The following is a 72,089-nucleotide window of genomic DNA, read 5'->3' as shown; positions in this document are numbered from 1 at the left end:
ACACTGAAAACCATCCCCACACTCAGAAACACCTTCCCCACACACTAAAACACCTTCCCCACACACTGAAACTCCTTCCCCATGCACTGAAACCCCTTCCCACTCACTGAAACACATCCCCACACACTGAAACACCTTCCCCACACACTGAAACCCCTTCCGAAACACACTGAAACCCATCCCCACACAATGAAACCCGTCCCTACACACTGAAACACCTTCCCCACACACTGAAACATTTCCACACACACTGAAACACCTTCCCCACACACTAAAACACCTTCCACACACACTGAAACTCCTTCCCCATGCACTGAAAACCCTTCCCACTCACTGAAAAACATCCCCACACACTGAAACACCTTCCCCACACACGGAAACCCCTTCTGCACACGCTGAAACCCATCCCCACACAAAGAAACCCACCCCCACACACTGAAACACCTTCCCCACACAGTGAAACCGTTCCCCACACACTGAAACACATCCCCACAAACTGAAACCCATCTCCATACACTGAAACACCTTCCCCACACACTGAAACCCTTCCCCACACACTGAAATACATCCCCACACACTGAAACACATCGCCACACACTGAAACACCTTCCCCACGTACTGAAACCCTTCCCCACACACTGAAATACATCCCCACACACTGAAACACATCGCCACACACTGAAACACCTTCCCCACGCACTGAAACCCCTTCCCCACACACTGAAACTCCTTCCCCACATTCAGAAACACCTTCCCCACACATTGCAATACCTTCCCCACACACTGAAACCCCTTCCCCACGCACTGAAACCACGTCCGCACACACTGTAACCCTTCCCCACACACTGAAACACTACCCCACACACTGAAACCCCTTCCCCACAAACTGAAACGCCTTCCCCACACACTGAAACCCCTTCCGCACACACTGAAACCCTTCCCCACATACTGAAACCCCTTCCACACACACTGGAACCCTTCCCCACAAACTGAAAACCTTCCCCACACACTGAAACCCTTCCCCACACACTGAAACCCCATCCGCACACAGTTAAACAATTCCCCACACACTGAAACTTCTTCCCCACAAACTGAAACCCCTTCCCTACACATTGAATCCCCTTCCGCACACAATTAAACACCTGCCCCAGACAATGAAACACCTTCCCCACACACTGAATCCCCTTCCCCACACTCTGAAACCCCTTCCCCACACAGTGAAACACATCCCCACACACTGAAACGCCTTCCCCACACACTGAATCCCCTGCCCCAAACACTGAAACCCCTTCCCCCTCACTGAAACTCTTTCCCACACTCTGAAACCCCTTCCTCACACACTGAAACCCCATCCGCACACACTGCAAACCATCGCCGCACAATGAAACCCATCCCCACACAATGAAAACCGTCCCCACACACTGAAACCCCTTCCCCACACACTGAAACCCCTTCCACACACAGTGGAACACATCCCCACACACTGAAACACCTTCCCAACACACTGAAACTCCTTCCACACAAACTGAAACCCCTTCCGAAACACACTGAAGCCCATCCCCACACAATGAAACCCATCCCTACACACTGAAACACCTTCCCCACACACTGAAACATTTCCACACACACTGAAACACCTTCCCCACACACTAAAACACCTTCCCCACACACTGAAACTCCTTCCCCATGCACTGAAACCCCTTCTGCACACACTGAAACCCATCCCCACACAAAGAAACCCACCCCCACACACTGAAACACCTTCCCCACACAGTGAAACCGTTCCCCACACACTGAAACACATCCCCACAAACTGAAACCCATCTCCATACACTGAAACACCTTCCCCACACACTGAAACCCTTCCCCACACACTGAAATACATCCCCACACACTGAAACACATCGCCACACACTGAAACGCCTTCCCCACGTACTGAAACCCTTCCCCACACACTGAAATACATCCCCACACACTGAAACACATCGCCAAACACTGGAACACCTTCCCCATGCACTGAAACCCCTTCCCCACACACTGAAACACCTTCCCCACATTCAGAAACACCTTCCCCACACATTGCAATACCTTCCCCACACACTGAAACCCCTTCCCCACGCACTGAAACCACGTCCGCACACACTGTAACCCTTCCCCACACACTGAAACACTACCCCACACACTGAAACCCCTTCCCCACAAACTGAAACGCCTTCCCCACACACTGAAACCCCTTCCGCACACACTGAAACCCTTCCCCACATACTGAAACCCCTTCCACACACACTGGAACCCTTCCCCACAAACTGAAAACCTTCCCCACACACTGAAACCCTTCCCCACACACTGAAACCCCATCCGCACACAGTTAAACAATTCCCCACACACTGAAACCTCTTCCCCACAAACTGAAACCCCTTCCCTACACATTGAATCCCCTTCCGCACACAATTAAACACCTGCCCCAGACAATGAAACACCTTCCCCACACACTGAATCCCCTTCCCCACACTCTGAAACCCCTTCCCCACACAGTGAAACACATCCCCACACACTGAAACGCCTTCCCCACACACTGAATCCCCTGCCCCAAACACTGAAACCCCTTCCCCCACACTGAAACTCTTTCCCACACTCTGAAACCCCTTCCTCACACACTGAAACACCTTCAACACACACTGAAACCCCTTCCCCACCCTCTGAAACACCTTCCCCACACACTGAAACCCCATCCGCACACACTGCAAACCATCCCCGCACAATGAAACCCATCCCCACACAATGAAACCCGTCCCCACACACTGAAACCCCTTCCCCACACACTGAAACTCCTTCCACACACAGTGAAACACATCCCCACACACTGAAACACCTTCCCCTTACACTGAAACTCCTTCCACACAAACTGAAACCCCTTCCGAAACACACTGAAGCCCATCCCCACACAATGAAACCCATCCCTACACACTGAAACACCTTCCCCACACACTGAAACATTTCCACACACACTGAAACACCTTCCCCACACACTAAAACACCTTCCCCACACACTGAAACTCCTTCCCCATGCACTGAAACCCCTTCTGCACACACTGAAACCCATCCCCACACAATGAAACCCACCCCCACACACTGAAACACCTTCCCCACACAGTGAAACCGTTCCCCACACACTGAAACACATCCCCACAAACTGAAACCCATCTCCATACACTGAAACACCTTCCCTACACACTGAAACCCTTCCCCACACACTGAAATACATCCCCACACACTGAAACACATCGCCACACACTGAAACACCTTCCCCACGTACTGAAACCCTTCCCCACACACTGAAATACATCCACACACACTGAAACACATCGCCACACACTGGAACACCTTCCCCATGCACTGAAACCCCTTCCCCACACACTGAAACACCTTCCCCACATTCAGAAACACCTTCCCCACACATTGCAATACCTTCCCCACACACTGAAACCCCTTCCCCACGCACTGAAACCACGTCCGCACACACTGTAACCCTTACCCACACACTGAAACACTACCCCACACACTGAACCCCCTTCCCCACAAACTGAAACGCCTTCCCCACACACTGAAACCCCTTCCGCACACACTGAAACCCTTCCCCACATACTGAAAACCCCTTCCACACACACTGGAACCCTTCCCCACAAACTGAAAACCTTCCCCACACACTGAAACCCTTCCCCACACACTGAAACCCCATCCGCACACAGTTAAACAATTCCCCACACACTGAAACCTCTTCCCCACAAACTGAAACCCCTTCCCTACACATTGAATCCCCTTCCGCACACAATGAAACACCTGCCCCAGACAATGAAGCACCTTCCCCACACACTGAATCCCCTTCCCCACACACTGAAACCCCTTCCTCACACAGTGAAACACATCCCCACACACTGAAACGCCTTCCCCACACACTGAAGCCCCTGCCCCAAACACTGAAACCCCTTCCCCCACACTGAAACTCTTTCCCACACTCTGAAACCCCTTCCTCACACACTGAAACACCTTCAACACACACTGAAACCCCTTCCCCACCCTCTGAAACACCTTCCCCACACACTGAAACCCCATCCGCACACACTGCAAACCATCCCCGCACAATGAAACCCATCCCCACACAATGAAACCCGTCCCCACACACTGAAACCCCTTCCCCACACACTGAAACCCCTTCCACACACAGTGAAACACATCCCCACACACTGAAACACCTTCCCCACACACTGAAACTCCTTCCACACACACTGAAACCCATCCCCACACATTGAAAACCATCCCCACACACTGAAACCTCTTCCCCACAAACTGAAACCCCTTCCCTACACATTGAATCCCCTTCCGCACACAATGAAGCACCTGCCCCAGACAATGAAACACCTTCCCCACACACTGAATCCCCTTCCCCACTCACTGAAATCCCTTCCCCACACAGTGAAACACCTTCCCCAAACACTGAAACCCCTTCCCCACACACTGAAACACCTTCCGCAAACACTGAAACCCCTTCCGCAAACACTGAAACACCTTCCCAACACACTGAAACCCCTTCTGCACACACTGAAGCACCTTCCCCTCATACTGAAACCACCTCCCCAAACTCTGAAACCCCTTCCGCACACACTTAAACCCCTTCTGCACCCACTGAAACACATCCCCACACACAGAAGCCCCTTCCCCACACACTGAAACCCATTCCGCACATACTGAAACACCTTCCCCACACACTGAAACCCCTTCCCCACACACTGAAAACCCTTCCGCAAACACTGAAAAACATTGCCGCACAATGAAAATTCTTACCCCCACACTGAAAGCCCTTCCCCCCACACTGAAACACATCCCCACACTCTGAAACCCCTTCCCCGCACACTGAAACCACTTCCCCACACACTGAAATCCATCCCCACACTCTGAAACCCTTTCCCCACTCACTGAAACACCTTCCCGACACACTGAAACACCTTCCGAACACACTGATACTCATTCCCCACACCCTGAAACCCCTTCCCATTCACTGAAACCCATCTCCACACACTGAAACCCATCCCCACACACCGAAACCCCTTCCCCACAAACAGAAACCCCTTCACCACACCCTGAAACACATCCCCACACACTGAAACACCTTCCCCACACACTGAAACCCCTTCCGCACACACTGAAACCCATCCCCACACACTGAAACCCATCCCAACACACTGAAACAACTTCCCCAAACACTGAAACCGTTCCCCACACACTGAAAACAGGTCCCCACACACTGTAACCCTTCCCCACACACTGAAACACTACCCCACACACTGAAACCCCTTCCCCACAAACTGAAACGCCTTCCCCACATACTGAAACCCCTTCCACACATACTGAAACCCTTCCCCACACACTGAAACCCTTCCCCACATACTGAAACCCTTCCCCACACACTGAAACCCCTTCCGCACACACTGAAACCCATCCCCACACAATGATACACCTTCACCACACACTGAAACCCCTTCCCCTGAAACTGAAACTGCTTCCTCACACACTGAAACCCCTTCCCCACACACTGAAACACATCCCCACGCACTGAAACCCCTTGCCCACACACTGAAACTCATCCCCACACACTGAAACCACTTCCCTTCACACTGAAACCCCTTCCGCACACACTGAAACCCCTTCCGCACACACTGAGACACCTTCCCCACACACTGAAACCCCTTCCCCACCCTCTGAAACACCTTCCCCACAAACTGAAACTGCTTCCTCACACACTGAAACACATCCCCACACGCTGAAAAACCTCCCCCACAAACTGAAACCCCTCCCGCAGACTGTGAAACACTTTCCCACACTCTGAAACCCCTTCCCCACACACTGAAACACCTTCCCCACACACTGAAAACCATCCCCACACTCTGAAACACCTTCCCCACACACTGAAACACATTCCCCACACACTGAAACTCCTTCCCCATGCACTGAAACCCCTTCCCACTCACTGAAACACATCCCCACACACTGAAAAACCTTCCCCACACACTGAAACCCCTTCCGCACACACTGAAACCCATCCCCACACAATGAAACCCATCCCTACACACTGAAACACCTTCCGCACACACTGAAACCTTTCCACACACACTGAAACACCTTCCCCACACACTAAAACACCTTCCCCACACACTGAAACTCCTTCCCCATGCACTGAAACCCCTTCCCACTCACTGAAAAACATCCCCACACACTGAAACACCTTCCCCACACACGGAAACCCCTTCTGCACACACTGAAACCCATCCCCACACAATGAAACCCATCCCCACACACTGAAACACCTTCCCCACACAGTGAAACCGTTCCCCACACAGTGAAACACATCCCCACAAACTGAAACCCATCCCCATACACTGAAACACCTTCCCCACACACTGAAACCCTTCCCCACACACTGAAATACATCCCCACACACTGAAACACATCGCCACACACTGAAACACGTTCCCCACGCACTGAAACCCTTCCCCACACACTGAAATACATCCCCACACACTGAAACACATCGCCACACACTGAAGCACCTTCCCCACGCACTGAAACCCCTTCCCCACACACGGAAACACCTTCCCCACATTCAGAAACACCTTCCCCACACATTGCAATACCTTCCCCACACACGGAAACCTCTTCCCCACGCACTGAAACCACGTCCGCACACACTGTAACCCTTCCCCACACACTGAAACACTACCCCACACACTGAAACCCCTTCCCCACAAACTGAAACGCCTTCCCCACACACAGAAACCCCTTCCGCACACACTGAAACCCTTCCCCACATACTGAAACCCCTTCCACACACACTGGAACCCTTCCCCACAAACTGAAAACCTTCCCCACACACTGAAACCCTTCCCCACACACTGAAACCCCATCCGCACACAGTTAAACAATTCAACACACACTGAAACCTCTTCCCCACAAACTGAAACCCCTTCCCTACACATTGAATCCGCTTCCACACACAATGAAACACCTGCCCCAGACAATGAAACACCTTCCCCACACACTGAATCCCCTTCCCCAAACACTGAAACCCCTTCCCCACACACTGAAACACCTTCCGCACACACTGAAACCCCTTCCGCAAACACTGAAACATCTTCCCAATACACTGAAACCCCTTCCGCACACAGTGAAGCACCTTCCCCACAGACTGAAACCACCTCCCCAAACACTGAAACCCCTTCCGCACACACTTAAACCCCTTCTGCACACACTGAAACACATCCCCACACACAGAAGCCCCTTCCCCACACACTGAAACCCATTCCTCACATACTGAAACACCTTCCCCACACACTGAAACCCCTTCCCCACACACTGAAAACCCTTCCGCAAACACTGAAAAACATTGCCACACAATGAAACCTCTTACCCCCACACTGAAAGCCCTTCCCCCCACACTGAAACACATCCCCACACTCTGAAACCCCTTCCCCGCACACTGAAACCACTTCCCCACACAATGAATTCCATCCCCACACTCTGAAACCCCTTCCCCACTCACTGAAACACCTTCCCGACACACTGAAACACCTTCCGAACACACTGATACTCCTTCCCCACACCCTGAAACCCCTTCCCATTCACTGAAACCCATCTCCACAAACTGAAACCCATCCCCACACACTGAAACCCCTTCCCCACAAACAGAAACCCCTTCCCCACACCCTGAAACACATCCCCACACACTGAAACACCTTCCCCACACACTGAAACCCCTTCCGCACACACTGAAACCCATCCCCACACACTGAAACCCATCCCAACACACTGAAACAACTTCCCTACACACTGAAACCGTTCCCCACACACTGAAACACATCCCCACACACTGAAACCCATCCCCAAACACTGAAACACATTCCCCACACAAAGAAACCCTTCCCCACACACTGAAACACATCCCCACACACTGAAACCCCTTCCCCACACACTGAAACACCTTCCCCACACTCTGAAACACCTTCCCCACACACCGAAATACCTTCCTCACACACTGAAACACCTTCCCCACACACTGAAACCCCTTCCCCACATACTGAAACACCTTCCCCACACACTGAAACAACTTCCCCACACACTGAAACACCTTCCGCACACACTGAATCCCTGTCCCCACACACTGCAACACTTCCCCAAACACTGAAACACTTCCCCACATACTGAAACCCCTTCCCCACAAACTGAAACCCCTTCCCCACACACTGAGACCCCTTCCGCGCACACTGAAACCCTTCCCCACATACTGAAACCCCTTCCACAGACACTGAAACCTCTTCCCCACTAACTGAAAACCTTCCCCACACACTGAAACCGTTCCCCACACACTGAAACCCCTTCACCACATATTGAAACCCCTTCCCCACACACTGAAACACCTTCCCCACACACTGAAACCCCATCCACACACAGTTAAACAATTCCCCACACACTGAAACCCCTTCCCCAGACACTAAAACACCTTCCCTACACACTGAATCCCCTTCCGCACACAATGAAACACCTTCCCCACACAATGAAACACCTTCTCTACACACTGAATCCCCTTCCCCACACACTGAAACTCCTTCTGCACACAATGAAACACCTTCCCCACTCACTGAAACCGCTTCCCCACACAATGAAACCACTTCCGCACACACTGAAACCCCTTCCGCACACACTGAAAGACCTTCCCAACACTCTGACACCCCTTCAACACACACTGAAACACGTTCCTCACACACTGAAACCCCTTCCGCACTCTGAAACACATCCCCACACACTGAATCACATCCCCACGCACTGAAACACCTTCCCCACACACTGAAACCCCTTCCCCAGACACGGAAACACCATCCACACACACTGAAATCCCTTCCGCACACACTGAAACACCTTCCATACACACTGAAACACTTCCCCACACAATGAAACAACTTCCCTACACACTGAAACCCATCCCCACCAGTTGAAAGCATCCCCACACACTGAAACCCCTTCCCCACACACTGAAACACCTCCCCACACACTGAAACAACTTCCCCACATACTGAAACACATTCTGCACACACTGAATCCCATCCCCACATACTGAAACCCCTTCGCACGCACTGAAGACCATCCCCACACACTGAAACACCTTCCCCACACACTGAAACCCCTTCCCCACACACTCAAACACCTTCCGCACAAACTGAAACACATCCCCACACACTGAAACTCCTTCCCCACACACTGAAACCCCTTCACCACCAACACCGAAACACCTTCCCCACACACTGAAACACCTTCCCCACACACTGAAATGCCATCCCCACACATTGAAACACCTTTCCCACACACTGAAACCCCTTCCCCAGACACTGGAACCCTTCCCCACACACTGAAACAACTTACTCAAACACTGAAACACCTTCCCCACACACTGAAACACGTTCCCCGCACAATGAAACACCTTCTCTACACACTGAATCCCCTTCCCCACACACTGAAACCCCTTCTGCACACAATGAAACACCTTCCCCACTCACTGAAAATCCTTCCCCACACAATGAAACCCCTTCCGCACACACTGAAACCCCTTCCGCACAAACTGAAACACCTTCCCAACACACTGAAACACCTTCAACACACACTGAAACCCGTTCCTCACACACTGAAACCCCTTCCGCACTCTGAAACACATCCCCACACAATGAGGCACATCCCCACGCACTGAAACACCTTCCCCACACACTGAAACCCCTTCCCCAGACACTGAATGACCTTCCACACAAACTGAAATCCCTTCCGCACACACTGAAACACTTCCCCACACTGTGAAACCCCTACCCCACCCTCTGACACACCTTCCCCACACACTGAAACAACTTCCATACACACTGAAACACTTCCCCACACAATGAAACAACCTCCCTACACACTGAAACCCATCCCCACCAGTTGAAGCCATCCCCACACACTGAAACCCCTTCCCCACGCACTGAAACACCTCTCCACACACTGAAACAACTTCCCCACACACTGAAACACATTCTGCACACACTGAAACCCATCCCCACACACTGAAACCCCTTCGCACGCACTGAAGACCATCCCCACACACTGAAACACCTTCCCCACCCACTGAAACCCCTTCCCCACACACTCAAACACCTTCCACACAAACTGAAACACATCCCCACACACTGAAACACCTTCCCCACACACTGAAACCCCTTCACCACAAACACTGAAACACCTTCCCCACACTCTGAAACCCTTCCCCACATACTGAAACCCCTTCCACACACACTGAAACCTCTTACCCACGCACTGAAAACCTTCCCCACACACTGAAACCGTTCCCCACACACTGAAACCCCTTCACCACTTATTGAAACCCCTTCCCCACACACTGAAACACCTTCCCCACACACTGAAACCCCATCCACACACAGTTAAACAATTCCCCACACACTGAAACCCCTTCCCCAGACACTAAAGCACCTTCCCTACACACTGAAACCCCTTCCGCACAGAATGAAACACCTTCCCCACACAATGAAACACCTTCTCTACACACTGAATCCCCTTCCCCACACACTGAAACTCCTTCTGCACACAATGAAACACCTTCCCCACACACTGAAACCCCTTCCCCACACAATGAAACCCCTTCCGCAAACACTGAAACCCCTTCCGCAAACACTGAAACACCTTCCCAACACACTGAAACCCCTTCTGCACACACTGAAGCACCTTCCCCACATACTGAAACCACCACCCCAAACACTGAAACCCCTTCCGCACACACTTAAACCCCTTCTGCACCCACTGAAACACATCCCCACACACAGAAGCCCCTTCCCCACACACTGAAACCCATTCCGCACATACTGAAACACCTTCCCCACACACTGAAACCCCTTCCCCACTCACTGAAAACCCTTCCGCAAACACTGAAAAACATTGCCGCACAATGAAAATTCTTACCCCCACACTGAAAGCCCTTCCCCCAACACTGAAACACATCCCCACACTCTGAAGCCCCTTCCCCGCACACTGAAACCACTTCCCCACACACTGAAATCCATCCCCACACTCTGAAACCCTTTCCCCACTTTCTGAAACACCTTCCCGATACACTGAAACACCTTCCGAACACACTGATACTCATTCCCCACACCCTGAAACCCCTTCCCATTCACTGAAACCCATCTCCACACACTGAAACCCATCCCCACACACCGAAACCCCTTCCCCACAATCAGAAACCCCTTCACCACACCCTGAAACACATCCCCACACACTGAAACACCTTCCCCACACACTGAAACCCCTTCCGCACACACTGAAACCCATCCCCACACACTGAAACCCATCCCAACACACTGAAACAACATCCCCAAACACTGAAACCGTTCCCCACACACTGAAACCAGGTCCCCACACACTGTAACCCTTCCCCACACACTGAAACACTACCCCACACACTGAAACCCCTTCCCCACAAACTGAAACGCCTTCCCCACATACTGAAACCCCTTCCACACATACTGAAACCCTTCCCCACACACTGAAACCCTTCCCCACATACTGAAACCCTTCCCCACACACTGAAACCCCTTCCGCACACACTGAAACCCATCCCCACACAATGATACACCTTCACCACACACTGAAACCCCTTCCCCACCCTCTGAAACCCCTTCCCCTGAAACTGAAACTGCTTCCTCACACACTGAAACCCCTTCCCCACACACTGAAACACATCCCCACGCACTGAAACCCCTTCCCCACACACTGAAACTCATCCCCACACACTGAAACCACTTCCCTTCACACTGAAACCCCTTCCGCACACACTGAAACCCCTTCCGCACACACTGAAACACCTTCCCCACACACTGAAACCCCTTCCCCACCCTCTGAAACACCTTCCCCACAAACTGAAACTGCTTCCTCACACACTGAAACACATCCCCACACGCTGAAAAACCTCCCCCACAAACTGAAACCCCTCCCGCAGACTGTGAAACACTTCCCCACACTCTGAAACCCCTCCCCCACACACTGAAACACCTTCCCCACACACTGAAAACCATCCCCACACTCTGAAACACCTTCCCCACACACTAAAACACATTCCCCACACACTGAAACTCCTTCCCCATGCACTGAAACCCCTTCCCACTCACTGAAACACATCCCCACACACTGAAACACCTTCCCCACACACTGAAACCCCTTCCGCACACACTGAAACCCATCCCCACACAATGAAACCCATCCCTACACACTGAAACACCTTCCGCACACACTGAAACCTTTCCACACACACTGAAACACCTTCCCCACACACTAAAACACCTTCCCCACACACTGAAACTCCTTCCCCATGCACTGAAACCCCTTCCCACTCACTGAAAAACATCCCCACACACTGAAACACATTCCCCACACACGGAAACCCCTTCTGCACACACTGAAACCCATCCCCACACAATGAAACCCATCCCCACACACTGAAACACCTTCCCCACACAGTGAAACCGTTCCCCACACAGTGAAACACATCCCCACAAACTGAAACACATCCCCATACACTGAAACACCTTCCCCACACACTGCAACCCTTCCCCACACACTGAAATACATCCCCACACACTGAAACACATCGCCACACACTGAAGCACGTTCCCCACGCACTGAAACCCTTCCCCACACACTGAAATACATCCCCACACACTGAAACACATCGCCACACACTGAAACACCTTCCCCACGCACTGAAACCTCTTCCCCACACACGGAAACCCCTTCCCCACGCACTGAAACCACGTCCGCACACACTGTAACCCTTCCCCACACACTGAAACACTACCCCACACACTGAAACCCCTTCCCCACAAACTGAAACGCCTTCCCCACACACTGAAACCCCTTCCGCACACACTGAAACCCTTCCCCACATACTGAAACCCCTTCCACACACACTGGAACCCTTCCCCACAAACTGAAAACCTTCCCCACACACTGAAACCCTTCCCCACACACTGAAACCCCATCCGCACACAGTTAAACAATTCAAAACACACTGAAACCTCTTCCCCACAAACTGAAACCCCTTCCCTACACATTGAATCCGCTTCCGCACACAATGAAACACCTGCCCCAGACAATGAAACACCTTCCCCACACACTGAATCCCCTTCCTCAAACACTGAAACCCCTTCCCCACACACTGAAACACCTTCCGCACACACTGAAACCCCTTCCGCAAACACTGAAACATCTTCCCAATAAACTGAAACCCCTTCCGCACACACTGAAGCACCTTCCCCACAGACTGAAACCACCTCCCCAAACACTGAAACCCCTTCCGCACACACTTAAACCCCTTCTGCACACACTGAAACACATCCCCACACACAGAAGCCCCTTCCCCACACTCTGAAACCCATTCCGCACATACTGAAACACCTTCCCCACACACTGAAACCCCTTCCCCACACACTGAAAACCCTTCCGCAAACACTGAAAAACATTGCCACACAATGAAACCTCTTACCCCCACACTGAAAGCCCTTCCCCCCACACTGAAACACATCCCCACACTCTGAAACCACTTCCCCGCACACTGAAACCACTTCCCCACACAATGAAATCCATCCCCACACTCTGAAACCCCTTCCCCTCTCACTGAAACACCTTCCCGACACACTGAAAAACCTTCCGAACACACTGATACTCCTTCCCCACACCCTGAAACCCCTTCCCATTCACTGAAACCCATCTCCACACACTGAAACCCATCCCCACACACTGAAACCCCTTCCCCACAAACAGAAACTCCTTCCCCACACCCTGAAACACATCCCCACACACTGAAACACCTTCCCCACACACTGAAACCCCTTCCGCACACACTGAAACCCATCCCCACACACTGAAACCCATCCCAACACACTGAAACAACTTCCCTACACACTGAAACCGTTCCCCACACACTGAAACACATCCCCACACACTGAAACCCATCCCCAAACACTGAAACACATTCCCCACACAAAGAAACCCTTCCCCACACACTGAAACACATCCCCACTCACTGAAACCCCTTCCCCACACACTGAAACACCTTCCCCACACTCTGAAACACCTTCCCCACACACCGAAATACCTTCCTCACACACTGAAACACCTTCCCCACACACTGAAACCCCTTCCCCACATACTGAAACACCTTCCCCACACACTGAAACAACTTCCCCACACACTGAAACACCTTCCGCACACACTGAATCCCTGTCCCCACACACTGCAACACTTCCCCAAACATTGAAACACTTCCCCACATACTGAAACCCCTTCCCCACAAACTGAAACCCCTTCCCCACACACTGAGACCCCTTCCGCACACACTGAAACCCTTCCCCACATACTGAAATGCCTTCCACAGACACTGAAACCTCTTCCCCACTAACTGAAAACCTTCCCCACACACTGAAACCGTTCCCCACACACTGAAACCCCTTCACCACATATTGAAACCCCTTCCCCATACACTGAAACACCTTCCCCACACACTGAAACCCCATCCACACACAGTTAAACAATTCCCCACACACTGAAACCCCTTCCCCAGACACTAAAACACCTTCCCTACACACTGAATCCCCTTCCGCACACAATGAAACACCTTCCCCACACAATGAAACACCTTCTCTACACACTGAATCCCCTTCCCCACACACTGAAACTCCTTCTGCACACAATGAAACACCTTCCCCACTCACTGAAACCGCTTCCCCACACAATGAAACCCCTTCCGCACACACTGAAACCCCTTCCGCACACACTGAAAGACCTTCCCAACACTCTGACACCCCTTCAACACACACTGAAACACGTTCCTCACACACTGAAACCCCTTCCGCACTCTGAAACACATCCCCACACACTGAATCACATCCCCACGCACTGAAACACCTTCCCCACACACTGAAACCCCTTCCCCAGACACGGAAACACCTTCCACACACACTGAAATCCCTTCCGCACACACTGAAACACCTTCCATACACACTGAAACACTTCCCCACACAATGAAACAACTTCCCTACACACTGAAACCCATCCCCACCAGTTGAAAGCATCCCCACACACTGAAACCCCTTCCCCACACACTGAAACACCTCCCCACACACTGAAACAACTTCCCCACACACTGAAACACATTCTGCACACACTGAATCCCATCCCCACATACTGAAACCCCTTCGCACGCACTGAAGACCATCCCCACACACTGAAACACCTTCCCCACACACTGAAACCCCTTCCCCACACACTCAAACACCTTCCGCACAAACTGAAACACATCCCCACACACTGAAACACCTTCCCCACACACTGAAACCCCTTCACCACCAACACCGAAACACCTTCCCCTCACACTGAAACACCTTCCCCACACACTGAAATGCCATCCCCACACATTGAAACACCTTTCCCACACACTGAAACCCCTTCCCCAGACACTGGAACCCTTCCCCACACACTGAAACAACTTACTCAAACACTGAAACACCTTCCCCACACACTGAAACACGTTCCCCGCACAATGAAACACCTTCTCTACACACTGAATCCCCTTCCCCACACACTGAAACCCCTTCTGCACACAATGAAACACCTTCCCCACTCACTGAAAATCCTTCCCCACACAATGAAACCCCTTCCGCACACACTGAAACCCCTTCCGCACAAACTGAAACACCTTCCCAACACACTGAAACACCTTCAACACACACTGAAACCCGTTCCTCACACACTGAAACCCCTTCCGCACTCTGAAACACATCCCCACACAATGAGGCACATCCCCACGCACTGAAACACCTTCCCCACACACTGAAACCCCTTCCCCAGACACTGAATGACCTTCCACACAAACTGAAATCCCTTCCGCACACACTGAAACACTTCCCCACACTGTGAAACCCCTACCCCACCCTCTGACACACCTTCCCCACACACTGAAGCCCCTTCCCCACACACTGAAACAACTTCCATACACACTGAAACACTTCCCCACACAATGAAACAACCTCCCTACACACTGAAACCCATCCCCGCCAGTTGAAGCCATCCCCACACACTGAAACCTCTTCCCCACGCACTGAAACACCTCTCCACACACTGAAACAACTTCCCCACACACTGAAACACATTCTGCACACACTGAAACCCATCCCCACACACTGAAACCCCTTCGCACGCACTGAAGACCATCCCCACACACTGAAACACCTTCCCCACCCACTGAAACCCCTTCCCCACACACTCAAACACCTTCCACACAAACTGAAACACATCCCCACACACTGAAACACCTTCCCCACACACTGAAACCCCTTCACCACAAACACTGAAACACCTTCCCCACACTCTGAAACCCTTCCCCACATACTGAAACCCCTTCCACACAAACTGAAACCTCTTCCCCACAAACTGAAAACCTTCCCCACACACTGAAACCGTTCCCCACACACTGAAACCCCTTCACCACATATTGAAACCCCTTCCCCACACACTGAAACACCTTCCCCACACACTGAAACCCCATCCACACACAGTTAAACAATTCCCCACACACTGAAACCCCTTCCCCAGACACTAAAACACCTTCCCTACACACTGAATCCCCTTCCGCACAGAATGAAACACCTTCCCCACACAATGAAACACCTTCTCTACACACTGAATCCCCTTCCCCACACACTGAAACTCCTTCTGCACACAATGAAACACCTTCCCCACTCACTGAAACCCATTCCCCACACAATGAAACCCCTTCCGCACACACTGAAACCCCTTCCGCACACACTGACAGACCTTCCCAACACACTGAAACCCCTTCAACACACACTGAAACACGTTCCTCACACACTGAAACCCCTTCCGCACTCTGAAACACATCCCCACACACTAAATCACATCCCCACGCACTGAAACACCTTCCCCACACACTGAAACACCTTCCCCAGACACGGAAACACCTTCCACACACACTGAAATCCCTTCCGCACACACGGAAACACCTTCCATACACACTGAAACACTTCCCCACACAATGAAACAACTTCCCTACACACTGAAACACATCCCCACCAGTTGAAACTATCCCCACACACTGAAACTCCTTCCCCACACACTGAAACACCTCCCCACACACTGAAACAATTTCCCCACACACTGAAACACATTCTGCACACACTGAAACCCATCCCCACACACTGAAACCCCTTCGCACGCACAGAAGACCATCCCCACACACTGAAACACCTTCCCCACACACTGAAAACATTTCCCCACACACTCAAACACCTTCCGCACAAACTGAAACACATCCCCACACACTGAAACACCTTCCCCACACACTGAAACACCTTCCCCACACACTCAAACACCTTCCGTACAAACTGAAACACATCCCCACACACTGAAACACCTTCCCCACACACTGAAACACCTTCCCCACACACTCAAACACCTTCCGTACAAACTGAAACACATCCCCACACACTGAAACATCTTCCCCACACACTGAAACACATCCCCACACACTGAAACACCTTTCCCACACACTGAAACCCCTTCCCCAGACACTGGAACCCTTCCCCACACACTGAAACACCTTACTCAAACACTGAAACACCTTCGCCACACACTGAAACACCTTCCCCGCACAATGAAACACCTTCTCTACACACTGAATCACCTTCCCCACACACTGAAACCCCTTCTGCACACAATGAAACACCTTCCCCACTCACTGAAACCCCTTCCCAACACACTGAAACCCCTTCAACACACACTGAAACCCGTTCCTCACACACTGAAACCCCTTCCGCACTCTGAAAGACATCCCCACACAATGAAGCACATCCCCACGCACTGAAACACCTTCCCCACACACTGAAACCCCTTCCCCAGACACTGAATCACCTTCCACACACACTGAAATCCCTTCCGCACACACTGAAACCCTTCCCCACACTGTGAAACCCCTACCCCACCCTCTGAAACACCTTCCCCACACACTGAAACCCCTTCCCCATACACTGAAACAACTTGCATACACACTGAAACACTTCCCCACACAATGAAACAAACTCCCTAAACACTGAAACCCATCCCCACCAGTTGAAGCCATCCCCACACACTGAAACCCCTTCCCCACGCACTGAAACACCTCCCCACACACTGAAACAACTTCCCCACACACTGAAACACATTCTGCACACACTGAAACCCATCCCCACACACTGAAACCCCTTCGCACGCACTGAAGACCATCCCCACACACTGAAACACCTTCCCCACACACTGAAACACCTTCCCCACACACTCAAACACCTTCCACACAAACTGAAACACATCCCCACACACTGAAACACCTTCCCCACACACTGAAACCCCTTCAGCACAGACACTGAAACCCCTTCCCCACACACTGAAATCCCTTACCCACGCACTGAAACAACTTCCCCACACACTGAAACCCCTTCCCAACACCCTGAAACCCCTTCCCAATCACTGAAACTCATCCCCACACACTGAAACCCTACCCCACACAGTGAAAACCCTTCCCCACACAATGACGTCCCTTCCTCACACCCTGAAACACATCCCCACACACTGAAACACTTCCCAACACACTGAAACACATCCCCACACACTGAAACTCCTTCCCCACGCACTGAAACCCCTTCCCCACACACTGAAACACCTTCCCCACACTCTGAAACAAGTTCCCCACACATTGCAATACCTTCCCCACACACTGAAACACCTTCCCCACACACTGAAACCCCTTCCCCACACACTGAAACATCTTCCCCACACACTGAAAAATCTTCCCCACACACTGAAACCCCTTCCCCACACAGTGAAACCCCGTCCACACACAGTGTAACCCTTGCCCACACACTGAAACACTACCCCACACACTGAAACCCCTTCCCCACAAATTGAAACCCCTTCTGCACACACTGAAACCCCTGACGCACACACTGAAACCCTTCCCCACATACGGAAAACCCTTCCACACACACTGAAACCCCTTCCCCACAAACTGAAAACCTTCCCCAAACACTGAAACCCTTCCCCACACACTGAAACCCCATCCGCACACCGTTAATCAATTCCCCACACACTGAAACCCCTTCCCCACAAACTGAAAACCCTTCCCTACACATTGAATCCCCTTCCGCACACAGTGAAACACCTTCCCCACACAATGAAACACCTTCCCCACACAGTGAATCCCCTTCCCCACACACTGAAACCCCTTCCGCACACAATGAAACACCTTCTCCAAACACTGAAACCCCTTCCCCACGCACTGAAACACCTTCCGCACACACTGAAACCCCTTACGCAAACACTGAAACACCTTCCCAACACACTGAAACCCCTTCAACTCACACTGAAACACCTTCCCCACACACTGAAACACCTTCGCCACACTCTGAAACACCTTCCCCACACATTGCAATACCTTCCCCACACACTGAAACCCCTTCCCCACACACTGAAACCCCTTCCCCACACACTGAAACATCTTCCCCACACATTGAAAAATCTTCCCCAGAAACTGAAACCCCTTCCCCACACACTGAAACCCCGTCCCCACACAGTGTAACCCTTCCCCACACACTGAAACACTACCCCGCACACTGAAACCCCTTCCCCACACACTGAAACACCTTCCCCACACACTGAAACCCCTTACGCACACACTGAAACCCTTCCCCACATACTGAAACCCCTTCCGCACACAATGAAACCCATGCCCACAAACTGAAGCCCATCCCCACACAATGAGACCCCTTCCCCACACACTGAAACACATCCCCACGCACTGAAATACATCCCCACACACTGCAACACCTTCCCCACATACTGAAACCCCATCCGCAGACACTTAAACACCTTCCACACATACTGAAACACCTTCCCCACACACTGAAATACCATCCCCACACACTGGAACACCTATCCCACTCACTGAAACCCCTTCCACACACACTGGAACCATACCCCACAAACTGAAACACCTTCCCCAAACATTGAAACACCTTCCACACACACTGAAACTCCTTCCGCATACACTGAAACACCTTCCCCACACACTGAAACCATTCCCCACACACTGAAACACCTTCCCCACGCACTGAAACCCTTCCCCACACACTGATACCCCTTCCCCACACACTGAAACACCTTCCCCATACACTGAAACACCTTCCCCACACACTGAAACCCCTTCTGCACGCACCGACACACCTTCCCGTCACAATGAAACCCTTCTCCATACACTGAAACACCTTCCACACACACTGAAACACTTCCCCACACACTGAAACGCCTACCCCAGACACTGGAGACCCTTCCCCACACACTGAAACCCCTTCCCCACACACTGAAACAGGTTCCCCACGCACTGAAACCCCATCCCCACACACTGCAACACATCCCCACACACTGAAACACCTTCCCCACTCACTGAAACCCCTACCACACACAGTGAAACCCTTCCCCACACACTGAAACCCATTCACCACACACTGAAACACATTCCCCACACAATGAAACCCTTCCAAACACACTAAAACACATTCCCCACACACTGAAACCCCTTCCCCACAAACTGAAACCCCTTCCCCACAGACTGAAACACCTTCCCCACACACTGAAACTCCTTCCGCATACAATGAAACCCATCCCCACACACTGAAACCCATCCACACACACTGAAAACCATCCCCACACACTGAGACACCTTCCCCACACACTGAAACCCTTCCCCACACACTGAAACACATCCCCACACACTGAAACACATCCCCACACACTAAAACACCTTCCCCACACACTGACACCCCTTCCCCACACACTGAAACACCTTCCCCACACACTGAAACACCTTCCCGACACACAGAAATACCATCCCCACACACTGAAACGCCTTTCCCACACACTGGAACCCCTTCCCCTCACACTGGAACCCTTCCCCACACTCTGAAACCCCTTCCCCACATACTGAAACCCCTTCCGCACTCACTGAAACACAGTCCCCACAAACTGAAACACCTTCCCCACACACTGAAACCGCTTCCCCACACACTGAAACCCCTTCTGCACACATTGAAACCCTTCCCCACACACTGAAACTCATTCCCCACACACTCAAACCCATTCCGCAAACACTGAAAAACATTGCCACACACTGAAACCCCTTCCCCCCCACACTGAAAGCCCTTCCCCACACTCTGAAACCCATTCCCCACAAACTGAAACCCCTTCCGCACACACTGAAACACCGTCCCCACACTCTGAAACTCCTTCCCCGCACACTGAAACCACTTCCCCACACACTGAAACCCATCCCCACACTCTGAAACCCCTTCCCCACACACTGAAACACCTTCCCCACACACTGAAACACCTTCCCCACACACTGATACTCCTTCCCCACACCCTGAAACCCCTTCCCATTCACTGAAACCCATCTCCACACACTTAAACCCATCCCCACACACTGAAACCCCTTCCCCACAAACAGAAACCCCTTCCCCACACCCTGAAACACATCCCCACACACTGAAACACCTTCCGCACACACTGAAACCCATCCCCAAACTCTGAAACCCATCCCCACACACTGAAACACATTCTCCACACACTGAAACCGTCCCCCACACACTGAAACACATCCCCACACAGTGAAACCCATCCCCACACACTGAAACACATTCCCCACACAAAGAAACCCTTCCCCACACACTGTAACACATCCCCACACACTGAAACCCCTTCCCCACACACTGAAACACCTTTCCCACACTCTCAAACACCTTCCCCACACACTGAAATACCTTCCTCACACACTGAAACACCTTCCCCACACACTGAAACCCCTTCCCCTCACACTGAAACACCTTCCCCACACACTGAAACAACTTCCCCACACACTGAAACACCTTCCGCACACACTGAAACCCCGTCCCCACACACTGCAACACTTCCCCACACACAGAAGCACTTCCCCACATACTGAAACCCCTTCCCCACAAAGTGAAACCCCTTCCCCACACACTGAGACCCCTTCCGCACACACTGAAACCCCTTCCATACACACTGAAACCTCTTCCCTACAAACTGAAAACCTTCCCCACACACTGAAACCGTACCCTACACACTGAAACCACTTCACCACATATTGAAACCATTTCCCCACATTCTGAAACACCTTCCCCACACACTGAAACCCATTCACCACACAATGAAACACATTCCCCACACACTGAAAACCTTCCCCACACACTGAAACAAATTCCCCACACACTGAAACCCCTTCTGCACACACTGAAACCATTTCCCCAAACACTGAAACACCTTCCCCACACACTGAAACACATCCCCACACACTGAAACCCCTTCCCAACACCCTGAAACACATCCCCACACACTGACACACTTCCCCACACACTGAAACCCCTTCGCACGCACTGAAGACCATCCCCACACACTGAAACACCTTCCCCACACACTGAAACACCTTCCCCACACACTCAAACACCTTCCACACAAACTGAAACACATCCCCACACACTGAAACACCTTCCCCACACACTGAAACCCCTTCAGCACAGACACTGAAACCCCTTCCCCACACACTGAAATCCCTTACCCACGCACTGAAACAACTTCCCCACACACTGAAACCCCTTCCCAACACCCTGAAACCCCTTCCCAATCACTGAAACTCATCCCCACACACTGAAACCCTACCCCACACAGTGAAAACCCTTCCCCACACAATGACGTCCCTTCCTCACACCCTGAAACACATCCCCACACACTGAAACACTTCCCAACACACTGAAACACATCCCCACACACTGAAACTCCTTCCCCACGCACTGAAACCCCTTCCCCACACACTGAAACACCTTCCCCACACTCTGAAACAAGTTCCCCACACATTGCAATACCTTCCCCACACACTGAAACACCTTCCCCACACACTGAAACCCCTTCCCCACACACTGAAACATCTTCCCCACACACTGAAAAATCTTCCCCACACACTGAAACCCCTTCCCCACACAGTGAAACCCCGTCCACACACAGTGTAACCCTTGCCCACACACTGAAACACTACCCCACACACTGAAACCCCTTCCCCACAAATTGAAACCCCTTCTGCACACACTGAAACCCCTGACGCACACACTGAAACCCTTCCCCACATACGGAAAACCCTTCCACACACACTGAAACCCCTTCCCCACAAACTGAAAACCTTCCCCAAACACTGAAACCCTTCCCCACACACTGAAACCCCATCCGCACACCGTTAATCAATTCCCCACACACTGAAACCCCTTCCCCACAAACTGAAAACCCTTCCCTACACATTGAATCCCCTTCCGCACACAGTGAAACACCTTCCCCACACAATGAAACACCTTCCCCACACAGTGAATCCCCTTCCCCACACACTGAAACCCCTTCCGCACACAATGAAACACCTTCTCCAAACACTGAAACCCCTTCCCCACGCACTGAAACACCTTCCGCACACACTGAAACCCCTTACGCAAACACTGAAACACCTTCCCAACACACTGAAACCCCTTCAACTCACACTGAAACACCTTCCCCACACACTGAAACACCTTCGCCACACTCTGAAACACCTTCCCCACACATTGCAATACCTTCCCCACACACTGAAACCCCTTCCCCACACACTGAAACCCCTTCCCCACACACTGAAACATCTTCCCCACACATTGAAAAATCTTCCCCAGAAACTGAAACCCCTTCCCCACACACTGAAACCCCGTCCCCACACAGTGTAACCCTTCCCCACACACTGAAACACTACCCCGCACACTGAAACCCCTTCCCCACACACTGAAACACCTTCCCCACACACTGAAACCCCTTACGCACACACTGAAACCCTTCCCCACATACTGAAACCCCTTCCGCACACAATGAAACCCATGCCCACAAACTGAAGCCCATCCCCACACAATGAGACCCCTTCCCCACACACTGAAACACATCCCCACGCACTGAAATACATCCCCACACACTGCAACACCTTCCCCACATACTGAAACCCCATCCGCAGACACTTAAACACCTTCCACACATACTGAAACACCTTCCCCACACACTGAAATACCATCCCCACACACTGGAACACCTATCCCACTCACTGAAACCCCTTCCACACACACTGGAACCATACCCCACAAACTGAAACACCTTCCCCAAACATTGAAACACCTTCCACACACACTGAAACTCCTTCCGCATACACTGAAACACCTTCCCCACACACTGAAACCATTCCCCACACACTGAAACACCTTCCCCACGCACTGAAACCCTTCCCCACACACTGATACCCCTTCCCCACACACTGAAACACCTTCCCCATACACTGAAACACCTTCCCCACACACTGAAACCCCTTCTGCACGCACCGACACACCTTCCCGTCACAATGAAACCCTTCTCCATACACTGAAACACCTTCCACACACACTGAAACACTTCCCCACACACTGAAACGCCTACCCCAGACACTGGAGACCCTTCCCCACACACTGAAACCCCTTCCCCACACAATGAAACAGGTTCCCCACACACTGAAACCCCATCCCCACACACTGCAACACATCCCCACACACTGAAACACCTTCCCCACTCACTGAAACCCCTACCACACACAGTGAAACCCTTCCCCACACACTGAAACCCATTCACCACACACTGAAACACATTCCCCACACAATGAAACCCTTCCAAACACACTAAAACACATTCCCCACACACTGAAACCCCTTCCCCACAAACTGAAACCCCTTCCCCACAGACTGAAACACCTTCCCCACACACTGAAACTCCTTCCGCATACAATGAAACCCATCCCCACACACTGAAACCCATCCACACACACTGAAAACCATCCCCACACACTGAGACACCTTCCCCACACACTGAAACCCTTCCCCACACACTGAAACACATCCCCACACACTGAAACACATCCCCACACACTAAAACACCTTCCCCACACACTGACACCCCTTCCCCACACACTGAAACACCTTCCCCACACACTGAAACACCTTCCCGACACACAGAAATACCATCCCCACACACTGAAACGCCTTTCCCACACACTGGAACCCCTTCCCCTCACACTGGAACCCTTCCCCACACTCTGAAACCCCTTCCCCACATACTGAAACCCCTTCCGCACACACTGAAACACAGTCCCCACAAACTGAAACACCTTCCCCACACACTGAAACCGCTTCCCCACACACTGAAACCCCTTCTGCACACATTGAAACCCTTCCCCACACACTGAAACTCATTCCCCACACACTCAAACCCATTCCGCAAACACTGAAAAACATTGCCACACACTGAAACCCCTTCCCCCCCACACTGAAAGCCCTTCCCCACACTCTGAAACCCATTCCCCACAAACTGAAACCCCTTCCGCACACACTGAAACACCGTCCCCACACTCTGAAACTCCTTCCCCGCACACTGAAACCACTTCCCCACACACTGAAACCCATCCCCACACTCTGAAACCCCTTCCCCACACACTGAAACACCTTCCCCACACACTGAAACACCTTCCCCACACACTGATACTCCTTCCCCACACCCTGAAACCCCTTCCCATTCACTGAAACCCATCTCCACACACTTAAACCCATCCCCACACACTGAAACCCCTTCCCCACAAACAGAAACCCCTTCCCCACACCCTGAAACACATCCCCACACACTGAAACACCTTCCGCACACACTGAAACCCATCCCCAAACTCTGAAACCCATCCCCACACACTGAAACACATTCTCCACACACTGAAACCGTCCCCCACACACTGAAACACATCCCCACACAGTGAAACCCATCGCCACACACTGAAACACATTCCCCACACAAAGAAACCCTTCCCCACACACTGTAACACATCCCCACACACTGAAACCCCTTCCCCACACACTGAAACACCTTCCCCACACTCTGAAACACCTTCCCCACACACTGAAATACCTTCCTCACACACTGAAACACCTTCCCCACACACTGAAACCCCTTCCCCTCACACTGAAACACCTTCCCCACACACTGAAACAACTTCCCCACACACTGAAACACCTTCCGCACACACTGAAACCCCGTCCCCACACACTGCAACACTTCCCCACACACAGAAGCACTTCCCCACATACTGAAACCCCTTCCCCACAAAGTGAAACCCCTTCCCCACACACTGAGACCCCTTCCGCACACACTGAAACCCCTTCCATACACACTGAAACCTCTTCCCTACAAACTGAAAACCTTCCCCACACACTGAAACCGTACCCTACACACTGAAACCACTTCACCACATATTGAAACCATTTCCCCACATTCTGAAACACCTTCCCCACACACTGAAACCCATTCACCACACAATGAAACACATTCCCCACACACTGAAAACCTTCCCCACACACTGAAACAAATTCCCCACACACTGAAACCCCTTCTGCACACACTGAAACCATTTCCCCAAACACTGAAACACCTTCCCCACACACTGAAACACATCCCCACACACTGAAACCCCTTCCCAACACCCTGAAACACATCCCCACACACTGACACACTTCCCAACACACTAAAATCCCTTCCGCACACACTGAAACCCATCCCCACACACTGAAACCCATCCCCACACACTGAAACACCTTCCCCACACACTGAATCCCTTCCCCACACACTGAAACACATCCCCAGACACTGAAGCACATCCCCACGCACAGAAACACCTTCCCCACACACTGAAACCCCTTCCCCACACACTGAAACACCTTCCCCACACACTGAAACACCTTCCCCACACACTGAAATCCCTTCCCCACACACTGAAACCCTTCCACACACTGTGAAACCCATACCCCACCCACTGAAACACCTTCCCCACACACTGAAACCTCTTCACCACAGACTGAAACACCTTCCCCACCCACTGAAACCCCTTCCGCACACAATGAAACCCATGCCCACAAACTGAAACCCATCCCCACACAATGAGACCCCTTCCCCACACACTGAAACACATCCCCACACACTGAAATACATCCCCACACACTGCAACACCTTCCCCACATACTGAAACCCCATCCCCAGACACTTAAACACCTTCCACACATACTGAAACACCTTCCCCACACACTGAAATACCATCCACACACACTGGAACACCTATCCCACTCACTGAAACCCCTTCCACACACACTGGAACCATACCCCACAAACTGAACCACCTTCCCCAAACACTGAAACCCCTTCCCCACACACTGAAACAGCTTCCCCTCACACTGAAACCCCTTCCCCACACACTGAAACACCTTCCCCACACACTGAAACACCTTCCCCAAACATTGAAACACCTTCCACACACACTGAAACTCCTTCCGCATACACTGAAACACCTTCCCGACACACTGAAACCATTCCCCACACACTGAAACACCTTCCCCACGCACTGAAACCCTTCCCCACACACTGAAACCCTTCCCCACACACTGAAACACCTTCCCCATACACTGAAACACCTTCCCCACACACTGAAACCCCTTCTGCACGCACCGACACTCCTTCCCGACACACTGAAACCCTTCCCCACACACTGAAACACCTTCCGCACACACTGAAACACTTCCCCACACACTGAAACGCCTACCCCAGACACTGGAGACCCTTCCCCACACACTGAAACCCCTTCCCCACACACTGAAACAGGTTCCCCACACACTGAAACCCCATCCCCACACACTGCAACACATCCCCACACACTGAAACACCTTCCCCACTCACTGAAACCCCTACCACACACAGTGAAACCCTTCCCCAAACACTGAAACCCATTCACCACACACTGAAACACATTCCCCACACAATGAAACCCTTCCAAACACACTAAAACACATTCCCCACACACTGAAACCCCTTCCCCACAAACTGAAACCCCTTCCCCACAGACTGAAACACCTTCCCCACACACTGAAACTCCTTCCGCATACAATGAAACCCATCCCCACACACTGAAACCCATCCACACACACTGAAAACCATCCCCACACACTGAGACACCTTCCCCACACACTGAAACCCTTCCCCACACACTGAAACACATCCCCACACACTGAAACACATCCCCACACACTAAAACACCTTCCCCACACACTGACTCCCCTTCCCCACACACTGAAACACCTTCCCCACACACTGAAACACCTTCCCGACACACAGAAATACCATCCCCACACACTGAAACGCCTTTCCCACACACTGGAACCCCTTCCCCTCACACTGGAACCCTACACCACACACTGAAACACCTTCCCCATAAAACTGAAACCCCTTCCCCTCACACTGAAACAGCTTCCCCACACACTGAAACAGCTTCCCCACACACTGAAACTCCTTCCGCACTCACTGAAACACCTTCCCCACACTCTGAAACTCCTTCCCCGCACACTGAAACCACTTCCCCACACACTGAAACCCATCCCCACACTCTGAAACCCCTTCCCCACACACTGAAACACCTTCCCCACATACTGAAACACCTTCCCCACACACTGATACTCCTTCCCCACACCCTGAAACCCCTTCCCATTCACTGAAACCCATCTGCACACACTTAAACCCATCCCCACACACTGAAACCCCTTCCCCACAAACAGAAACCCCTTCCCCACACCCTGAAACACATCCCCACACACTGAAACACATTCCGCACACACTGAAACCCATCCCCAAACTCTGAAACCCATCCCCACACACTGAAACACATTCTCCACACACTGAAACCGTTCCCCACACACTGAAACACATCCCCACACAGTGAAACCCATCCCCACACTCTGAAACACATTCCCCACACAAAGAAAACCTTCCCCACACACTGTAACACATCCCCACACACTGAAACCCCTTCCCCACACACTGAAACACCTTCCACACACTCTGAAACACCTTCCCCACACACTGAAATACCTTCCTCACACACTGAAACACCTTCCCCACACACTGAAACCCCTTCCCCTCACACTGAAACACCTTCCCCACACACTGAAACACCTTCCCCACACACTGAAACAACTTCCCCACACACTGAAACACCTTCCGCACACACTGAAACCCCGTCCCCACACACTGCAACACTTCCCCACACACAGAAACACTTCCCCACATACTGAAACCCCTTCCCCACAAAGTGAAACCCCTTCCCCACACACTGAGACCCCTTCCGCACACACTGAAACCCTTCCCCACATACTGAAACCCCTTCCATACACACTGAAACCTCTTCCCTACAAACTGAAAACCTTCCCCACACACTGAAACCGTACCCTACACACTGAAACCACTTCACCACATATTGAAACCATTTCCCCACATTCTGAAACACCTTCCCCACACACTGAAACCCATTCACCACACAATGAAACACATTCCCCACACACTGAAAACCTTCCCCACACACTGAAACAAATTCCCCACACACTGAAACCCCTTCTGCACACACTGAAACCATTTCCCCAAACACTGAAACACCTTCCCCATACACTGAAACACATCCCCACACACTGAAACCCCTTCCCTACACCCTGAAAACCCCTTCCCAACACCCTGAAACACATCCCCACACACTGACACACTTCCCAACACACTGAAATCCCTTCCGCACACAGTGAAACCCATCCCCACACACTGAAACCCATCCCCACACACTGAAACACCTTCCCCACACACTGAATCCCTTCCCCACACACTGAAACACATCCCCAGACACTGAAGCACATCCCCACGCACAGAAACACCTTCCCCACACACTGAAACCCCTTCCCCACACACTGAAACACCTTCCCCACACACTGAAACACCTTCCCCACACACTGAAATCCCTTCCCCACACACTGAAACCCTTCCACACACTGTGAAACCCATACCCCACCCACTGAAACACCTTCCCCACACACTGAAACCTCTTCACCACAGACTGAAACACCTTCCCCACCCACTGAAACCCCTTCCGCACACAATGAAACCCATGCCCACAAACTGAAACCCATCCCCACACAATGAGACCCGTTCCCCACACACTGAAACACATCCCCACACACTGAAATACATCCCCACACACTGCAACACCTTCCCCAAATACTGAAACCCCATCCCCAGACACTTAAACACCTTCCACACATACTGAAACACCTTCCCCACACACTGAAATACCATCCCCACACACTGGAACACCTATCCCACTCACTGAAACCCCTTCCACACACACTGGAACCATACCCCACAAACTGAAACACCTTCCCCAAACACTGAAACCCCTTCCCCACACACTGAAACAGCTTCCCCTCACACTGAAACCCCTTCCCCACACACTGAAACACCTTCCCCACACACTGAAACACCTTCCCCAAACATTGAAACACCTTCCACACACACTGAAACTCCTTCCGCATACACTGAAACACCTTCCCCACACACTGAAACCATTCCCCACACACTGAAACACCTTCCCCACGCACTGAAACCCTTCCCCACACACTGAAACCCTTCCCCACACACTGAAACACCTTCCCCATACACTGAAACACCTTCCCCACACACTGAAACCCCTTCTGCACGCACCGACACTCCTTCCCGACACACTGAAACCCTTCCCCACACACTGAAACACCTTCCGCACACACTGAAACACTTCCCCACACACTGAAACGCCTACCCCAGACACTGGAGACCCTTCCCCACACACTGAAACCCCTTCCCCACACACTGAAACAGGTTCCCCACACACTGAAACCCCATCCCCACACACTGCAACACATCCCCACACACTGAAACACATTCCCCACTCACTGAAACCCCTACCACACACAGTGAAACCCTTCCCCAAACACTGAAACCCATTCACCACACACTGAAACACATTCCCCACACAATGAAACCCTTCCAAACACACTAAAACACATTCCCCACACACTGAAACCCCTTCCCCACAAACTGAAACCCCTTCCCCACAGACTGAAACACCTTCCCCACACACTGAAACTCCTTCCGCATACAATGAAACCCATCCCCACACACTGAAACCCATCCACACACACTGAAAACCATCCCCACACACTGAGACACCTTCCCCACACACTGAAACCCTTCCCCACACACTGAAACACATCCCCACACACTGAAACACATCCCCACACACTAAAACACCTTCCCCACACACTGACACCCCTTCCCCACACACTGAAACACCTTCCCCACACACTGAAACACCTTCCCGACACACAGAAATAACATCCCCACACACTGAAACGCCTTTCCCACACACTGGAACCCCTTCCCCTCACACTGGAACCCTACCCCACACACTGAAACACCTTCTCCATAAAACTGAAACCCCTTCCCCTCACACTGAAACAGCTTCCCCACACACTGAAACAGCTTCCCCACACACTGAAACTCCTTCCGCACTCACTGAAACACCTTCCCCACACACTGAAACACCTTCCCCACACACTGAAACACCTTCCCCACACACTGAAATCCCTTCCCCACACACTGAAACCCTTCCACACACTGTGAAACCCATACCCCACCCACCGAAACACCTTCCCCACACACTGAAACCCCTTCACCACAGACTGAAACACCTTCCCCACACACTGAAACCCCTTCCGCACACAATGAAACCCATCCCCACAAACTGAAACCCATCCCCACACAATGAGACCCCTTCCCCACACACTGAAACACATCCCCACAAACTGAAATACATCCCCACACACTGAAACACCTTCCCCACATACTGAAACCCCATCCCCAGACACTTAAACACCTTCCACACATACTGAAACACCTTCCCCACACACTGAAATACCATCCCCACACACTGGAACACCTATCCCACTCACTGAAACCCCTTCCACACACACTGGAACCATACCCCACAAACTGAAACACCTTCCCCAAACACTGAAACCCCTTCCCCACACACTGAAACAGCTTCCCCTCACACTGAAACCCCTTCCCCACACACTGAAACACCTTCCCCACACACTGAAACACCTTCCCCAAACATTGAAACACCTTCCACACACACTGAAACTCCTTCCGCATACACGGAAACACCTTCCCCACACACTGAAACCCTTCCCCATACACTGAAACCCTTCCCCACACACTGAAACACCTTCCCCACGCACTGAAACCCTTCCCCACACACTGATACCCCTTGCCCACACACTGAAACACCTTCCCCATACACTGAAACACCTTCCCCACACACTGAAACCCCTTCTGCACGCACCGACACACCTTCCCGACACACTGAAACCCTTCCCCACACACTGAAACACCTTCCCCACACACTGAAACCATTCCCCACACACTGAAACGCCTACCCCAGACACTGGAGACCCTTCCCCACACACTGAAACCCCTTCCCCACACACTGAAACAGGATCCCCACACACTGAAACCCCATCCCCACACACTGCAACACATCCCCACACACTGAAACAACTTCCCCACTCACTGAAACCCCTACCACACACAGTGAAACCCTTCCCCAAACACTGAAACCCATTCACCACACACTGAAACACATTCCCCACACAATGAAACCCTTCCAAACACACTAAAACACATTCCCCACACACTGAAACCCCTTCCCCACACACTGAAACCCCTTCCCCACAGACTGAAACACCTTCCCCACACACTGAAACTCCTTCCGCATACAATGAAACCCATCCCCACACATTGAAACCCATCCCCACACACTGAAACACATCCCCACACACTAGAACACCTTCCCCACACACTGACACCCCTTCCCCACACACTGAGACACATTCCCCACTTTCTGAAACCCTTCCCCACACACTGAAACACATCCCCACACACTGAAACACATCCCCACACACTAGAACACCTTCCCCACACACTGACACCCCTTCCCCACACACTGAAACACCTTCCCCACACACTGAAACACCTTCCCCACACACAGAAATACCATCCCAACACACTGAAACGCCTTTCCCACACACTGGAACCCCTTCCCCTCACACTGGAACCCTACCCCACAAACTGAAACACCTTCCACATAAAACTGAAACCCCTTCCCCTCACACTGAAACAGCTTCCCCACACACTGAAACAGCTTCCCCACACACTGAAACTCCTTCCGCACTCAGTGAAACACCTTCCCCATACACTGAAACCCTTCCCCACACACTGAAACAACTTCCCCACGCACAGAAACACCTTCCCCACACACTGCAACCCCTTCCCCACACCCTGAAACACCTTCCGAACACACTGAAACACCTTCCCCACACACTGAAATCCCTTCCCCACACACTGAAACTCTTCCACACACTGTGAAACCCATACCGCACCCACTGAAACACCTTCCCCACACACTGAAACCCCTTCAGCACAGACTGAAACACCTTTCCCACACACTGAAACCCATTCCGCACACAATGAAACCCATCCCCACAAACTGAAACCCATCCCCACACAATGAGACCCCATCCCCACACACTGAAACACATCCCCACACACTGTAATACATCCCCACACACTGAAACACCTTCCCCACATACTGAAACCCCATCCCCAGAAACTTAAACACCTTCCACACATACTGAAACACCTTCCCCACACACTGAAATACCATCCCCACACACTGGAACACCTATCCCACACACTGAAACCCCTTCCCCACACACTGGAACCCTACCCCACTAACTGATACAACTTCCCCAAACATTGAAACCCCTTCCCCACACACTGAAACAGCTTCCCCTCACACTGAAACCCCTTCCCCAAACATTGAAACACCTTCCCCACACACTGAAACTCCTTCCGCACTCACTGAAACACCTTCCCCACACACTGAAACTCTTCCCCACACACTGAAACACCTTCCCCACGCACTGAAACCCTTCCCAACACACTGATACCCCTTCCCCACACACTGAAACACCTTCCCCATACACTGAAACACCTTCCCCACACACTGAAACCCCTTCTGCACGCACCGACACACCTTCCCCACACACTGAAACGCCTACCCCAGACACTGGAGACCCTTCCCCACACACTGAAACCCCTTCCCCACACACTGAAACAGGTTCCCCACAGACTGAAACCCCATCCCCACACACAGCAACACATCCCCACACACTGAAACACCTTCCCCACTCACTGAAACCATTACCACACACAGTGAAACCCTTCCCCAAACACTGAAACCCATTCACCACACACTGAAACACATTCCCCACACAATGAAACCCTTCCAAACACAATAAAACACATTCCCCACACACTGAAACCCCTTCCCCACAAACTGAAACCCCTTCCCCACAGACTGAAACACCATCCCCACACACTGAAACTCCTTCCGCATACAATGAAACCCATCCCCACACACTGAAACCCATCCACACACACTGAAAACCATCCCCACACACTGAGACACCTTCCCCACACACTCAAACCCTTCCCCACACACTGAAACACATCCCCACACACTGAAACACATTCCCCACACACTAAAACACCTTCCCCACACACAGACACCCCTTCCCCACTCACTGAAACACCTTCCCCACACACTGAAACACCTTCCCCACACACAGAAATACCATCCCCACACACTGAAACGCCATTCCCGCACACTGGAACCCCTTCCCCTCACACTGGAACCCTACACCACACACTGAAACACCTTCCCCATAAAACTGAAACCCCTTCCCCACACACTGAAACACCTTCCCCACGCACTGAAACCCTTCCCCACACACTGATACCCCTTCCCCACACACTGAAACACCTTCCCCATACACTGAAACACCTTCCCCACACACTGAAACCCCTCCTGCACGCACCAAAACACCGTCCCGACACACTGAATCCCTTCCCCACACACTGAAACCCCTTCCCACACAATGAAACCCATCCCCACAAACTGAAACCCATCCCCACACAATGAGTCTCCTTCCCCACACACTGAAACACATCCCCACACACTGAAATACATCCCCACACACTAAAACACCTTCCCCACATACTGAAATCCCATCCCCAGACACTTAAACACCTTCCACACACACTGAAACACCTTCCCCACACACTGAAACCCCTTCCACACACACTGGAACCATACCCCACAAAATGAAACACCTTCCCCAAACACTGAAACCCCTTCCCCACACACTGAAACAGCTTCCCCTCACACTGAAACCCCTTCCCCACACACTGAAACACATTCCCCACACACTGAAACACCTTCCCCAAACATTGAAACACCTTCCACACACACTGAAACTCCTTCCGCATACACTGAAACACCTTCCCCACACACTGAAACACCTTCCCCACACACTGAAACCCTTCCCCACACACTGAAACACCTTCCCCACGCACTGAAACCCTTCCCCACACACTGATACCCCTTCCCCACACACTGAAACACCTTCCCCATACACTGAAACACCTTCCACACACACTGAAACCCCTTCTGCACGCACCGACACACCTTCCCGACACACTGAAACCCTTCCCCACACACTGAAACACCTTCCCCACACACTGAAACACTTCCCCACACACTGAAACGCCTACCCCAGACACTGGAGACCCTTCCCCACACACTGAAACCCCTTCCCCACACACTGAAACTGGTTCCCCACACACTGAAACTCCATCCCCACACACTGCAACACATCCCCACACACTGAAACACCTTCCCCACTCACTGAAACCCCTACCACACACAGTGAAACCCTTCCCCAAACACTGAAACCCATTCACCACACACTGAAACACATTCCCCACACAATGAAACCCTTCCAAACACACTAAAACACATTCCCCACACACTGAAACCCCTTCCTCACAAACTGAAACCCCTTCCCCACAGACTGAAACACCTTCCCCACACACTGAAACTCCTTCCGCATACAATGAAACCCATCCCCACACACTGAAACCCATCCACACACACTGAAAACCATCCCCACACACTGAGACACCTTCCCCACACACTGAAACCCTTCCCCACACACTGAAACACATCCCCACACACTGAAACACATCCCCACACACTAAAACACCTTCCCCACACACTGACACCCCTTCACCACACACTGAAACACCTTCCCCACACACTGAAACACCTTCCCCAGACACAGAAATACCATCCCCACACACTGAAACGCCTTTCCCACACACTGGAACCCCTTCCCCTCACACTGGAACAGCTTCCCCACACACTGAAACAGCTTCCCCACACACTGAAACACCTTCCCCTTAAAACTGAAACCCCTTCCCCTCACACTGAAACAGCTTCCCCACACACTGAAACAGCTTCCCCACACACTGAAACTCCTTCCGCACTCACTGAAACACCTTCCCCACACACTGAAACACCTTCCCCACACACTGAAACACCTTCCCCACACACTGAAATCCCTTCCCCACACACTGAAACCCTTCCACACACTGTGAAACCCATACCCCACCCACTGAAACACCTTCCCCACACACTGAAACCCCTTCACCACAGACTGAAACACCTTCCCCACACACTGAAACCCCTTCCGCACACAATGAAACCCATCCCCACAAACTGAAACCCATCCCCACACAATGAGACCCCTTCCCCACACACTGAAACACATCCCCACACACTGAAATACATCCCCACACACTGAAACACCTTCCCCACATACTGAAACCCCATCCCCAGACACTTAAACACCTTCCACACATACTGAAACACCTTCCCCACACACTGAAATACCATCCCCACACACTGGAACACATATCCCACTCACTGAAGCCCCTTCCACACACACTGGAACCATACCCCACAAACTGAAACACCTTCCCCAAACACTGAAACCCCTTCCCCACACACTGAAACAGCTTCCCCTCACACTGAAACCCCTTCCCCACACACTGAAACACCTTCCCCACACAATGAAACACCTTCCCCAAACATTGAAACACCTTCCACACACACTGAAACTCCTTCCGCATACACGGAAACACCTTCCCCACACACTGAAACCCTTCCCCACACACTGAAACCCTTCCCAACACACTGAAACACCTTCCCCATGCACCGAAACCCTTCCCCACACACTGATACCCCTTCCCCACACACTGAAACACCTTCCCCATACACTGAAACACCTTCCCCACACACTGAAACCCCTTCTGCACGCACCGACACACCTTCCCGACACACTGAAACCCTTCCCCAAACACTGAAACACCTTCCCCACACACTGAAACACTTCCCCACACACTGAAACGCCTACCCCAGACACTGGAGACCCTTCCCCACACACTGAAACCCCTTCCCCACACACTGAAGCAGCTTCCCCACACACTGAAACCCCATCCCCACACACTGCAACACATCCCCACACACTGAAACACCTTCCCCACTCACTGAAACCCCAACCACACACAGTGAAACCCTTCCCCAAACACTGAAACCCATTCACCACACACTGAAACACATTCCCCACACAATGTAACCGTTCCAAACACACTAAAACACATTCCCCACACACTGAAACCCCTTCCCCACACACTGAAACCCCTTCCCCACAGACTGAAACACCTTCCCCACACACTGAGACAGATTCCCCACACTCTGAAACCCTTCCCCACACACTGAAACACATCCCCACTCACTGAAACACATCCCCACACACTAAAACACCTTCCCCACACACTGACACCCCTTCCCCAAACACTGAAACACCTTCCCCACACACTGAAACCACTTCCCCACACACAGAAATACCATCCCAACACACTGAAACGCCTTTCCCACACACTGGAACCCCTTCCCCTCACACTGGAACCCTACCCCACAAACTGAAACACCTACCCCATAAAACTGAAACCCCTTCCCCTCACACTGAAACAGCTTCCCCACACACTGAAACAGCTTCCCCACACACTGAAACTCCTTCCGCACTCAGTGAAACACCTTCCCCACACAATGAAACCCATCCCCACAAACTGAAACCCATCCCCACACAATGAGACCCCTTCCCCACACACTGAAACACATCCCCACACACTGAAATACATCCCCACACACTGAAACACCTTCCCCACATACTGAAACCCCACCCCCAGACACTTAAACACCTTCCACACATACTGAAACACCTTCCCCACACACTGAAATACCATCCCCACACACTGGAACACATATCCCACTCACTGAAACCCCTTCCACACACACTGGAACCATACCCCACAAACTGAAACACCTTCCCCAAACACTGAAACCCCTTCCCCACACACTGAAACAGCTTCCCCTCACACTGAAACCCCTTCCCCACACACTGAAACACCTTCCCCACACACTGAAACACCTTCCCCAAACATTGAAACACCTTCCACACACACTGAAACTCCTTCCGCATACACGGAAACACCTTCCCCACACACTGAAACCCTTCCCCACACACTGAAACCCTTCCCCACACACTGAAACACCTTCCCCACGCACTGAAACCCTTCCCCACACACTGATACCCATTCCCCACACACTGAAACACCTTCCCCATACACTGAAACACCTTCCCCACACACTGAAACACCTTCCCCACACACAGAAATACCATCCCAACACACTGAAACGCCTTTCCCACACACTGGAACCCCTTCCCCTCACACTGGAACCCTACCCCACAAACTGAAACACCTACCCCATAAAACTGAAACCCCTTCCCCTCACACTGAAACAGCTTCCCCACACACTGAAACAGCTTCCCCACACACTGAAACTCCTTCCGCACTCAGTGAAACACCTTCCCCACACACTGAAACCCTTCCCCACACACTGAAACAACTTCCCCACGCACAGAAACACCTTCCCCACACACTGAAACCCCTTCCCCACACCCTGAAACACCTTCCCCACACACTGAAACACCTTCCCCACACACTGAAATCCCTTCCCCACACACTGAAACCCTTCCACACACTGTGAAACCCATACGGCACCCACTGAAACACCTTCCCCACACGCTGAAACCCCTTCAGCACAGACTGAAACACCTTTCCCACACACTGAAACCCATTCTGCACACAATGAAACCCATCCCCACAAACTGAAACCCATCCCGACACAATGAGACCCCATCGCCACACACTGAAACACATCCACACACACTGAAACAGCTTCCCCACACACTGAAACACCTTCCCCACATACTGAAACCCCATCCCCAGACACTTAAACACCTTCCCCACACAATTAAACCCTTCCCCACACACTGAAACACCTTCCCCACGCACTGAAACCCTTCCCCACACACTGATACCCCTTCCCCACACACTGAAACACCTTCCCCATACACTGAAACACCTTCCCCACACACTGAAACCCCTTCCGCACACAATGAAACCCATCCCCACAAACTGAAACCCATCCCCACACAATGAGACCCCTTCCCCACACACTGAAACACATCCCCACACACTGAAATACATCCCCACACACTGAAACACCTTCCCCACATACTGAAACGCCATCCCCAGACACTTAAACACCTTCCACACATACTGAAACACCTTCCCCACACACTGAAACACCTTCCACACACACTGAAACTCCTTCCCCACACACCGAAACACCTTCCCCACACACTGAAACACCTTCCCCACACACTGAAACACCTTCCCCAAACATTGAAACACCTTCCACACACACTGAAACTCCTTCCGCATACACTGAAACACCTTCCCCACACACTGAAACCCTTCCCCACACACTGAAACACCTTCCCCACGCACTGAAACCCTTCCCCACACACTGATACCCCTTCCCCACACACTGAAACAGCTTCCCCATACACTGCAACACCTTCCCCACACACTGAAACCCCTTCTGCACGCACCGACACACCTTCCCGACACACTGAAACCCTTCCCCACACACTGAAACACCTTCCCCACACACTGAAACACTTCCCCACACACTGAAACGCCTACCCCAGACACTGGAGACCCTTCCCCACACACTGAAACCCCTTCCCCACACACTGAAACAGGTTCCCCACACACTGAAACCCCATCCCCACACACTGCAACACATCCCCACACACTGAAACACCTTCCCCACTCACTGAAACCCCTACCACACACAGTGAAACCCTTCCCCAAACACTGAAACCCATTCACCACACACTGAAACACATTCCCCACACAATGAAACCCTTCCAAACACACTAAAACACATTCCCCACACACTGAAACCCCTTCCCCACACACTGAAACCCCTTCTGCACGCACCGACACACCTTCCCGACACACTGAAACCCTTCCCCACACACTGAAACACCTTCCCCACACACTGAAACACTTCCCCACACACTGAAACGCCTACCCCAGACACTGGAGACCCTTCCCCACACACTGAAACCCCTTCCCCACACACTGAAACAGTTTCCCCACACACTGAAACCCCATCCCCACACACTGCAACACATCCCCACACACTGAAACACCATCCCCACTCACTGAAACCCCTACCACACACAGTGAAACCCTTCCCCAAACACTGAAACCCATTCACCACACACTGAAACACATTCCCCACACAATGAAACCCTTCCAAACACACTAAAACACATTCCCCACACACTGAAACCCCTTCCCCACAAACTGAAACCCCTTCCCCACAGACTGAAACACCTTCCCCACACACTGAAACTCCTTCCGCATACAATGAAACCCCTTCCCCACACACTGAAACACATCCACACACACTGAAAACCATCCCCACACACTGAGACACCTTCCCCGCACACTGAAACCCTTCCCCACACACTGAAACACATCCCCACACACTGAAACACATCCCCACACACTAAAACACCTTCCCCACACACTAACACCCCTTCCCCACACACTGACACACCTTCCCCACACACTGAAACACCTTCCCCACACACAGAAATACCATCCCCACACACTGAAACGCCTTTCCCGCACACTGGAACCCCTTCCCCTCACACTGGAACCCTACACCACACACTGAAACACCTTCCCCATAAAACTGTAACCCCTTCCCCTCACACTGAAACAGCTTCCCCACACACTGAAACAGCTTCCCCACACACTGAAACTCCTTCCGCACTCACTGAAACACCTTCCCCACACACTGAAACACCTTCCCCACGCACTGAAACCCTTCCCCACACACTGATACCCCTTCCCCACACACTGAAACACCTTCCCCACACACTGAAACTCCTTCCGCATACAATAAAACCCATCCCCACACACTGAAACCCATCCACACACACTGAAAACCATCCCCACACACTGAGACACCTTCCCCACACACTGAAACCCTTCCCCACACACTGAAACACATCCCCACACACTGAAACACATCCCCACACACAAAAACACCTTCCCCACACACTGACACCCCTTCCCCACAAACTGAAACACCTTCCCCACACACTGAAACACCTTCCCCACACACAGAAATACCATCCCCACACACTGAAACGCCTTTCCCACACACTGGAACCCCTTCCCCTCACACTGAACCCTACCCCACACACTGAAACCCCATCCCCACACACTGCAACACATCCCCACACACTGAAACACCTTCCCCACTCACTGAAACCCCTACCACACACAGTGAAACCCTTCCCCAAACACTGAAACCCATTCACCACACACTGAAACACATTCCCCACAAAATGAAACCGTTCCAAACACACTAAAACACATTCCCCACACACTGAAACCCCTTCCCCACACACTGAAACCCCTTCCCCACAGACTGAAACACCTTCCCCTCACACTGAAACTCCTTACGCATACAATGAAACCCATCCCCACACACTGAAACCCATCCACACACACTGAAAACCATCCCCACACACTGAGACACCTTCCCCACACTCTGAAACCCTTCCCCACACACTGAAACACATCCCCACACACTGAAACACATCCCCACGCACTAAAACACCTTCCCCACACACTGACACCCCTTCCCGAAACACTGAAACACCTTCCCCACACACTGAAACACCTTCCCCACACACAGAAATACCATCCCAACACACTGAAACGCCTTTCCCACACACTGGAACCCCTTCCCCACACACTGAAACACCTTCCCCACACACTGAAACACCTTCCCCACACACAGAAATACCATCCCCACACACTGAAACGCCTTTCCCACACACTGGAACCCCTTCCCCTCACAATGGAACCCTACCGCACACACTGAAACACCTTCCCCATAAAACTGAAACCCCTTCCCCTCACACTGAAACAGCTTCCCCACACACTGAAACAGCTTCCCCACACACTGAAACTCCTTCCGCACTCACTGAAACACCTTCCCCACACACTGAAACACCTTCCCCACACACTGAAACACCTTCCCCACACACTGAAATCCCTTCCCCACACACTGAAACCCTTCCACACACTGTGAAACCCATACCCCACCCACTGAAACACCTTCCCCACACACTGAAACCCCTTCACCACAGACTGAAACACCTTCCCCACACACTGAAACCCCTTCCGCACACAATGAAACCCATCCCCACAAACTGAAACCCATCCCCACACAATGAGACCCCTTCCCCACACACTGAAACACATCCCCACACACTGAAATACATCCCCACACACTGAAACCCCTTCCCCACAGACTGAAACACCTTCCCCACACACTGAAACTCCTTCCGCATACAATAAAACCCATCCCCACACACTGAAACCCATCCACACACACTGAAAACCATCCCCACACACTGAGACACCTTCCCCACACACTGAAACCCTTCCCCACACACTGAAACACATCCCCACACACTGAAACACATCCCCACACACTAAAACACCTTCCCCACACACTGACACCCCTTCCCCACACACTGAAACACCTTCCCCACACACTGAAACACCTTCCCCACACACAGAAATACCATCCCCACACACTGAAACGCCTTTCCCACACACTGGAACCCCTTCCCCTCACACTGAACCCTACCCCACACACTGAAACCCCATCCCCACACACTTCAACACATCCCCACACACTGAAACACCTTCCCCACTCACTGAAACCCCTACCACACACAGTGAAACCCTTCCCCAAACACTGAAACCCATTCACCACACACTGAAACACATTCCCCACACAATGAAACCGTTCCAAACACACTAAAACACATTCCCCACACACTGAAACCCCTTCCCCACACACTGAAACCCCTTCCCCACAGACTGAAACACCTTCCCCTCACACTGAAACTCCTTCCGCATACAATGAAACCCATCCCCACACACTGAAACCCATCCACACACACTGAAAACCATCCCCACACACTGAGACACCTTCCCCACACTCTGAAACCCTTCCCCACACACTGAAACACATCCCCACACACTGAAACACATCCCCACGCACTAAAACACCTTCCCCACACACTGACACCCCTTCCCCAAACACTGAAACACCTTCCCCACACACTGAAACACCTTCCCCACACACAGAAATACCATCCCAACACACTGAAACGCCTTTCCCACACACTGGAACCCCTTCCCCACACACTGAAACACCTTCCCCACACACTGAAACACCTTCCCCACACACAGAAATACCATCCCCACACACTGAAACGCCTTTCCCACACACTGGAACCCCTTCCCCTCACAATGGAACCCTACCGCACACACTGAAACACCTTCCCCATAAAACTGAAACCCCTTCCCCTCACACTGAAACAGCTTCCCCACACACTGAAACAGCTTCCCCACACACTGAAACTCCTTCCGCACTCACTGAAACACCTTCCCCACACACTGAAACACCTTCCCCACACACTGAAACACCTTCCCCACACACTGAAATCCCTTCCCCACACACTGAAACCCTTCCACACACTGTGAAACCCATACCCCACCAACTGAAACACCTTCCCCACACACTGAAACCCCTTCACCACAGACTGAAACACCTTCCCCACACACTGAAACCCCTTCCGCACACAATGAAACCCATCCCCACACACAGAAATACCATCCCCACACACTGAAACACCTTCCCCACACACTGAAATCCCTTCCCCACACACTGAAACCCTTCCACACACTGTGAAACCCATACCCCACCCACTGAAACACCTTCCCCACACACTGAAACACCTTCCCCACACACAGAAATACCATCCCCACACACTGAAACGCCTTCCCCACACACTGGAACCCCTTCCCCTCACACTGAACCCTACCCCACACACTGAAACCCCATCCCCACACACTACAACACATCCCCACACACTGAAACACCTTCCCCACTCACTGAAACCCCTACCACACACAGTGAAACCCTTCCCCAAACACTGAAACCCATTCACCACACACTGAAACACATTCCCCACACAATGAAACCGTTCCAAACACACTAAAACACATTCCCCACACACTGAAACCCCTTCCCCACACACTGAAACCCCTTCCCCACAGACTGAAACACCTTCCCCTCACACTGAAACTCCTTCCGCATACAATGAAACCCATCCCCACACACTGAAACCCATCCACACACACTGAAAACCATCCCCACACACTGAGACACCTTCCCCACACTCTGAAACCCTTCCCCACACACTGAAACACATCCCCACACACTGAAACACATCCCCACGCACTAAAACACCTTCCCCACACACTGACACCCCTTCCCCAAACACTGAAACACCTTCCCCACACACTGAAACACCTTCCCCACACACAGAAATACCATCCCAACACACTGAAACGCCTTTCCCACACACTGGAACCCCTTCCCCACACACTGAAACACCTTCCCCACACACTGAAACACCTTCCCCACACACAGAAATACCATCCCCACACACTGAAACGCATTTCCCACACACTGGAACCCCTTCCCCTCACAATGGAACCCTACCCCACACACTGAAACACCTTCCCCATAAAACTGAAACCCCTTCCCCTCACACTGAAACAGCTTCCCCACACACTGAAACAGCTTCCCCACACACTGAAACTCCTTCCGCACTCACTGAAACACCTTCCCCACACACTGAAACACCTTCCCCACACACTGAAACACCTTCCCCACACACTGAAATCCCTTCCCCACACACTGAAACCCTTCCACACACTGTGAAACCCTTACCCCACCCACTGAAACACCTTCCCCACACACTGAAACCCCTTCACCACAGACTGAAACACCTTCCCCACACACTGAAACCCCTTCCGCACACAATGAAACCCATCCCCACAAACTGAAACCCATCCCCACACAATGAGACCCCTTCCCCACACACTGAAACACATCCCCACACACTGAAATACATCCCCACACACTGAAACACCTTCCCCACATACTGAAACCCCATCCCCAGACACTGAAACCCCTTCCCCACACACTGAAACAGCTTCCCCTCACACTGAAACCCCTTCCCCACACACTGAAACACCTTCCCCACACACTGAAACACCTTCCCCACATACTGAAACCCCATCCCCAGACACTGAAACCCCTTCCCCACACACTGAAACAGCTTCCCCTCACACTGAAACCCCTTCCCCACACACTGAAACACCTTCCACACATACTGAAACACCTTCCCCACACACTGAAATACCATCCCCACACACTGGAACACATATCCCACTCACTGAAACCCCTTCCACACACACTGGAACCATACCCCACAAACTGAAACACCTTCCCCAAACACTGAAACCCCTTCCCCACACACTGAAACAGCTTCCCCTCACACTGAAACCCCTTCCCCACACACTGAAACACCTTCCCCACACACTGAAACACCTTCCCCAAACATTGAAACACCTTCCACACACACTGAAACTCCTTCCGCATACACGGAAACACCTTCCCCACACACTGAAACCCTTCCCCACACACTGAAACCCTTCCCCACACACTGAAACACCTTCCCCATGCACTGAAACCCTTCCCCACACACTGATACCCCTTCCCCACACACTGAAACACCTTCCCCACACACTGAAACACCTTCCCCACACACTGAAACCCCTTCTGCACGCACCGACACACCTTCCCGACACACTGAAACCCTTCCCCACACACTGAAACACCTTCCCCACACACTGAAACACTTCCCCACACACTGAAACGCCTACCCCAGACACTGGAGACCCTTCCCCACACACTGAAACCACTTCCCCACACACTGAAACAGCTTCCCCACACACTGAAACCCCATCCCCACACACTGCAACACATTCCCACACACTGAAACACCTTCCCCACTCACTGAAACCCCAACCACACACAGTGAAACCCTTCCCCAAACACTGAAACCCATTCACCACACACTGAAACACATTCCCCACACAATGAAACCGTTCCAAACACACTAAAACACATTCCCCACAAACTGAAACCCCTTCCCCACACACTGAAACCCCTTCCCCACAGACTGAAACACCTTCCCCACACACTGAGACACCTTCCCCACACTCTGAAACCCTTCCCCACACACTGAAACACATCCCCACTCACTGAAACACATCCCCACACACTAAAACACCTTCCCCACACACTTACACCCCTTCCCCAAACACTGAAACACCTTCCCCACACACTGAAACCCCTTCCCCACACACAGAAATACCATCCCAACACACTGAAACGCCTTTCCCACACACTGGAACCCCTTCCCCTCACACTGGAACCCTACCCCACAAACTGAAACACCTACCCCATAAAACTGAAACCCCTTCCCCTCACACTGAAACAGCTTCCCCACACACTGAAACAGCTTCCCCACACACTGAAACTCCTTCCGCACTCAGTGAAACACCTTCCCCACACAATGAAACCCATCCCCACAAACTGAAACCCATCCCCACACAATGAGACCCCTTCCCCACACACTGAAACACATCCCCACACACTGAAATACATCCCCACACACTGAAACACCTTCCCCACATACTGAAACCCCACCCCCAGACACTTAAACACCTTCCACACATACTGAAACACCTTCCCCACACACTGAAATACCATCCCCACACACCGGAACACATATGCCACAACTGAAACCCCTTCCACACACACTGGAACCATACCCCACAAACTGAAACACCTTCCCCAAACACTGAAACCCCTTCCTTACACACTGAAACAGCTTCCCCTCACACTGAAACCCCTTCCCCACACACTGAAACACCTTCCCCACACACTGAAACACCTTCCCCAAACATTGAAACACCTTCCACACACACTGAAACTCCTTCCGCATACACGGAAACACCTTCCCCACACACTGAAACCCTTCCCCACACACTGAAACACCTTCCCCACGCACTGAAACCCTTCCCCACACACTGGTACCCCTTCCCCACACACTGAAACACCTTCCCCATACACTGAAACACCTTCCCCACACACTGAAACACCTTCCCCACACACAGAAATACCATCCCAACACACTGAAACGCCTTTCCCACACACTGGAACCCCTTCCCCTCACACTGGAACCCTACCCCACAAACTGAAACACCTACCCCATAAAACTGAAACCCCTTCCCCTCACACTGAAACAGCTTCCCCACACACTGAAACAGCTTCCCCACACACTGAAACTCCTTCCGCACTCAGTGAAACACCTTCCCCACACACTGAAACCCTTCCCCACACACTGAAACAACTTCCCCACGCACAGAAACACCTTCCCCACACACTGAAACCCCTTCCCCACACCCTGAAACACCTTTCCCACACACTGAAACACCTTCCCCACACACTGAAATCCCTTCCCCACACACTGAAACCCTTCCACACACTGTGAAACCCATACGGCACCCACTGAAACACCTTCCCCACACGCTGAAACCCCTTCAGCACAGACTGAAACACCTTTCCCACACACTGAAACCCATTCTGCACACAATGAAACCCATCCCCACAAACTGAAACCCATCCCGACACAATGAGACCCCATCGCCACACACTGAAACACATCCCCACACACTGAAACAGCTTCCCCACACACTGAAACACCTTCCCCACATACTGAAACCCCATCCCCAGACACTTAAACACCTTCCCCACACAATTAAACCCTTTCCCACACACTGAAACACCTTCCCCACGCACTGAAACCCTTCCCCACACACTGATACCCCTTCCCCACACACTGAAACACCTTCCCCATACACTGAAACACCTTCCCCACACACTGAAACCCCTTCCGCACACAATGAAACCCATCCCCACAAACTGAAACCCATCCCCACACAATGAGACCCCTTCCCCACACACTGAAACACATCCCCACACACTGAAATACATCCCCACACACTGAAACACCTTCCCCACATACTGAAACCCCATCCTCAGACACTTAAACACCTTCCACACATACTGAAACACCGTCCCCACACACTGAAATACCATCCCCACACACTGGAACACCTATCCCACTCACTGAAACCCCTTCCCCACACACTGAAACACCTTCCCCACACACTGAAACACCTTCCCCAAACATTGAAACACCTTCCACACACACTGAAACTCCTTCCGCATACACTGAAACACCTTCCCCACACACTGAAACCCTTCCCCACACACTGAAACACCTTCCCCACGCACTGAAACCCTTCCCCACACACTGATACCCCTTCCCCACACACTGAAACACCTTCCCCATACACTGAAACACCTTCCCCACACACTGAAACCCCTTCTGCACGCACCGACACACCTTCCCGACACACTGAAACCCTTCCCCACACACTGAAACACCTTCCCCACACACTGAAACACTTCCCCACACACTGAAACGCCTACCCCAGACACTGGGGACCCTTCCCCACACACTGAAACCCCTTCCCCACACACTGAAACAGGTTCCCCACACACTGAAACCCCATCCCCACACACTGCAACACATCCCCACACACTGAAACACCTTCCCCACTCACTGAAACCCCTACCACACACAGTGAAACCCTTCCCCAAACACTGAAACCCATTCACCACACACTGAAACACATTCCCCACACAATGAAACCCTTCCAAACACACTAAAACACATTCCCCACACACTGAAACCCCTTCCCCACACACTGAAACCCCTTCTGCACGCACCGACACACCTTCCCGACACACTGAAACCCTTCCCCACACACTGAAACACCTTCCCCACACACTGAAACACTTCCCCACACACTGAAACGCCTACCCCAGACACTGGAGACCCTTCCCCACACACTGAAACCCCTTCCCCACACACTGAAACAGGTTCCCCACACACTGAAACCCCATCCCCACACACTGCAACACATCCCCACACACTGAAACACCATCCCCACTCACTGAAACCCCTACCACACACAGTGAAACCCTTCCCCAAACACTGAAACCCATTCACCACACACTGAAACACATTCCCCACACAATGAAACCCTTCCAAGCACACTAAAACACATTCCCCACACACTGAAACCCCTTCCCCACAAACTGAAACCCCTTCCCCACAGACTGAAACACCTTCCCCACACACTGAAACTCCTTCCGCATACAATGAAACCCCTTCCCCACACACTGAAACACATCCACACACACTGAAAACCATCCCCACACACTGAGACACCTTCCCCGCACACTGAAACCCTTCCCCACACACTGAAACACATCCCCACACACTGAAACACATCCCCACACACTAAAACACCTTCCCCACACACTAACACCCCTTCCCCACACACTGACACACCTTCCCCACACACTGAAACACCTTCCCCACACACAGAAATACCATCCCCACACACTGAAACGCCTTTCCCGCACACTGGAACCCCTTCCCCTCACACTGGAACCCTACACCACACACTGAAACACCTTCCCCATAAAACTGTAACCCCTTCCCCTCACACTGAAACAGCTTCCCCACACACTGAAACAGCTTCCCCACACACTGAAACTCCTTCCGCACTCACTGAAACACCTTCCCCACACACTGAAACCCTTCCCCACACACTGAAACACCTTCCCCACGCACTGAAACCCTTCCCCACACACTGATACCCATTCCCCACACACTGAAACACCTTCCCCATACACTGAAACACCTTCCCCAAACACTGAAACCCCTTCTGCACGCACCAAAACACCTTCCCGACACACTGAAACCCTTCCCCACACACTGAAACCCCTTCCGCACACAATGAAACCCATCCCCACAAACTGAAACCCATCCCCACACAATGAGTCCCCTTCCCCACACACTGAAACACATCCCCACACACTGAAATACATCCCCACACACTGAAACACCTTCCCCACATACTGAAACCCCATTCCCAGACACTTAAACACCTTCCACACATACTGAAACACCTTCCCCACACACTGAAATACCATCCCCACACACTGGAACACCTATCCCACTCACTGAAACCCCTTCCACACACACTGGAACCATACCCCACAAACTGAAACACCTTCCCCAAACACTGAAACCCCTTCCCCACACACTGAAACAGCTTCCCCTCACACTGAAACCCCTTCCCCACACACTGAAACACCTTCCCCACACACTGAAACACCTTCCCCAAACATTGAAACACCTTCCACACACACTGAAACTCCTTCCGCATACACTGAAACACCTTCCCCACACACTGAAACACCTTCCCCACACACTGAAACCCTTCCCCACACACTGAAACACCTTCCCCACGCACTGAAACCCTTCCCCACACACTGATACCCCTTCCCCACACACTGAAACACCTTCCCCATACAATGAAACACCTTCCCCACACACTGAAACCCCTTCTGCACGCACCGACACACCTTCCCGACACACTGAAACCGTTCCCCACACACTGAAACACCTTCCCCACACACTGAAACACTTCCCCACACACTGAAACGCCTACCCCAGACACTGGAGACCCTTCCCCACACACTGAAACAGGTTCCCCACACACTGAAACCCCATCCCCACACACTGCAACACATCCCCACACACTGAAACACCTTCCCCACTCACTGAAACCCCTACCACACACAGTGAAACCCTTCCCCAAACACTGAAACCCATTCACCACACACTGAAACACATTCCCCACACAATGAAACCCTTCCAAACACACTAAAACACATTCCCCACACACTGAAACCCCTTCCCCACAAACTGAAACCCCTTCCCCACAGACTGAAACACCTTCCCCACACACTGAAACTCCTTCTGCATACAATAAAACCCATCCCCACACACTGAAACCCATCCACACACACTGAAAACCATTCCCGCACACTGAGACACCTTCCCCACACACTGAAACCCTTCCCCACACACTGAAACACATCCCCACACACTGAAACACATCCCCACACACTAAAACACCTTCCCCACACACTGACACCCCTTCCCCACACACTGAAACACCTTCCCCACACACTGAAACACCTTCCCCACACACAGAAATACCATCCCCACACACTGAAACGCCTTTCCCACACACTGGAACCCCTTCCCCTCACACTGGAACCCTACCCCACACACTGAAACCCCATCCCCACACACTGCAACACATCCCCACACACTGAAACACCTTCCCCACTCACTGAAACCCCTACCACACACAGTGAAACCCTTCCCCAAACACTGAAACCCATTCACCACACACTGAAACACATTCCCCACACAATGAAACCGTTCCAAACACACTAAAACACATTCCCCACACACTGAAACCCCTTCCCCACACACTGAAACCCCTTCCCCACAGACTGAAACACCTTCCCCTCACACTGAAACTCCTTCCGCATACAATGAAACCCATCCCCACACACTGAAACCCATCCACACACACTGAAAACCATCCCCACACACTGAGACACCTTCCCCACACTCTGAAACCCTTCCCCACACACTGAAACACATCCCCACACACTGAAACACATCCCCACGCACTAAAACACCTTCCCCACACACTGACACCCCTTCCCCAAACACTGAAACACCTTCCCCACACACTGAAACACCTTCCCCACACACAGAAATACCATCCCAACACACTGAAACGCCTTTCCCACACACTGGAACCCCTTCCCCTCACACTGGAACCCTACCCCACAAACTGAAACACCTACCCCATAAAACTGAAACCCCTTCCCCTCACACTGAAACAGCTTCCCCACACACTGAAACAGCTTCCCCACACACTGAAACTCCTTCCCCACGCACAGAAACACCTTCCCCACACACTGAAACCCCTTCCCCACACCCTGAAACACCTTCCCCACACACTGAAACACCTTCCCCACACACTGAAATCCCTTCCCCACACACTGAAACCCTTCCACACACTGTGAAACCCATACCGCACCCACTGAAACACCTTCCCCACACACTGAACCCCTTCAGCACAGACTGAAACACCTTTCCCACACACTGAAACCCATTCTGCACACAATGAAACCCATCCCCACAAACTGAAACCCATCCCCACACAATGAGACCCCATTGCCACACACTGAAACACATCCCCACACACTGAAATACATCCCCACACACTGAAACACCTTCCCCACATACTGAAACCCCATCCCCAGACACTTAAACACCTTTCACACATACTGAAACACCTTCCCCACACACTGAAATGCCATCCCCACACACTGGAACACCTATCCCACAAACTGAAACAACTTCCCCAAACACTGAAACCCCTTCCCCAAACATTGAAACAGCTTCCCCTCACACTGAAACCCCTTCCCCACACATTGAAACACCTTCCTCACACACTGAAACACCTTCCCCAAACATTGAAACACCTTCCCCACACACTGAAACTCCTTCCGCACTCACTGAAACACCTTCCCCACACACTGAAACCCTTCCCCAAACACTGAAACCCATTCATCACACACTGAAACACATTCCCCACACAATGAAACCCTTCCAAACACACTAAAACACATTCCCCACACACTGAAACCCCTTCCCCACAAACTGAAACCCCTTCCCCACAGACTGAAACACCTTCCCCACACACTGAAACTCCTTCCGCATACAATGAAACCCATCCCCACACACTGAAACCCATCCACACACACTGAAAACCATCCCCACACACTGAAACCCCTTCCCCACACACTGAAACAGGTTCCCCACACACTGAAACCCCATCCCCACACACTGCAACACATCCCCACACACTGAAACACCTTCCCCACTCACTGAAACCCCTACCACACACAGTGAAACCCTTCCCCAAACACTGAAACCCATTCACCACACACTGAAACACATTCCCCACACAATGAAACCCTTCCAAACACACTAAAACACATTCCCCACACACTGAAACCCCTTCCCCACAAACTGAAACCCCTTCCCCACAGACTGAAACACCTTCCCCACACACTGAAACTCCTTCCGCATACAATAAAACCCATCCCCACACACTGAAACCCATCCACACACACTGAAAACCATCCCCACACACTGAGACACCTTCCCCACACACTGAAACCCTTCCCCACACACTGAAACACATCCCCACACACTGAAACACATCCCCACACACTAAAACACCTTCCCCACACACTGGCACCCCTTCCGCACACACTGAAACACCTTCCCCACACACTGAAACACCTTCCCCACACACAGAAATACCATCCCCACACACTGAAACGCCTTCCCCACACACTGGAACCCCTTCCCCTCACACTGAACCCTACCCCACACACTGAAACCCCATCCCCACACACTGCAACACATCCCCACACACTGAAACACCTTCCCCACTCACTGAAACCCCTACCACACACTGTGAAACCCTTCCCCAAACACTGAAACCCATTCACCACACACTGAAACACATTCCCCACACAATGAAACCGTTCCAAACACACTAAAACACATTCCCCACACACTGAAACCCCTTCCCCACACACTGAAACCCCTTCCCCACAGACTGAAACACCTTCCCCTCACACTGAAACTCCTTCCGCATACAATGAAACCCATCCCCACACACTGAAACCCATCCACACACACTGAAAACCATCCCCACACACTGAGACACCTTCCCCACACACTGAAACACTTCCCCACACACTGAAACACATCCCCACACACTGAAACACATCTCCACACACTAAAACACCTTCCCCACACACTGACACCCCTTCCCCTCACACTGGAACCCTACCCCACAAACTGAAACACCTACCCCATAAAACTGAAACCCCTTCCCCTCACACTGAAACAGCTTCCCCACACACTGAAACAGCTTCCCCACACACTGAAACTCCTTCCCCACGCACAGAAACACCTTCCCCACACACTGAAACCCCTTCCCCACACCCTGAAACACCTTCCCCACACACTGAAACACCTTCCCCACACACTGAAATCCCTTCCCCACACACTGAAACCCTTCCACACACTGTGAAACCCATACCGCACCCACTGAAACACCTTCCCCACACACTGAACCCCTTCAGCACAGACTGAAACACCTTTCCCACACACTGAAACCCATTCTGCACACAATGAAACCCATCCCCACAAACTGAAACCCATCCCCACACAATGAGACCCCATTGCCACACACTGAAACACATCCCCACACACTGAAATACATCCCCACACACTGAAACACCTTCCCCACATACTGAAACCCCATCCCCAGACACTTAAACACCTTTCACACATACTGAAACACCTTCCCCACACACTGAAATGCCATCCCCACACACTGGAACACCTATCCCACAAACTGAAACAACTTCCCCAAACACTGAAACCCCTTCCCCAAACATTGAAACAGCTTCCCCTCACACTGAAACCCCTTCCCCACACATTGAAACACCTTCCTCACACACTGAAACACCTTCCCCAAACATTGAAACACCTTCCCCACACACTGAAACTCCTTCCGCACTCACTGAAACACCTTCCCCACACACTGAAACCCTTCCCCAAACACTGAAACCCATTCATCACACACTGAAACACATTCCCCACACAATGAAACCCTTCCAAACACACTAAAACACATTCCCCACACACTGAAACCCCTTCCCCACAAACTGAAACCCCTTCCCCACAGACTGAAACACCTTCCCCACACACTGAAACTCCTTCCGCATACAATGAAACCCATCCCCACACACTGAAACCCATCCACACACACTGAAAACCATCCCCACACACTGAAACCCCTTCCCCACACACTGAAACAGGTTCCCCACACACTGAAACCCCATCCCCACACACTGCAACACATCCCCACACACTGAAACACCTTCCCCACTCACTGAAACCCCTACCACACACAGTGAAACCCTTCCCCAAACACTGAAACCCATTCACCACACACTGAAACACATTCCCCACACAATGAAACCCTTCCAAACACACTAAAACACATTCCCCACACACTGAAACCCCTTCCCCACAAACTGAAACCCCTTCCCCACAGACTGAAACACCTTCCCCACACACTGAAACTCCTTCCGCATACAATAAAACCCATCCCCACACACTGAAACCCATCCACACACACTGAAAACCATCCCCACACACTGAGACACCTTCCCCACACACTGAAACCCTTCCCCACACACTGAAACACATCCCCACACACTGAAACACATCCCCACACACTAAAACACCTTCCCCACACACTGGCACCCCTTCCGCACACACTGAAACACCTTCCCCACACACTGAAACACCTTCCCCACACACAGAAATACCATCCCCACACACTGAAACGCCTTCCCCACACACTGGAACCCCTTCCCCTCACACTGAACCCTACCCCACACACTGAAACCCCATCCCCACACACTGCAACACATCCCCACACACTGAAACACCTTCCCCACTCACTGAAACCCCTACCACACACTGTGAAACCCTTCCCCAAACACTGAAACCCATTCACCACACACTGAAACACATTCCCCACACAATGAAACCGTTCCAAACACACTAAAACACATTCCCCACACACTGAAACCCCTTCCCCACACACTGAAACCCCTTCCCCACAGACTGAAACACCTTCCCCTCACACTGAAACTCCTTCCGCATACAATGAAACCCATCCCCACACACTGAAACCCATCCACACACACTGAAAACCATCCCCACACACTGAGACACCTTCCCCACACTCTGAAACCCTTCCCCACACACTGAAACACATCCCCACACACTGAAACACATCCCCACGCACTAAAACACCTTCCCCACACACTGACACCCCTTCCCCAAACACTGAAACACCTTCCCCACACACTGAAACACCTTCCCCACACACAGAAATACCATCCCAACACACTGAAACGCCTTTCCCACACACTGGAACCCCTTCCCCTCACACTGGAACCCTACCCCACAAACTGAAACACCTACCCCATAAAACTGAAACCCCTTCCCCTCACACTGAAACAGCTTCCCCACACACTGAAACAGCTTCCCCACACACTGAAACTCCTTCCCCACGCACAGAAACACCTTCCCCACACACTGAAACCCCTTCCCCACACCCTGAAACACCTTCCCCACACACTGAAACACCTTCCCCACACACTGAAATCCCTTCCCCACACACTGAAACCCTTCCACACACTGTGAAACCCATACCGCACCCACTGAAACACCTTCCCCACACACTGAACCCCTTCAGCACAGACTGAAACACCTTTTCCACACACTGAAACCCATTCTGCACACAATGAAACCCATCCCCACAAACTGAAACCCATCCCCACACAATGAGACCCCATTGCCACACACTGAAACACATCCCCACACACTGAAATACATCCCCACACACTGAAACACCTTCCCCACATACTGAAACCCCATCCCCAGACACTTAAACACCTTTCACACATACTGAAACACCTTCCCCACACACTGAAATACCATCCCCACACACTGGAACACCTATCCCACACACTGAAACCCCTTCCCCACACACTGGAACCCTACCCCACAAACTGAAACAACTTCCCCAAACACTGAAACCCCTTCCCCACACATTGAAACAGCTTCCCCTCACACTGAAACCCCTTCCCCACACATTGAAACACCTTCCTCACACACTGAAACACCTTCCCCAAACATTGAAACACCTTCCCCACACACTGAAACTCCTTCCGCACTCACTGAAACACCTTCCCCACACACTGAAACCCTTCCCCACACACTGAAACACCTTCCCCACGCACTGAAACCCTTCCCCACACACTGATACCCCTTCCCCACACACTGAAACACCTTCCCCATACACTGAAACACCTTCCCCACACACTGAAACCCCTTCTGCACGCACCGAAACACCTTCCCGACACACTGAAACCCTTCCCCACACTCTGAAACCCCTTCCGCACACAATGAAACCCATCCCCACAAACTGAAACCCATCCCCACACAATGAGACCCCTTCCCCACACACTGAAACACATCCCCACAATGTGAAATACATCCCCACACACTGAAACACCTTCCCCACATACTGAAACCCCATCCCCAGACACTTAAACACCTTCCACACATACTGAAACACCTTCCCCACACACTGAAATACCATCCCCACACACTGGAACACCTATCCCACTCACTGAAACCCCTTCCACACACACTGGAACCATACCCCACAAACTGAAACACCTTCCCAAAACACTGAAACCCCTTCCCCATACACTGAAACAGCTTCCCCTCACAGTGAAACCCCTTCCCCACACACTGAAACACCTTCCCCACACACTGAAACACCTTCCCCAAACATTGAAACACTTTCCACACACACTGAAACTCCTTCCGCATACACTGAAACACCTTCCCCACACACTGAAACCCTTCCCCACACACTGAAACACCTTCCCCACGCACTGAAACCCTTCCCCACACACTGATACCCCTTCCCCACACACTGAAACACCTTCCCCATACACTGAAACACCTTCCCCACACACTGAAACCCCTTCTGCACGCACCGACACACCTTCCCGACACACTGAAACCCTTCCCCACACACTGAAACACCTTCCCAACACACTGAAACACTTCCCCACACACTGAAACGCCTACCCCAGACACTGGAGACCCTTCCCCACACACTGAAACCCCTTCCCCACACACTGAAACAGGTTCCCCACACACTGAAACCCCATCCCCACACACTGCAACACATCCCCACACATTGAAACCCATTCACCACACACTGAAACACCTTCCCCACGCACTGAAACCCTTCCCCACACACTGAAACCCCTTCCCCACACACTGAAACACCTTCCGCACTCACTGAAACCCCTACCACACACAGTGAAACCCATCCCCACACAATGAAACCCATCCACACACACTGAAAACCATCCCCACACACTGAGACCCCATTCATCACACACTGAAACACATTCCCCACACAATGAAACCCTTCCAAACACACTAAAACACATTCCCCACACACTGAAACCCCTTCCCCACAAACTGAAACCCCTTCCCCACAGACTGAAACACCTTCCCCACACACTGAAACTCCTTCCGCATACAATGAAACCCATCCCCACACACTGAAACCCATCCACACACACTGAAAACCATCCCCACACACTGAGACACCTTCCCCACACACTGAAACACTTCCCCACACACTGAAACACATCCCCACACACTGAAACACATCTCCACACACTAAAACACCTTCCCCACACACTGACACCCCTTCCCCACACACTGAAACACCTTCCCCACACACTGAAACACCTTCCCCACACACAGAAATACCATCCCCACACACTGAAACGCCTTTCCCGCACACTGGAACCCCTTCCCCACACACTGAAACAGGTTCCCCACACACTGAAACCCCATCCCCACACACTGCAACACATCCCCACACATTGAAACCCATTCACCACACACTGAAACACCTTCCCCACGCACTGAAACCCTTCCCCACACACTGAAACCCCTTCCCCACACACTGAAACACCTTCCGCACTCACTGAAACCCCTACCACACACAGTGAAACCCTTCCCCAAACACTGAAACCCATTCATCACACACTGAAACACATTCCCCACACAATGAAACCCTTCCAAACACACTAAAACACATTCCCCACACACTGAAACCCCTTCCCCACAAACTGAAACCCCTTCCCCACAGACTGAAACACCTTCCCCACACACTGAAACTCCTTCCGCATACAATGAAACCCATCCCCACACACTGAAACCCATCCACACACACTGAAAACCATCCCCACACACTGAGACACCTTCCCCACACACTGAAACACTTCCCCACACACTGAAACACATCCCCACACACTGAAACACATCTCCACACACTAAAACACCTTCCCCACACACTGACACCCCTTCCCCACACACTGAAACACCTTCCCCACACACTGAAACACCTTCCCCACACACAGAAATACCATCCCCACACACTGAAACGCCTTTCCCGCACACTGGAACCCCTTCCCCTCACACTGGAACCCTACACCACACACTGAAACACCTTCCCCATAAAACTGAAACCCCTTCCCCTCACACTGAAACAGCTTCCCCACACACTGAAACAGCTTCCCCACACACTGAAACTCCTTCCGCACTCACTGAAACACCTTCCCCACACACTGAAACCCTTCCCCACACACTGAAACACCTTCCCCACGCACTGAAACCCTTCCCCACACACTGATACCCCTTCCCCACACACTGAAACACATTCCCCATACACTGAAACACCTTCCCCACACACTGAAACCCCTTCTGCACGCACCAAAACACCTTCCCGACACACTGAAACCCTTCCCCACACACTGAAACCCCTTCCGCGCACAATGAAACCTATCCCCACAAACTGAAACCCATCCCCACACAATGAGTCCCCTTCCCCACACACTGAAACACATCCCCACACACTGAAATACATCCCCACACACTGAAACACCTTCCCCACATACTGAAACCCCATCCCCAGACACTTAAACACCTTCCACACATACTGAAACACCTTCCCCACACACTGACATACCATCCCCACACACTGGAACACCTATCCCACTCACTGAAACCCCTTCCACACACACTGGAACCATACCCCACAAACTGAAACACCTTCCCCAAACACTGAAACCCCTTCCCCACACACTGAAACAGCTTCCTCTCACACTGAAACCCCTTCCCCACACACTGAAACACCTTCCCCACACACTGAAACACCTTCCCCAAACATTGAAACACCTTCCACACACACTGAAACTCCTTCCGCATACACTGAAACAACTTCCCCACACACTGAAACACCTTCCCCACACACTGAAACCCTTCGCCACACACTGAAACACCTTCCCCACGCACTGAAACCCTTCCCCACACACTGATACCCCTTCCCCACACACTGAAACACCTTCCCCATACACTGAAACACCTTCCCCACACACTGAAACCCCTTCTGCACGCACCGACACACCTTCCCGACACACTGAAACCCTTCCCCACACACTGAAACACCTTCCCTACACACTGAAACACTTCCCCACACACTGAAACGCCTACCCCAGACACTGGAGACCCTTCCCCACACACTGAAACCCCTTCCCCACACACTGAAACAGCTTCCCCACACACTGAAACCCCATCCCCACACACTGCAACACATCCCCACACACTGAAACACCTTCCCCACTCACTGAAACCCCTACCACACACAGTGAAACCCTTCCCCAAACACTGAAACCCATTCACCACACACTGAAATACATTCCCCACACAATGAAACCCTTCTAAACACACTAAAACACATTCCCCACACACTGAAACCCCTTCCCCACAAACTGAAACCCCTTCCCCACAGACTGAAAAACCTTCCCCACACACTGAAACTCCTTCCGCATGCAATAAAACCCATCCCCACACACTGAAACCCATCCACACACACTGAAAACCATACCCACACACTGAGACACCTTCCCCACACACTGAAACCCTTCCCCACACACTGAAACACATCCCCACACACTGTAACACATCCCCACACACTAAAACACCTTCCCCACACACTGACACCCCTTCCCCACACACTGAAACACCTTCCCCACACACTGAAACACCTTCCCCACACACAGAAATACCATCCCCACACACTGAAACGCCTTTCCCACACACTGGAACCCCTTCCCCTCACACTGAACCCTACCCCACACACTGAAACACCTTCCCCATAAAACTGAAACCCCTTCCCCTCACACTGAAACAGCTTCCCCACACACTGAAACAGCTTCCCCACACACTGAAACTCCTTCCGCACTCAGTGAAACACCTTCCCCACACACTGAAACCCTTCCCCACACACTGAAACAACTTCCCCACGCACAGAAACAACTTCCCCACACACTGAAACCCCTTCCCCACACCCTGAAACACCTTCCCCACACACTGAAACACCTTCCCCACACACTGAAATCCCTTCCCCACACACTGAAACCCTTCCACACACTGTGAAACCCATACCGCACCCACTTAAACACCTTCCCCACACACTGAAACCCCTTCAGCACAGACTGAAACACCTTTCCAACACACTGAAACCCATTCCGCACACAATGAAACCCATCCCCACAAACTGAAACCCATCCCCACACAATGAGACCCCATCCCCACACACTGAAACACATCCCCACGCACTGAAACACCTTCCCCACATACTGAAACCCAATCCCCAGACACTTAAACACCTTCCACACATACTGAAACACCTTCCCCACACACTGAAATACCATCCCCACACACTGAAACAGCTTCCCCTCACACTGGAACCCCTTCCCCACACATTGAAACACCTTCCCCACACACTGAAACACCTTCCCCAAACATTGAAACACCTTCCCCACACACTGAAATTCCTTCCGCACTCACTGAAACACCTTCCCCACACGCTGAAACCCTTCCCCACACACTGAAACACCTTCCCCACGCACTGAACCCCTTCCCCACACACTGATACCCCTTCCCCACACACTGAAACACCTTCCCCATACACTGAAACACCTTCCCCACACACTGAAACCCCTTCTGCACGCACCGAAACACCTTCCCGACACACTGAAACCCTTCCCCACAAACTGAAACCCCTTCCGCACACATTGAAACCCATCCCCACAAACTGAAACCCATCCCCACACAATGAGACCCCTTCCCCACACACTGAAACACATCCCCACGCACTGAAATACATCCCCACACACTGAAACACCTTCCCCACATACTGAAACCCCATCCCCAGACACTTAAACACCTTCCACACATACTGAAACACCTTCCCCACACACTGAAATACCATCCCCACACACTGGAACCATACCCCACAAACTGAAACATCTGCCCCAAACACTGAAACCCCTTCCCCACACAGTGAAACAGCTTCCCCTCACACTGAAACCCCTTCCCCACACACTGAAACACCTTCCCCACACACTGAAACACCTTCCCCAAACATTGAAACACCTTCCACACACACTGAAACTCCTTCCGCATACACTGAAACACCTTCCCCACACACTGAAACCCTTCCCCACACACTGAAACACCTTCCCCACGCACTGAAACCCTTCCCCACACACTGATACCCCTTCCCCACACACAGAAACACCTTCCCCATACACTGAAACACCTTCCCCACACACTGAAACCCCTTCTGCACGCACCAAAACACCTTCCCGACACACTGAAACCCTTCCCCACACACTGAAACACCTTCCCCACACACTGAAACACTTCCCCACACACTGAAACGCCTACCCCAGACACTGGAGACCCTTCCCCACACACTGAAACCCCTTCCCCACACACTGAAACAGGTTCCCCACACACTGAAACCCCATCCCCACACACTGCAACACATCCCCACACACTGAAACACCTTCCCCACTCACTGAAACCCCTACCACACACAGTGAAACCGTTCCCCAAACACTGAAACCCATTCACCACACACTGAAACACATACCCCACACAATGAAACCCTTCCAAACACACTAAAACACATTCCCCACACACTGAAACACCTTCCCCACAAACTGAAACCCCTTCCCCACAGACTGAAACACCTTCCCCACACATTGAAACTCCTTCCGCATACAATGAAACCCATCCCCACACACTGAAACCCATCCACACACACTGAAAACCATCCCCACACACTGAGACACCTTCGCCACACACTGAAACCCTTCCCCACACACTGATACCCCTTCCCCACACACTGAAACACATCCCCACACACGAAAACACCTTCCCCACACACTGACACCCCTTCCCCACACACTGAAACACGTTCCCCACACACTGAAACACCTTCCCCACACACAGAAATACCACCCCCACACACTGAAACGCCTTTCCCACACACTGGAACCCCTTCCCCTCACACTGAAACCCTACCCCACACACTGAAACAGCTTCCCCACACACTGAAACTCCTTCCGCACTCACTGAAACACCTTCCCCATAAAACTGAAACCCCTTCCCCTCACACTGAAACAGCTTCCCCACACACTGAAACAGCTTCCCCACACACTGAAACACCTTCCCCACGCACTGAAACCCTTCCCCACACACTGATACCCCTTCCCCACACACAGAAACACCTTCCCCATACACTGAAACACCTTCCCCACACACTGAAACCCCTTCTGCACGCACCAAAACACCTTCCCGACACACTGAAATCCTTCCCCACACACTGAAACACCTTCCCCACACACTGAAACACTTCCCCACACACTGAAACGCCTACCCCAGACACTGGAGACCCTTCCCCACACACTGAAACCCCTTCCCCACACACTGAAACAGGTTCCCCACACACTGAAACCCCATCCCCACACACTGCAACACATCCCCACACACTGAAACACCTTCCCCACTCACTGAAACCCCTACCACACACAGTGAAACCGTTCCCCAAACACTGAAACCCATTCACCACACACTGAAACACATACCCCACACAATGAAACCCTTCCAAACACACTAAAACACATTCCCCACACACTGAAACACCTTCCCCACAAACTGAAACCCCTTCCCCACAGACTGAAACACCTTCCCCACACATTGAAACTCCTTCCGCATACAATGAAACCCATCCCCACACACTGAAACCCATCCACACACACTGAAAACCATCCCCACACACTGAGACACCTTCGCCACACACTGAAACCCTTCCCCACACACTGAAACACATCCCCACACACTGAAACACATCCCCACACACGAAAACACCTTCCCCACACACTGACACCCCTTCCCCACACACTGAAACACGTTCCCCACACACTGAAACACCTTCCCCACACACAGAAATACCACCCCCACACACTGAAACGCCTTTCCCACACACTGGAACCCCTTCCCCTCACACTGAAACCCTACCCCACACACTGAAACAGCTTCCCCACACGCTGAAACTCCTTCCGCACTCACTGAAACACCTTCCCCATAAAACTGAAACCCCTTCCCCTCACACTGAAACAGCTTCCCCACACACTGAAACAGCTTCCCCACACACTGAAACTCCTTCCGCACTCACTGAAACACCTTCCCCACACACTGAAACCCTTCCCCACACACTGAAACACCTTCCCCACGCACTGAAACCCTTCCCCACACACTGATACCCCTTCCCGACACACTGGAACACCTTACCCATCCACTGAAACACCTTCCCCACACACTGAAACCCCTTCTGCACGCACCGAAACACCTTCCCGACACACTGAAACCCTTCCCCACACACTGAAACCCCTTCCGCACACAATGAAACCCATCCCCACAAACTGAAACCCATCCCCACACAATGAGTCCCCTTCCCCACACACTGAAACACATCCCCACACACTGAAATACATCCCCACACACTGAAACACCTTCCCCACATACTGAAACCCCATCCCCAGACACTTAAACACCTTCCACACATACTGAAACACCTTCCCCACACACTGAAATACCATCCCCACACACTGGAACACCTATCCCACTCACTGAAACCCCTTCCACACACACTGGAACCATACCCCACAAACTGAAACACCTTCCCCAAACACTGAAACCCCTTCCCCTCACACTGAAACAGCTTCCCCTCACACTGAAACCCCTTCCCCACACACTGAAACACCTTCCCCACACACTGAAACACCTTCCCCAAACATTGAAACACCTTTCACACACACTGAAACACCTTCCCCACACACTGAAACCCTTCCCCACACACTGAAACACCTTCCCCACGCACTGAAACCCTTCCCCACACACTGATACCCCTTCCCCACACACTGAAACACCTTCCCCATACACTGAAACACCTTCTCCATACACTGAAACCCCTTCTGCATGCACCGACACACCTTCCCGACACACTGAAACCCTTCCCCACACACTGAAACACCTTCCCCAAGCACTGAAACACTTCCCCACACACTGAAACGCCTACCCCAGACACTGGAGACCCTTCCCCACACACTGAAACCCCTTCCCCACACACTGAAACAGGTTCCCCACACACTGAAACCCCATCCCCACACACTGCAACACATCCCCACACACGGAAACACCTTCCCCACTCACTGAAACCCCTACCACACACAGTGAAACCCTTCCCCAAACACTGAAACCCATTCACCACACACCGAAACACATTCCCCACACAATGAAACCCTTCCAAACACACTAAAGCACATTCCCCACACAATGAAACCCCTTCCCCACAAACTGAAACCCCTTCCCCACAGACTGAAACACCTTCCCCACACACTGAAACTCCTTCCGCATACACTGAAAACCATCCCCACACACTGAGACACCTTCCCCACACACTGAAACCCTTCCCCACACACTGAAACACATCCCCACACACTGAAACACATCCCCACACACTAAATCACCTTCCCCACAAACTGACACCCCTTCCCCACACACTGAAACACCTTCCCCACACACTGAAACACCTTCCCCACACACAGAAATACCATCCCCACACACTGAAACGCCTTTCCCACACACTGGAACCCCGTCCCCTCACACTGGAACCCTACCCCACACACTGAAACACCTTCCCCATAAAACTGAAACCCCTTCCCCTCACACTGAAACAGCTTCCCCACACACTGAAACAGCTTCCCCACACACTGAAACTCCTTCCGCACTCACTGAAACACCTTCCCCACACACTGAAACCCTTCCCCACACACTGAAACAACTTCCCCACGCACAGAAACACCTTCCCCACGCACTGAAACCTCTTCCCCACACAATGTAACCCCTTCAGCACAGACTGAAACACCTTTCCCACACACTGAAACCCATTCCGCACACAATGAAACCCATCCCCACAAACTGAAACCCATCCCCACATAATGAGACCCCATCCCCACACACTGAAATACATCCCCACACACTGAAACACCTTCCCCACATACTGAAACCCCTTCCCCAGACACTTAAACACCTTCCACACATACTGAAACACCTTCCCCACACACTGAAATACCATCCCCACACACTGGAACACCTATCCCACACACTGAAACCCCTTCCCCACACACTGGAACCCTCCCCCACAAACTGAAACACCTTCCCCAAACACTGAAACCCCTTCCCCACACACTGAAACAGCTTCCCCTCACACTGAAACCCCTTCCCCACACATTGAAACACCTTCCCCACACACTGAAACACCTTCCCCAAACATTGAAACACCTTCCCCACACACTGAAACTCCTTCCGCACTCACTGAAACACCTTCCCCACACACTGAATCCCTTCCCCACACACTGAAACACCTTTCCCACGCACTGAAACCCTTCCCCACACACTGATACCCCTTCCCCACACACTGAAACACCTTCCCCATACAGTGCGGCACAGTGGCGCAATGGTTAGCACCGCAGCCTCACAGCTCCAGGGACCCGGGTTCAATTCCAGGTGCTGCCTGTGTGGAGTTTGCAAGTTCTCCCTGTGTCTGCGTGGGTTTTCTCCGGGTGCTCCGGTTTCCTCCCACAAGCCAAAAGACTTGCAGGTTGATAGGTAAATTGGCCATTATAAATTGTCACTAGTGTAGGTAGGTGGTAGGGAAATATAGGGACAGGTGGGGATGTTTGGTAGGAATATGGGATTAGTGTAGGATTAGTATAAATGGGTGGTTGATGTTCGGCACAGACTCGGTGGGCCGAAGGGCCTGTTTCAGTGCTGTATCTCTAATCTAATCTAATCTAATACACTGAAACCCCTTCCCCACACACTGAAACCCCTTCTGCACGCACCGAAACACCTTCCCGACACACTGAAACCCTTCCCCACACACTGAAACCCCTTCCGCACACAATGAAACCCATCCCCACAAACTGAAACCCATCCCCACACAATGAGACCCCTTCCCCACACACTCAAACACATCCCCACACATTGAAATACATCCCCACACACTGAAACACCTTCCCCACATACTGAAACCCCATCCCCAGACACTTAAACACCTTCCACACATACTGAAACACCTTCCCCACACACTGAAATACCATCCCCACACACTGGAACACCTATCCCACTCACTGAAACCCCTTCCACACACACTGGAACCATACCCCACAAACTGAAACACCTTCCCCAAACAGTGAAACCCCTTCCCCACACACTGAAACAGCTTCCCCTCACACTGAAACCCCTTCCCCACACACTGAAACACCTTCCCCACACACTGAAACACCTTCCACAAACATTGAAACACCTTCCACACACACTGAAACTCCTTCCGCATACACTGAAACACCTTCCCCACACACTGAAACCCTTCCCCACACACTGAAACACCTTCCCCACGCACTGAAACCCTTCCCCACACACTGATACCCCTTCCCCACACACTGAAATACCTTCCCCATACACTGAAACACCTTCCCCACACACTGAAACCCCTTCTGCACGCACCAACACACCTTCCCGACACACTGAAACCCTTCCCCACACACTGAAACACCTTCCCCACACACTGAGACCCATTCCGCACACAATGAAACCCATCCCCACAAACTGAAACCCATCCCCACACAATGAGACCCCATCCCCGCACACTGAAACACATCCCCACACACTGAAATACATCCCCACAAACTGAAACACCTTCCCCACATACTGAAACCCCATCCCCAGACACTTAAACACCTTCCACACATACTGAAACACCTTCCCCACACACTGAAATACCATCCCCACACACTGGAACACCTATCCCACACACTGAAACCCCTTCCCCACACACTGGAACCCTACCCCACAAACTGAAACACCTTCCCCAAACACTGAAACCCCTTCTCCACACACTGAAACAGCTTCCCCTCACACTGAAACCCCTTCCCCACACATTGAAACACCTTCCCCACACACTGAAACACCTTCCCCAAACATTGAAACACCTTCCCCACACACTGAAACTCCTTCCGCACTCACTGAAACACCTTTCCCACACACTGAAACCCTTCCCCACACACTGAAACACCTTCCCCACACACTGAAACCCTTCCCCACACACTGATACCCCTTCCCCACACACTGAAACACCTTCCCCATACACTGAAACACCTTCCCCACACACTGAAACCCCTTCTGCACGCACCGAAACACCTTCCCGACACACTGAAACCCTTCCCCACACACTGAAACACCTTCCGCACACATTGAAACACATCCCCACAAACTGAAACCCATCCCCACACAATGAGACCCCTTCCCCACACACTGAAACACATCCCCACACACTGAAATACATCCCCACACACTGAAACACCTTCCCCACATACTGAAACCCCATCCCCAGACACTTAAACACCTTCCACACATACTGAAACACCTTCCCCACACACTGAAATACCATCCCCACACACTGGAACACCTATCCCACACACTGAAACCCCTTCCCCACACACTGGAACCCTACCCCACAAACTGAAACACCTTCCCCAAACACTGAAACCCCTTCTCCACACACTGAAACAGCTTCCCCTCACACTGAAACCCCTTCCCCACACTTTGAAACACCTTCCCCACACACTGAAACACCTTCCCCAAACATTGAAACACCTTCCCCACACACTGAAACTCCTTCCGCACTCACTGAAACACCTTTCCCACACACTGAAACCCTTCCCCACACACTGAAACACCTTCCCCACACACTGAAACCCTTCCCCACACACTGATACCCCTTCCCCACACACTGAAACACCTTCCCCATACACTGAAACACCTTCCCCACACACTGAAACCCCTTCTGCACGCACCGAAACACCTTCCCGACACACTGAAACCCTTCCCCACACACTGAAACACCTTCCGCACACATTGAAACACATCCCCACAAACTGAAACCCATCCCCACACAATGAGACCCCTTCCCCACACACTGAAACACATCCCCACACACTGAAATACATCCCCACACACTGAAACACCTTCCCCACATACTGAAACCCCATCCCCAGACACTTAAACACCTTCCACACATACTGAAACACCTTCCCCACACACTGAAATACCATCCCCACACACTGGAACACCTATCCCACTCACTGAAACCACTTCCACACACACTGGAACCATACCCCACAAACTGAAACACCTTCCCCAAACACTGAAACCCCTTCCCCACACACTGAAACAGCTTCCCCTCACACTGAAACCCCTTCCCCACACACTGAAACACCTTCCCCACACACTGAAACACCTTCCCCAAACATTGAAACACCTTCCACACACACTGAAACTCCTTCCGCATACACTGAAACACCTTCCCCACACACTGAAACCCTTCCCCACACACTGAAACACCTTCCCCACGCACTGAAACCCTTCCCCACACACTGACACCCCTTCCCCACACACTGAAACACCTTCCCCATACACTGAAACACCTTCCCCACACACTGAAACCCCTTCTGCACGCACCGACACACCTTCCCGACACACTGAAACCCTTCCCCACACACTGAAACACCTTCCCCACACACTAAAACACTTCCCCACACACTGAAACGCCTACCCCAGACACTGGAGACCCTTCCCCAAACACTGAAACCCCATCCCCACACACTGCAACACATCCCCACACACTGAAACACCTTCCCCACTCACTGAAACCCCTACCACACACAGTGAAACCCTTCCCCAAACACTGAAACCCATTCACCACACACTGAAACACATTCCCCACACAATGAAACCCTTCTAAACACACTAAAACACATTCCCCACACACTGAAACCCCTTCCCCACAAACTGAAACCCCTTCCCCACAGACTGAAACACCTTCCCCACACACTGAAACTCCTTCCGCATACAATGAAACCCATCCCCACACACTGAAACCCATCCACACACACTGAAAACCATCCCCACACACAGAGACACCTTCCCCACACACTGAAACCCTTCCCCACACACTGAAACACATCCCCACACACTGAAACACATCCGAACACACTAAAACACCTTCCCCACACACTGACACCCCTTCCCCACACACTGAAACACCTTCTCCACACACTGAAACACATTCCCCACACACAGAAATACCATCCCACACACTGAAACGCCTTTCCCACACACTGGAACCCCTTCCCCCTACACTGGAACCCTACCCCACACACTGAAAGTCCTGCCACACTCACTGAAACACCTTCCCCACACACTGAAACCCTTCCCCACACACTGAAACAACTTCCCCACGCACAGATACACCTTCCCCACACACTGAAACCCCTTCCCCACACACTGAAACACCTTCACCACACACTGAAACACCTTCCCCACACACTGAAATCCCTTCCCCAGACACTGAAACCCTTCCACACACAGTGAAACCCATACCCCACCCACTGAAACACCTTCCCCACACACTGAAACCCCTTCAGCACAGACTGAAACACCTTCCCCACACACTGAAACCCATTCCGCACACAATGAAACCAATCCCGACAAACTGAAACCCATCCCCACACAATGAGACCCCATCCCCACACACTGAAACACATCCCCACACACTGAAATACATCCCCACACACTGAAACACCTTCCCCACATACCGAAACCCCATCCCCAGACACTTAAACACCTTCCACACATACTGATACACCTTCCCCACACACTGAAATACAATCCCCATACACTGAAACACCTATCCCACACACTGAAACAAGTTCCCCAAACACTGAAACCCCTTCCCCACACACTGAAACAGCTTCCCCTCACACTGAAACCCCTTCCCCACACATTGAAACACCTTGCCCACTCACTGAAACACCTTCCCCAAACATTGAAACACCTTCCCCACACACTGAAACTCCTTCCGCACTCACTGAAACACCTTCCCCACACACTGAAACCCTTCCCCACACACTGAAACACCTTCCCCACGCACTGAAACCCTTCCCCACACACTGATACCCCTTCCCCACACACTGAAACACCTTCCCCATACACTGAAACACCTTCCCCACACACTGAGACCCCTTCTGCACGCACCGAAACACCTTCCCGACACACTGAAACCCTTCCACACACACTGAAACACCTTCCCCACACACTGAAACCCCTTCCCCACACACTGAAACAGCTTCCCCACACACTGAAACCCCATCCCCACAC

Source organism: Heterodontus francisci, chromosome 18 (genome assembly GCF_036365525.1).
Source record: "Heterodontus francisci isolate sHetFra1 chromosome 18, sHetFra1.hap1, whole genome shotgun sequence".
Lineage (NCBI taxonomy): Eukaryota > Metazoa > Chordata > Chondrichthyes > Heterodontiformes > Heterodontidae > Heterodontus > Heterodontus francisci.
The sequence above is the reverse complement of the archived record's forward strand: the minus strand, read 5'-3'. Positions refer to the sequence as shown.